At 39.9% G+C, this 51,273-nt stretch overlaps 2 protein-coding genes across 2 annotated transcripts; both read right to left on the bottom strand.

The window, feature by feature from the left end:
- Positions 1–13,965: 13,965 nt before the first annotated feature.
- On the bottom strand, positions 13,966–35,768 carry LOC125487478. Its single transcript, XM_048619070.1, has 6 exons — positions 35,720–35,768; positions 30,295–30,410; positions 25,744–25,840; positions 17,245–17,538; positions 16,422–16,484; positions 13,966–14,288 (listed from the first exon to the last, which is right to left on the bottom strand). Exons 1-6 carry the CDS (start codon positions 35,766–35,768, stop codon positions 13,966–13,968), a joined length of 942 nt encoding a protein of 313 aa, XP_048475027.1.
- A 5,484-nt stretch (positions 35,769–41,252) lies between these two features.
- Positions 41,253–43,793, bottom strand: LOC125487477 (probable G-protein coupled receptor 139). The gene is made up of 2 exons (XM_048619069.1): positions 43,724–43,793; positions 41,253–42,154 (listed from the first exon to the last, which is right to left on the bottom strand). The coding sequence occupies exons 1-2, from the start codon at positions 43,791–43,793 to the stop codon at positions 41,253–41,255; spliced, it is 972 nt and encodes a 323-aa protein (XP_048475026.1).
- Positions 43,794–51,273: the final 7,480 nt, after the last annotated feature.

Below are 51,273 nucleotides of genomic sequence, written 5' to 3'. Positions count from 1 at the left end.
CCTAGACCCTTCATCAGAAAATGATGAAGGGTCTAGGCCCGAAACGTCAGCCTTTTTGCTCCTATGATGCTGCTTGGCAGGCTGTGTTCATCCAGCTCTGCACCTTGTTGTCTCGGATTCTCCAGCATCTGCAGTTCCTACTATCTCTGACGCAATTTATGTTCTTCTGGTATCTGGCCCAGTGCCTACAATTAGAAGAGTAGTTCTACGATAACGTGAAGGTGAAAGTACGAATTTGGTACATGGAAATGTCACGTGTTATTTGAGTCAAAATGTCGGGGGGGGAGGGGAAGTTGGAATTGGATGTTGGATGAAATTGAGTGGAATGAGAATGTGTAGACATTGCTAGTCTCATTGATCACAGAATGGGAGAAAGTAAAAGAGGGCAGAAGTATTGCCAGATGGGCTGGTAGTCACCTCCACATGTTTCACTAAAATCGCATTGTCAGCGGGTGAGGCATGATGTCGCTGCCCGCCCATCGATCAGAATGGCACAGGATAGTACCCTGTGAACACAAACACACGTAATGAGACAGAAGCATATTAACCACACACACTCACATAACTTAAATTCAGATACAGACAAAGGTTTCTTATGCTTTATGGACATTGATACAAAAGTAACTAGGAATGGATAATAACTGTTGACCTTGCCAGCAGTATCCACATCTGTGAACGAATTAAAAATGCTTCTGCATTGCTTAAGAGAAATAAATATATAGAAACGTCAATATAGCGCCGCCTGTGTTCAGTATATATCCTGCATAAAAATGTTAAAACAAAAACAGAAAATAAGACGTCGAAAGATAGAGTGACATACAGACAAATATACGCAAAGGCACATACACTGTCACATATACCCAAGTTCACAAAAAGTCGGTTATTCATCAGACACACACGCATTGCTACTCAGAAACAAATATAAATAAACATACATATTTTTATCACAAATACTTAACAGAAATGAACGCAGGTATAACATTCATGATGAGACACCGACAGAAGATTATCCTTTGGAAGGCACATATATATTGCTCAAGGATTCACCTACATACAATTAAAGGTACATGGGCATAGGCACACAGATTCACAAAGACACAGGGAGTCAGGGAGACAATGTGTAAGACGCATGAAGTAACATTCACAATTATCGACAGATAAATGCACAACCACATATTTACACGAATGCACAGACAAACAAACATATAAGTTACACGTCTGCAGCCTCATGCAGCTAAAAAGGAAACACAAAGATACATACTCATTTACGCAGAAAGCAATAGATAAAAGACGTACACTATGGCACTGATCCACCATAAGATCATAAGACAATAAGATGTAGGTGCATAAATAGACAGTTCGGCTCATTGAGTCTGGTCCACCATTCAATGAAATCACGGTTGATCTGATTGTTTTCAACTTCAATTTCCTGCCTATCATCACAACCATTGAGTCCCTTAATGACGATATATCTTCCCATGTCAGACTTGAATACACTTAGAGACCAAACCTTGACTGCCAGAACATCATTTAACTTTAGACAGACTGCAGAAATCTATGGAACTGAGGAATTTGAGATTCCTTGTCACAAAAAAAATGGCGCCCATTTTTAGTAGGTAACAGGGAAGATAACCAAAGTGTTGTTCTTTGTTTCATAGGGAACAGAATGCAAACATTATGAAGTTTTGTTAAATTTATAAAGGGCGATGGTCAGACCACAAATGGATGGAAATACGTTTATATGAGGAGTAGTTGTGGGGATTTTACTCATTGAAATTTAGAAGACGAGAGGCGACTTAATTGAAAAACAGAAGATTCTTAGGAGACTCGACAATGTCGATGCAGAAACGTTGTTTCTCTTTGTGCGAGAGTCAAAAACCAAAGGGCACGAAATCATAATTAAGGGATCACACGTTTATCACAGAGATAAGGAGGAATTAGTTTTTTTTCGGGAGGGTAGTGAGCCTGTGGAATTGTTTACCGAAGTGGGCTGCAGAGACTGGTTTGTTAAGTACATTCACGTCTGTGAAAATGAAGTTGAGGATTATAAATGCTTACTTGATTTCACTGAATATCGGAGCAGACTTGATGGGCCTATATCATGTGACCTACTTTGGCTCCATCTTCATGATTGATTTCACTGAACATCTGAGCAGGCTTGATGGGCCTATATCACGTGACCGACTTCTGCTCCATCTTCACGTGGTCTTATTATCTTATAATTTGCTTATGAGGCTATTACCTCGTTAGTGAATTACTCTTTCCATGAGATGCCAAGAATACTTTGCAAACAAATAAAATTTAAAAAAAAAAATAATTTCATAAATTGATAATTTGTCATTGTGCAGGTTTTGAAAATGCATAACTAGATGATAAGAAGAGAGACCTGAAATTACCAGCATATTGAGACCAAGAATTAGCTTCTTGATTTACATGAGCGATTTGGCCCTTAACAAAATACTAGCTGCGTTCTCTATGGTGCTTGCAAATTAACATCAATTCACAGATTTTCTGTCGGCATCGAGCCACAATTTTAGATTCACTTTCAGGAGGTTGTCCTTTCGTGTGATGTACAGCATAGATGTCATGCCCTGTCCCAAAATCACGAATTTCTTCATAATTATAATTAACTTAGTCACATTTCATCATATCATTTAAAATATTGGGATGTAAAATGCAATGGAAAAGAAACGTTGAATGCTGTATATTATATAATGGATAATGTTTCAGTTACTGTTTTCATGAATGCAAACTGAACATAGTGAAGTGAGCTGGATCGGTTCAGTTACATGGAAAGTTTTGTAAAATGTGAAAGTGTGGGAGGGCTCACAAATGGTTATTAAGGTTTCCAGAACAACTAATAGGACAAAGAGTGTAGAAAGTGTCAGGAATCTTACTTTCGGGACAGCAGAAAATGGGGACATATATGAGACGGGTACAGTCAATGCAGGGCTGAGTGTGTTGTGTTGAAACACGTGCAGGATACAAAATAACATGAGTGAGCTTGTAGCGTAGTTTGACATTGCCGGGTACGATGCTGTAGATAGGACAGATACTTGCTGCAAGAGGATCAGGACTGTGAAGTAAATACAAGTATACACTTCCTACTGAAAGGACAGGCAGGTGGGCAGAGGGATGGGGTTACCTTGTTCGTAAGAAATGAATTTAAATCAGTGGAAAGAAGTGATGTAGGGTAGGAAGAAATAGAACATGTTGTTGTAAAGTTGAGAAACAGCAAAGGACAAAGAGCTCTGATGGGATTTATAGACAGGCCTCTCCAGGGAGCATAAAAGAAATCAGGAGATGGAAAAGGCATGTAAGAAAGGCACTGTTTCAATAATCATGGATGAACTGAATCTGCAGATGGACTGGGAAAATTAGTTTGGTAGTGGATCCCGAGGAAAGGAATTCATGGAATATGTACAATATGGCTTCATAGAGCAGCATGTGGTAGAGTGGACTAAGGAACGGGGAATTCTAGATTTGGTGATGTACAGTGAGGCAGACTGATATTGATTTGTGCTTCGGTATACCAGCAATGGAGTAATTCTTCCTACAAATACCCTGTAGATCGCTGTACGATTTCTCAACAAGGTGGCTTCATAATCGTCTATATCCTAGACAATGCTGGCCTTGTCTCATAAAACGATTTTGATCTGACAGCAATGCATGTGAGAAATCAGTCTGGCAATCTTCACTACACTCTCTTATTTCCTACATAAACGTATTGGAGCTGTACAGAATATCCCATGTATGGTTTCAACATGGCTGTAGCATGTAGTATGTGAGCAATACTGCACGTGAGTCGCTTCACAATAAATGGCATCATGCCCTTTTTTGGAAACTTATTGTTGCTTCTGCATGCCTCGTGTCTCGTGAAGAACATTTGGGCATCTTTACACGGAAAAGTTTCCTTATCGCTCACATTTTAGAAATACTTAGCATTTCTGTTTTACTACGAATTGGTAACTATCATATTCGACCGACTTGTTGTTGCCCACTCACACAGCCCATTTAAATCCTTGTTAAATATCTCTGAATCCAAATAACAAACCACATTTCCATCAAATTTGTGCCATCAATAAACTCGCAAATAATGATTTTGAACTCCACTACCAAATATCTTAGTTACATTTCGACTAGCTGGGATCAAGATACTCTCTAGTCATACCGGCAACCTGAAGACGACCCGTTTATTCTCACTGTTTCTATTTTCAGTCAGCCAGCCAATTTTGAAAACATTCCAGTATCCATGTCTTTCCCTCAGTTTCTAATTTTGTTTATTAATCTGCTGAGTGAAATCTTTCATAAACATTCTGAAAATCTGCCAACACTGGATGCACTGGTTTCCCATGAACTATTTTGACGGTTACATCCACATAATGCTTCAGTACGTTTGTCAAGCATGAATATTTTTCTTTCAGGAATTCATGCTGATTCTGTACAATGCAACTGTTTTTCTTTCTAACTGAACAGTTACAAAACTTGGGAGAATTTTTGCCTGGTTGCTGGATCTGTCTGTGCTAGCAACATTGAATCCATTTCTTCTCTTGACTTCCCCTTATATAACTGTTTATATTGATGTTCAACTCACCAGACAATTAATGTAAACAACGCATTTGTCTGGGATTGATGGCATCCTCACTGGAAAAAATGTATGTAAGGAATTGATGCAAATCACCTGGCGAAGCCAAAAGCCAAATCATAAATTAGCTTGTGTCATGCTTCACTGAGGTAGCACACTGGAAATCAAATTTCGTTGATCCTGGTGTCATCACAAATTTCAAACACATACCAAAGTCTGCAGAATTCTTCATTTAGCTGAATTTTTGACGAGGCTAACTGAAAGCATAACCAGGTGTCTGTATTTGGTAAGGATAATTATTAATTGCAAATAAATTAATTCTAGATTCAGGTGAAGAACTATTGACATATAACTCCAGTATTTACAACTGTAAAGAACTTATAAAACTCACTCCACACACACAAACAGACAGGCACAGACAAAGGTAAAATGGTATTATAAGTGCACCAAAAAAAAAAGGCTTGGGGAAAGCTGTTGATTCCGCCATCGACAATATTCACTGAGATGATCCTTTCGCGCATCAGGACTCGTTTTACTTCGATTTTGACTTTCCAGGTACTTTACTCTACTATGCAGGAAACACGGAATAACTGGTCCACAATTTACAAAATCTTTCACTTACGGGTAATAATACAACGTACGGTAATTGGCAAGAGAAAATAAACGGCCTTTCTTCAGTCATTACGTTTTTTACGACAGAATGAGAGAGATGGAGACAAAAACACCTTCCCAATGCTTCTAACCATATTGTAACACCAACAAGCCGTTCAGCTACCCAGGAAATAATCACGTGGTTGTTCGCTTGCCGAAGGCTTTTGTCAATGGCATCTTGTCACTGTTTCATAATCACTTCAACAACTTGTTGTTGGCCGAACCTCAATTTGTGTACATTTCTTGCTGCAGACCATTTGCAACCAGATTCTCCCATGTTTCAACAAAGCAAAAGTATAAACATAACTTACAATAAGTGATGGCAATCTGTTTTATTCAGTGCAAAAAAACCCTTCAGCATCATTGTTTTTAAAACATTCTTTTTTTTTCCAATTTATTCCACATTCAGAAACACACAAAGCATAAAAATGAGACGTTAATAACAGGAGTTAATCATTTTTATCCAAATCGGACCTGACCTCTCCTTCATACGGTAGTACGTCTTTGGAGTGGTTATTCGCCATTCCTCATTAGCTTAATTTCAGATGTCCTTGTGAATTATCACGTATTGCAGCTAACTTTCATTACAGGAACTTGATGAATTGCCGACAAAGGAGTGTATTGGTCACAAATCAGCCTGGAGAGGCATACTTGGTTCGGGACTGACGGGAATAATGTGTATCAAATGCAACTTTTCAGTTACTCTCATCTACAAAGCATTCGCAAAGTCTACACTTACTTTTGTTTGACCAACATTGCAAAACCAAAGGGCTTTCAAATAACTTTGTAATGTTTGAAGTTACAACTTCGGTCCTTCAACTAGATTTGTCTCAGCAAGATACCACGTCTCACGTTGATCAGAAATAGTCTTGAAAATAGATTAAATTTCAAAATGTAATGTAACTATTCGACTACAGAAACCTGGTATGATAGTTACTAGTACCGAAAGCCTCCTGATTCTCCCCCGAGACGATTGCCTGTAGAAATGGCAAAAAAGGTGAGAAAAGGTGAAAACTGTTGGTAATCCTTTCGTTTCGGAAATAAAGACAACACCAAACGTGTCCAGGTTAACGATCACTGTTCTTCAGCTGAGTATCACGACATTGTACTTTTGTGAATTCGCCCTAAAACCTCGAAACAATGGTATAAACCAATTTTCTTCTCGTATCATAACCGTGATCTGTTGTGCCAGAGTCTGAGTCGATTGTGTCCATTGAACTTTCAGCCCAGAACTGAATTCCTGTGAACTGGACCATACAAACAGCATTTGTTGCCCATCCCTAATTGTCTAGAGGGCAGCTAAGATTCAACCACATTGCTGCGGGTCTGGTGTCACATATAGGCTAGACCAGGTAAGGGTGGCAGTTTCCTTCCCTGAAGGACATTAATGAACTAGATGGGTTTTCCTGACAATTGACAATGGATTCACGGTCATCATTCTTTGAAAGATCCAGGAATTTAGTCTCACTGTCCAGTGATTTACCCTGAAGCACAGCATTGTATTTGTCCTTTCACTATTGAATTTAATGCCTTATCTTGAGCATGTTTGATGACAGCATTCCATATCACATCAACCCGTGTATTGAAGAAGAAATACCTCCTTTTCTTCCCTCTCATTTTCTTCCTGATTGTCTTTGTCAGTCACTTAGCACTGAGGATTTTTTCTGCCACTTAAAGGTACCTCTTTGCTGCATGAAAACACATCATAATTTTATGCATTTCTATTGAACCACCTCTAAGTTCTCTTGCCAAAATAAGAATGATCTGAATCTTCACCACTCTCTCCATTTGTCAAATAACAGACATCTTTCATTCTATTGTAACCCCCACTGCCTACTTTTGCATCCTAACATCCCTTTACAAACTATTCTGCTAAGAACGAGATATGTTAATCAAAATTCTGTTGAAACAGATTTTTGTTTGTTCTTTTCTGGTTGTCAGTGTAAATATGTTGTGGCTTTAAGCGGTCATCTTGCTCTTTTATTCAAAGAGTAGCTTAATGACACAGGTGAAAATCTGTCTGGAAATCCAGTTAAGGAAACAGGTTGTGAGGCTATGAGCATTTTTTTTTTTAAGTTGGAAAAGTAGAAGCAGCCTGAGTGGTTGTCGTCAAACACACACTGAAACAAGATCTTTCGTTTAGCATTCAACAGTTGTTGCTTTTTTACCAACAGGGTTAAAAGGCAGTAAATGTCTCCCGCCTGCTATACTCCACCTTTGAGATTTCTCCTGACGTTTGTTTTTTTTCCCTGGACTGCTGGACGACATGCGAGACGGTCAGTTTTCTCAATGTGCCTTTTGCCAAGGATGTGTTTATGGGATTTTACTATTTTGGCAATGTTAATTAGTAATAGTTACTGATCTATTATTCTGTTAACTGTTTCAACAGAGTTATGTTATTCCAAGTTGATTCTTTCTTTTGTTGTGTTTTAACAATAGTGTTTGAATAAATTATTTTTTGCTTAGCGTCGAGTAGTTTGACCAATCAATTTGCATCTTGAACATAGTGACTGGTACTTAACTTTTAAATAGGAAAATGCTTGGGCCTAGGTTGCCCTCTTAATATATTTTGAGGGGTTTTGGTCTGGTACAAAACGAACTGAGGGCTCTTGCCGGGATCAAAATCTTTAATTCTAGGTTGGGTTTAGGAGTACTGGACTCAAAGGCAGTGAGTGGTCAGTGTTAGTGCCTTTTGTTTCAGGATGCGAATTCGGTTGATATAAACAGGATGTGCATTGTGGCGCAATGGGTCTTTCAGTCTCTAAGAATTTATTGGTGGTGAAAGAAGTCAATTCTGTAGTTTTACAGAAAGTGAGAAAGGCAAAGTTTTTTGAATTGGCAGACAAATTGGAGTTGGTGTTGCCTTTGTCCATGACAAAATTGGAGGTAATTGCAGAAACATCGGCACTTACAAGTGTCAGTAATATCAGTAGAATCATTGGAAATGGCTAAATTCAATTTCAAACGAACCAGCATGAATTAGCGGCAATGGCAAGGGAAAGTGTAGCCGTGACTGAAAAAAAATGAAGAAAAGGAGACAATAGAATTAGCTGAACAAAATAAAGGAGGGAATAGCATTATCTGAACAAGAAGAAAGAGAAAAGGAAATTAAATAGTTTGAATTACAATTTAAAACCGAGGAAAATCAGAAAGAGAGAGATTTTGAACTTCAGAGGCTGGAATGGTGAACGCAAAGTCGACTTAAAGTGGAGAAGGCAGAGATGAAAAGTAGAAGTAGAGATGAGGACAGTGGTGGAGAGCAGTGTTATCATGGCCAAAGGCCCTAACGGATCAGTTTAAATATGTCAAGGCATTGCCGAAGTTCTACGAAAAGGACGGCAAAGTCTTTTTACATTTCATTTGACAAAGCGGCTAAACAAATGAAGTGGCCTGTGACCATTGTTAATCCAAAGAAATTTGGTAGCAGAGCTGATGAGGTCTTTTCATCGCTATTGGAGGAGGTACCTGGGATGTATTATGTGGCGGATAATGCCATCTGACGTGCTTATGAGGTAGTACCAAAAGCCTACAGATAACTTTTGAGCAATCTAAGGAGAAAACCTGCTCAAATGTGCATTGAGATTGAAGGGAACTTTGGTGGATAAGGGCATTGAAAATAAATCAAACATATGACGTTCTTAGAGGGGCCTTTACTTTGAAGGACTTCAAAAAAAAGTTCCTTAAATAATGAGAACTCATGTGGAAGTACAGACAGTTAAGACTACAAGATAATCAGCAGATGATCATGAGTTGATTCATAAGTCAAAGTTTGGCCTCCAATACCGATTTCAGTCAGTGAGGGATAGAAATTGGAGGAAAGGGAAATCGTCAGGTGGTAAGGGAAAAGGGGATCTCTTTGATGATAGTAAAGATAGTTAACCACAGAGTAAAAAAGGAAACCATAGGGCAAAAGAGTAGTTAAAAATAGCTCACATATTTTCACTGCAACAAGTACAGCACCTGAAGTTGAAATGTTGTTGGTTTAGAAAAAGCATTGGGAAGATGGATCGGGGAAAAGAGGATAACATTTTGTTTTTTTTTTGAAGTGGTAAAAGTAAGCACAGCTAAAGTTAACAGCTGCAAGTGTATCTACAGCTTGGTTAGGGGTTAGTTGAAAAGAAAATGCCAGATCTCATTAAAGAACATACTTGTAAGGGTAAGGTTTACTCATATATGCTAGGAGGAACAGGTAGAGAAATTAAAGTTTTAAGAGATACGGCAGCAAGTCAATCTTTCATGGTGAGGGAAGAGGAGGTGTACAATTCAGGAGTATTGACAGAAAAACAGTGATAATATTTGGAATTCGTCATGAGAAGAGCAATGTTCCGTATTTTTAAGGTGTGGTTGCAGAATCTAGTGAAAAGCTGTGATGTAGTGGTCGGATCGGGAAAACAGGATAACCCAGTGAGTTTTTTTTTGACATAGTAAAGGTAAGCACAGCAGAAGTTATAAAAAAAAAACTGGAAGAGAATCTACAATCTGTTCAAGGGTCAGTTGAGAAGAAAATGCCAGATCTCTTTATAAAAAAAATACCTGTGAGGGTAAGGTTTACTCATATATTCCAGGAAGAGCAGATAAAGAAATTAAAGTTTTAAGAGATGCGAGGCATGTCAATCTTTCATGTTGACAGAAGAGAAGATATGCCATTCAGAAGGAGTGTTGACGAAAAAAAGAGTGAGAATACGTGGAATTCATCGTGAGAAGAGCAACAATCTTTTATTTACAGTGAGGTTGGAGAATCCAATGAAAAGCTGTGAAGGGGTGATGGAAGAACTTATCAGTTCCACCAAAGCAATTTATTCTTGGTAATGATATAACTGAATCACAGGTGGGAGTGATGCCTGCTGCGGTTGAAAAACTAATAGGAAATGAGGGAACTGAGGTATTACAAGATGCATATACGGGGATGTTTCCTGAGTGTGTGGAAACGGGGTCACAAAGCCACAGATTGAAATAGGAGGAGAAATCTAAGTGTAAAGGTAAGGAAAAACAAAAAGAAATGCAGATGCTGTAAGTCAAGAACAAAAACAAAGTTGCTGGAAAAACTCAGCAGGTCTGGCAGCATCTGTGAAGGAGAAAACAGAGTTAATGTTTCGGGTCCGGTTATTCTTTTCCATGTGCTAGTTGACAGCACTATTGACGATACACTTCCATCACTGAAGGGGTCGTTGATTAGACTGGGTTTGTCCTGCATTTTGCGTACAGAACAATGCTGATAAATTTTGCACATTACTCTTTGTCATTTAGCTCTATTAGATGGCAAGTAGCATTCGTGCCACACAAGGGTAAGACAGTATAAATCTGCATCAACAGATAAACGAATTACCATCCTTCACAATTCATCGCCATTCACATTATTTAATCCCCAACTATCAAAGTCCTGGTGGTAACAATTGTTCTAATCTGAAATCGACTAGCAATATTAATACTTCGGTGACAAGATAACGTTAACGAGGAGTGATTGTTAATCTACAAACGAGGCCAGGGCTTGTCAACGAATAACTCACTCGCTGAGCACCATCCTTTAAAGTCAGTCTATCATGGCAATACACGATTTAACACTGCGATGTAACATTTCCAACCTGCCTGGATAAGTGTAGGTCGAATAACACTCAAGAAGTTCGACATCATCTAGTACAGACAATCTCGTGGGATGGGCAGCATTTGCAGAAGCAGTCATTCTTTCCAACACACATACACAAAGGAATTTGTTACTGTTTTTAACCACAGTATTATTAACGGAAATATCATTTTTTACGTAAATTCTGGACTACTGTGATTGTCACAGCTGGCAAGTGCCACAAATTCTCGCTACATTGCAAAAATTCCAGTACATGTTCATTGTCAGTTTCTCTTATCTTCAGCATCATCTCAACTCCGATCAACAGAAAGTAGAACAGCTTCAATAATTAAGATATTCGATTACAGTTTTATTTTTGGTTTGGACAGTGCCGAGCAGGCCTGGGTTTGTGAACAGACAAGTTCGATATAAAACCGTGAAAGCAGGCAATCTACAAGGAAGTGGATGTGTTTATTTTCTTCACTTCATTGAAGACATCATTGCTTTAATGAAGAAATAACATAATCCCACCTATGTCATGGAATCATTCTTTCTTCCTCTGCATCTATCTTTCTTGCGTGATCTTTCTCTATATCGCACTCTGCTGCAAAGTAGATCTCAACTGAAACTGGTGACGTGAATTTGTGATGTGCAGGATGAACCCAAAATTAATGTCTCGTGTACAGCGGTGGTGTCCCTATCTCTCTGTCAGGAAGCCTGTGTTCAAGGCACCCCTGCCTCACAGGCATGTAATAGCATCTTTGAACAGATAGATTTTAAAACATATGAATCCAACACAACAGTACTTTGGGGAAAATGGGATATGATACACTGCGATTCAATGAGAAAACATGTTGCTGCAGGCATGTATTCTTCCTGACATAAATTCCAATAACCATTCCATAATCAAATATTTTCCGATCTTTCCACCCTCAGAACGAAATATGAAAACTTCGATCTGCAAGCCATGTATAGAATGTTAATGTTTGAGGGAAAGGATTTCAGTAATTTATGTGCGTTTCTCGTCAGAGATGAGATTGAATGCTTGAGAGGTGATGCATTTGAAGCACATTTAATTGTCAATAGGTCTTACAGGGTAGAGGCTGTGGAAGCTCAGAAGTCTAGTCTTTTTTTCCATAGATTCATAAAATTTGATAGAATCCCTACAGTGTGGAAACAGGCCCTTCTGCCCAACAAGTCCAGGCCGAGCTTCGGAGCTTCCCACCCAGACACATCTCCCAATAATGCATCTAATCTACACATCTCTGAACAATACGGGCAATTTAGCATGGTCAATCCACCTACTCTGCACACCTTTGAATTGTGGGAGAAAACCGGAACACCTACAGGAAACGCATGCAGACACGAGGAGAATGTGCAAACTCCATACAGATAGTCGCCTGAGAGTGGGATCGAACCCTGTTCCCTGGCGTTGTTAGACTTCATGCTAACCACTGAGCCGCCGTTTTTGAGTAGTAACTAAATCGGCAAGATTTCTTTTTGTTTGGAATATATAGGGACAGTTATTTGAAGGGAGATGACCATCCATGATCATATTGAATGATGCAACAAGCTCGAAACTTCGACTGACCTCCCATGTTCATAGTTGTTATATTCATATAAGATTGACTGTGAATTCTTAACCACCTAAAATAAAGGAGGTGAACTGAAAATTACACTGATCTGAAATATATGAGACAGCCGGCCCCCTTTTCTGATGGAAATATGGAACCAGAAAATGGAAAAAAAAAAAATCAAATCATGAACAGTTTTAATGAGGTGGATGTGGAACCATTTTCTTTTGCGGGTGAGTCTAGAACAAAGAGCAAGCACTCGCAGAACAGAATATATGGGGAAGTATGTTTCTGGACAGAAATGCATGAACTTTTGGTTCTCATTGAGATGTAGAGCGAGTGGAGAAGAAAAATGTTGGAGGAAGAAAATAGTAGGGAGATACAGGGCCACAAAGGCAAAATTTCACTGTTGGTAGAATGGGGGCTTGGATCTAGCTTTGAAGAAACACATGTCTGGTTCAAAGAATCTATCCTTAACCCGAAAATTGATTTTAATGCAAAACTCACGCAAAGATACCCTCAGTGTACACGGGACTGAATCAGTGGATGGGTTGTAGGGAATTGAAACTGTCAGAAATGCGAAAGAGGAAGTTCTCAGTGAGAAACAGTAAAACCACAGCGGAACCTGCAAAAACGGAAAACAAGCAACAACTAAGAGCCTTTAAGAAATGTTCTCACGACAGTCACACCACGGCTTGGCAAAGTAAGTGTAGAAATAAAATGAAACTTCACATGAAAACTAAAACTCATGTGAAATCGAAGAAAAAGTAGACCCCGTTGCTGGACAGAAAGAGTTGAATAGAATGAAAGACAGGCAGAAGTTCTCGAGACGTGTTAAACAGACAGAGAAGCTGGATGTTTCACGATCGATTCTCATTGTCGCTGAATCTGAGCATTCTATTGGATTTTCCTATGAGCAGTGATGGAACAAAACAAGGTCACTCTCATATTATCAGTTTGGGAAATGGTTTTCCTATTGCTGTTTGAATGCCTCTTTCGGAATATCGTTCAACAAGAAAAAACAGAAAGAGAAATTTCTAATCATAGAAATGGGCAGTACGGAGGAATTTTATTCATATACGTTCCCACTCTGGGAAGGCGTAATCTAATTAGTTCTAGAATCTTTGCTGTTTCCCCATAAGTTTACGTACTTGACTTGCTCCATAATTTGCCAAGTTAAAGGTTGAATGTTATATCTTCCGCAATGAATCATGTTACAATATTCATCTGGGACGTTGAAAGTTATAATAAGTATCACGGAAACAGAATTTATCCTGAAATTTATGTGTTTCCGCTACATCTTTTGAACAGGCAAATTCAGAAGAAAAATGTCCTGTATATTCAGGTCACTGCTCCCCCAAACTCTGTCTGTACACGGCTTTATAGTCAAGTTTTTGTATAGCTCTCTCCTTGCTCTAAATCACTGCGTCTGTAAGCCCACTATTTTCAGGTTTTTGTAAAAGCCACTCCGGTCTCTATAACACTGTGAATATAATCCTCAACATGTTCAAGCTCTGTACAGCGCTCTCCATGTTCTGTATCAATGGGTCTGCAATACCACAATGTTCAGGTTTTTGTACAGCTCTCCCCATCCTCTATATCGCTGTGTGCCCTGAGCGCCGACTGAGTGCACAGTAATACACACCAGAATCATTCAGTTGTATTGCAGAGATCTTTAACTGGGTGATTTTGGCTGCAGGATCGATGGAGGCAGAAAGTCTTTCCGTGGCAGCATTTTCTTTCTTCTCTTCTCCTGAACTATGTCCCTGAAGCAGATATTTCGGAGCCTGTCTTGGGGACTGACTGTACCAGTAAACTGCGTACTGACAGAAGCCTGAATATTCACAGCTTAAAGCAACAGCGTCGCTAACAGCGTAGGTCTGTAAAGGTGGACTCTGGGAAACCAGCGAAATGGAATCTGTCACATATAAAAAAAAAAGTTTATTGAGTGTCCTTTGTTTCTTGAAAGCATGTTAATGTTCTATACAGCTCTGTTATTAAGGACTTATTCTTCATTTGGAGCAGTTTCGATATGTGTTCACAAGAATTAGCAAAAAGAAAAAGAAAACACTGCGGCGAGATGTCGAGATCGTTTTTTTTTTGGAAAAGGGAATGCAAGTTGTTCTGACTACGATCATATGACAGAATATACGATGAAAGGGAATTATTCAAAGTAACTCTCAAACGGGAAATTTGAAAACAAAAATTCTAACACGTTATATAATTCTCGGAGCACTGGAAAATGTAAGGGTAATGATCACAGTTTTAAAATAGTTTGGAAGAATCCGCTGGGACACTGTGGAGATTATGATAAGGTTCTGCTCTGTTTAATTCTCTGATTTCTATTGAAGATCTACACATATATTGCTTCACAAAACACAAACGTTGGAACTATTTCAACAGTTAATTCTCCTTTTCTCAGAGACAAAAACTTTTGAAGTTGGAGGGTGTGCCCGTTTTATGTGTCTGTTTATTTTAAAATCATTTTTGGGATCAGGACGTAGCTGTCGGAATCAGAGCTCATCTTTCACCCCTAATTGTTCATTAGTAGGCGGTTGTAAGCCGCCTTCATGAACAAGTGCCAACCATTGGGTGCCAAATACACCCAAAATGCCTTTAGGTGATTTCCAGAATTTGACTCAGCGATAAAGACATATTTTCCAAGTGAGCATGGAGATTGGCTTGGAGAGGAATTTGCAGTTCGTGGTTCTCCCACGTATCCACTACTTTTGCTATATCACAGCCTACAGCAAGATTCAACAGAGTGCAACTCGATCCAAGCCGACAGTGGTCAAATAAGCGTAGAATAGAATTATAGAACGATCATAGAACAGAAGAAAGCCATTTGAACGACATATGCGTGCTGTCTATTGAAAGGAGAAACTCACACTTGTCGACTAACGGAAGTCTTGTGCAGCTTCACCCTGCTTTTATGAACACTGTAATGACTGATAAAAACAAGTATCTTATATGCTTTCTTAACCACCATATTATGTCTTGCTGTCTTCAGGGATCTGTGTACAAGCATCCCAAGATCCCTCTGTTCTTCTCAGCTTCCCAGCGACCAGCCATCCACGAAGATTCCGCTGTCTCGTTACATCTACCAAACCTTACACAAAAAAGCAACTTCACAGGATGCGGACGTTGCTGATTAGACCAATATTTCTTGCCCATTCCTCATTGTCCAAAGAGCTGTAAAGTGTCAACCACGTTGCTGTGCGTCTGGAGTCACATGTAGGCCAGACCAAGTAAGGACTGCAGATTCACTTCCCTAAAGTACACTATCCAATTCAAATTCTATCTGCCTCCGAAGTGCCGATCTGACCAACATATATACTCCAGTAACTGAAGATATTCTGCCTGATGGGGACCCAGATCTGATCCCTGTGGTACGCCATTGGATACTGGTTTCCACACGCACAAATAGCTTTCCATCACCATTCTCTTACCAGTAAGCCAGCGGGGATCCAAATTGCCAAGTTATCCTGAATGCGATGTGTTTCCAGGTTCTTCTGCAGACTCCCGTGTGAGGCCTTATCAAAGGCTTTGCTGAAATCTATATAAACTACATCAACTGCACTATCCACATTTATTCACTTGATCACCTTTACAAATAATTCAATCTGTTTGATACGAACCGACTTCGACAAAATCATGCTGACTATCACTGTTCAACCCTTGCTTATTAAAAAGAGAGTAATTCTGTCTTTCAAAACATTCGCCAGTCGTTTCCTTGTCGCTGATGCAAAACTCACTGGTCTGCAACTTCCTGGTTTATTACTACCAGCCTTCTTCAAACGTGGAAAAGTATTCAACGCTCTCCAGTAATATGGAACCACTTCTATGGCCAGAATGAAAGTAAAAGTTTGGGTCAACGCCGGTTTGATTACCTCCATCGTTTCTCATCGTAGACTGGGCCAAAAATCATATGGATCTTGGATTTCTTCCCTGACTTCCTACTGTAAGATTGAAGTGACACGGGTCTCAAAAATAAACTGGCAGTGGACATTAATTGCGACAATCTGTAACACATGCATTTGGAGTCACTTACCTGCTGTGATAGTCACCGCAGTCCCAGGTCCAATTACAGTATTATATTCCCGACACAGTGGCACTGTTGTCAGTCATACCAGTGCAAGAACTATTATTGGTATGAACTGCCAGCCTCATCTTAAAGACACTTGATTCTGCCTCTCATTTTTCAGTGCATTTAGATCAATGAACACTGTTCCGTATTTCCCTGATCCTATTGTTTCAAACTGTTATTTATGAGGCTTTGAATCTTAGCAAGGTGGCCCAGCAATGTGGATCGTAGGAGAGAGCTTCTGGGAAATGGAGAAAACCATCACAGAGAGAGGTCAGAAAAAAAAAAGGAGTCAATACCGGGGAAACCAAAAATAATGAATACATTTCACAATCAGGGAAAGCAAACGATATATTTCAATTACACTGCAATATTTGTTCAGGTGTCATCCACTGTGACAGCCCAAATGGAACACAGTATTTCATAGCAACATTCAAACCCCAGGTATTGGTGAGATGTGCAGACAATAACTAAATGGCAGAGACTGTGTCTCCAGGTTCCAGTTCTTAGGATCGGATCCCGGTTTGTAGACTCTTAACTGTTTTCATCATTCCCAACGTTTACACACAGACTCCAATCACAAGAAAAACAAGCAGCTTCTGCAGAAGCTTGGTATGTTCGAAATTGCAGATGATAGCGCTAATAAAACAGTAACATTAGAAATTAGACTGTGGGGCAGATGGTACGAGACCGATTTTGTTTTTACCAGAATATCGTTACACTTTCATTTTTTTTTCAGTGAAAATCTTAAGAGTGCGTTTTTGTACTACGTGATATAGTAGGCCATCACTGTGTCTATCATAGTTGTAACTTGCTTTACAGTAATAGGAGGCGGTATCTTCAACTCTTACATCCCGAATCTCCAGTGAAAAAGTCTTTTCTTCCTTATTCATCCGTACAACAAATCTCCCTCCGCTGGATATCCGCTCCCGGTCTGTCCTTGTCTGGGTTTGCCTGAGGAACCATCCATGTTCGAAATAATAACCCCAGTTGTGACCATAGTAAACACAGGTAATGGTGAGAGACTGACACTCCTTCTTGGTCACCGCTATTGGGGCTTGTGTCACTGACTGACTGAAATAACCTGGGAATTAAAAAGAGAGCGGTAAACGGATAATCAGAGCAAAGCAAAACTACAAAGAGTGCGAACTCAGCGGCTATGTTCGTGGGATTCTTTACATTGAATCAAAACAATGTGCGTTTGTTTCATCAATACTCACCAGGTAGCCAGATTTCCAGAGTAAAAATAACAAAGATTTCCATGCTTCTGCCACTTGGAACTAACGGTCTGTATGTCGGGCAGGTGGTTGCTGCAGCCAAGAACTGTACAGGGAGACGGACTTCCGAGTTGGACTGAAATAATTGAAAGGATCGAACAGACCTCGAGGTTGAAGCTTCTGTGAGAGTATTGATGGGCAGCTTTGTTGATGGATCTCAGATCCTTGTCATATGAATACTAAAAGTTTTAAAGAGGAATCACGCAGCGTTCTGTGAAACTGATGTGAATTCCACCTCCACTTTACTCTGATGTGCATAGCATTGGGGAGGGGCTTGTTGAATCAGTGAAGTCGCTTAATTTCCACCACAGTAATGAATTGGGAAGTCGCTCCTTATACTTTTATTGGGTGTGGCCTGATCTGAAGGACGGCCCCTCAGCTCAATATTTCTTCAATCCACAGGCAAAGAAAACAAAATACATTAAGCATAAACTCTCTCTTTCTCATTTTAGCCAATGTGTCTTGCATCCTTCCCCAACGCAGGCTGCATTTAACACGAAGTTTCAACACGAGTAATGAATGAGTTCTGCCTCCCTATCATCCACAACTCAAAGTTGCAGCGACAGAGAATAAAATGGCAACCGAAAAGACAACCGATAGTTGGGTAACTTCTTTGAAAAAAAAAATGTCCATTCTTCGTGTTAGACTAAGCTTTGCCTCAGTAATTGTGGCACTGGAACTGATACTATTACATTGATTTCTTTATCAAAGCTGATTCGTCACCATTGCACATATGATACTTTACATAGTATTGGCCTGCCAAAATGACAGTGCATTATGCCATATGTTTGTTTGCATTAAACTGGTTATCACATTTTGCACACGACTATCTCTCAGCTAATATCATCCTAGGTCGGGTTTTAATAGCTACTGCAGCACAAACTGTGTCACTTTTCGTATTATTCAACTATTGTGGCTGTTCTGATTACAATGGGCTCTGCCTCAGTTATTACCACAATAGAGCATGACTTTGTCTCTCTGCACTTGGTGCTATGATTTCTAATCCATGTTTTAGTAATTTGTCCCCATGCCTCCATCCTTGTTTCAGACACATGAGTCTGTGCATCATCTGTTCCTTCGCTAGAAACCTCATGTTTATTCTGAAACATTTTGGCATAATATCTGAAAATGTGGAAGAGACTCAAGGTCTGAAGGCCTATTCCAGCCCATAATTCGTTTGCTTACATGTTTATTTTTGTTTCAAATACTCAGTAAAGTACAAAATTGTTGTTCATTTATCCCGTGAGCGTAATACAGTTGATGGACAGATTTAATGTTGTAAATGAACTGAAAACCTGGCCGGCGGGAGCAACTAATTCAACAGCACGATTCTTTAGCTCTATTTCTGTATTTTTGTCGGGGCCCAAAACTCTCGTGGCACCCAGTGCCTTCGTCCATTCTTGCGATGTGGACTAAATTGAATTGGCTGAGATCCAGTATTTGAGATATCAGTACAACTCCAGTAAAGAGCACCCATCAGCTGCTCTGTACCTGCAGCTATTATGTGGGAGAGTAGCAGTGCACATACTACAGAGGCCGGTATTAGTTACTATTATGGTGTCTAATGTTGTATAGTTGTGGGAATTGCTGATAGGTCTGTTCAGCCATTCAATAAGAACATGACTGATCTGAATCCAGTGGGAACGCCAAACCACTTCGTTCTTTATGCCAAATCACATTCGTACACATTCTGCTGAAATGCTCGAGAATGAACTCAGAGTTTCTAATGAACGAACAGTGATGCATGATTGTTCATTTTACAATCCAACAGTACTGGAGATCAGCGATGAACTAAATCTTTGCGCTTAAGGTGCATATTCTACCATTTAATCTGTAGACGGTACACTCATCAGTAATGTGCAGCACTGTTGGTGTCTCTCCACACGAATTTGTGCAGAGACAACAGTGTGAATACTTGTGTGCAGGGACCTTGGCACGTCTTGAAACCATAGCGAGGACCACTCTTTCCCTTTTCCAGCTGGAACCTGTCACAAGGAACTTATTATTGACAGTCTGTGTTTTTTTTTAATGCCTCGATTCAAAGGATACTGCTGGGAGAGCATTCTCAGGAAGCTTCTTTCATATGGGGCGCCAAGATGAGTGGTAAGCAGTGGGAACATTGGGAATGACATTCTGCGGAAGAAAGCAACGTGCATCGAAAATAGTTTCAAACTGCTTTTGAGCTCTCGTCCTTGCGCAATTGTATGGTAAACTGTTGTTTCCGACGAAAAGAAACCATAGGAGAATGTGAAATCGACGCTTCTCATTATGGTTTAGATTTAAATTTTAGACTTAGATTTTATTGTCTCTTGTACTCGAGTACAGGGATTACAGGAGTACAGTGAGAAGTGTAAAAATTGGCCATTTTCAGGCGCCATCTTAACGCAAATGAAAGATGATAACAGAAACAGAAATAAAAGAAATAATCAAAAGAAAATGAAACGTCCAGATCATTGTCCTGCCTCCGCCATGAGACCTTGCAGCCAGAAATACAAAGCCCCAAAGTCCTTCCCTCAGGATGCGAACACTCAGGTGTCTGCACATCGCTGAGGCCAGAACGCCACCGCCTCTGTCTCAGTCATGGCGTGGAGAATTGAAGCTGCTGCTGCTGGAACCGCGTTGCCTTTCTTGCTACATTATCCCAAGTTCTTCAGCAGTCAATTGTACGTCAACAAGATATCTTTATAGTCTTCCACGATAGAAAAAAAATGTGCTGCATTCTGCTGTTGAGTATGATATGCTGAGTTCTGAGTTCCAGACTTTTCAGCGTACAACTTTGATCCAGTAAGTATGTTTACTAGTTTTTATCACCTGGGTTTAATCTTTTATGATGTTTTTCTTCAGATATTCCAGGAAAGACAAGATCCTATTCAGAATCACTCCCAAATATCTATGGCTGTGGTCATGATTTAGCCTTTGACAATCGATGTAGATACACAATACCTTTACAGCACAGGAATTTCACAGGCAGAATACAATGCACGTGGTTTCAAAGGAGCCCGATTAGATGACATCACGTGTGGCAGCATGTCACGCAACGCTTTAAAGTCTTTGTTAAGGATCCTGATCAGTGTGTTCCAAGATACTGCCACCGCGGAGTCTCATGGAGACCATTGGCCAGCCTTCACATCAAGATTCAAACTCTTGACAACTGCCTTCATTTCCGTCCGAATGTTTCAAACCAAAACTGCATAAAATAGACTAATTAACTTCACGTCAGCTTCAACGCACCTCACAATCAAGTTTACCAAATTACCAGATCCTCCTTAGTGTGTTTGTTTTGTATTAATTCCTGTAAAGCGTTAGACTGCAGTGCAATTCCCTCCCGGGGTTGAGTTGTTATCCAACTGGATGTCCGCCCTTAAAAGAAAATGCTAGTTTGGATTTGAGCACATCAACTTTATGCCAAGCTAGAGACAACTTGCTGCAGAGTGCATGTGGCCATGCAGGAATTGATGTGGTTCCTGGTGGACAAATCTATGCTGATATGAAATTGTACATATACGTTGCACATGTTTTTATTCTAACATATATTGACAGATGTGATTGTGTGGAATTAGACTTGTTTATTCTGAGTCTAACAGTACGGAACTGTCACATTGGATGTTTCGGCACACACCTGGCCAAATAAGTTTTTTTTTTAATCAGTGAAGACTGGGCTCATGCAGCCTAAGTGTTAATACTTCGAGGGCCCTATCGAGGATTTTGATTCAATAATTGCTTTACAGGTTTTCAATAACACACCACACTTGGCAAGTGATCAAACAGACTTAATAATTGTCAGGAGTTAGAAGATAGTTATGTCTTCAAAGAAAATTTGTATTGCTCAGACTGGTCAAAAATCCAGTTAACTACATTTCTTTTATATGAAGAAATTCAACAAGGGAACTTCTACACCTGGCCACTTCATATGGAGCAGTGTCTTAGCCCATATTAAACAATCCATTCCATCTCATCAGAAACGTCAGTCGAACAACAGCTGCACTGATCTGTTTTGCTTCAAGAAATGTAATCGATGTAAATTTTCAGAAATCTAATTATCTCCCTGCAGACTTGCCACCAGCTATAAACGTAATCATTTAGCAGTGAAGTGCATAATAAACCGGAGTTCGAGTTAGAAATGCATGGAATACCGAAAGGTCTGGTGTTTTCCATTTACTATCCCATCCTTGCAATAATCGGAGTGCAAGGTGAAGTATAGAACTTCAGTCGTAGCTGCGTGGATCGTAGGTCAACTGCATCAATTCTTCACTTTGCCACGTGTGCAACTCCATGATATATATCTTTTCTGCTCTTAACTAGCTACTATTATCTCTTCAACGGTACAATTTGTTCACTTGATGTGATATTATTTCTGCTTTTTATTTACACCGTCATTAGTTTACTTTAACCGTCTTACCTCGCCAGCTAACTTGATAACTTATGATATTGACTGAAATGATTTTTGTCTATGTATATATTTTAATTTGTCTTATTTGACATGTTGTTTCACCAGCTTTCCCGTGTCGTTTTTTCTCATGAACTGCCTAATTTACCCCTTTAATGTTTATGTGCCTGTGTGTGACGTGTGTCAGTTTAACTTTTTATTACTCCCCCCCGCCCCATTTATCATTATCATCTCAGGATATAAACATGGGGATATTGCTTTGTTCCCAATCACTGTGGAGGACTTATGATTTTGTTATCTAGGTTAGTGCAATTATGCTGTATTATTATCAATATTTTCAAGGACCAAATACCACAAATTACTGCAGTGTAATGTGTTGCATTTTGTCATTGCTACTAGAAAATGATAGAAATTGCTGTTTATTATGAGAGACGCTGAATTCAAATCTAGTTTAGCTATGGTTCAGTTTCGTGGGCGTAATGAGATCACATTCAAACTATTACCAATACCACTGGTTTCCTTTTTAAAGGATTGCTATTAATGATTTGGAAGTAATTAAGTGAAGGTAAGACTCCTAGCATTGCAGGACTGTACACCAAAGGTCCTTGCAATTATCAGCTGAAGAAGTCAATATTAAAATTCAGTGCTGTCCACATTTCTTTCCAAACGTGGAGAAATGAAATTGGCCACACACTTCGTTCTGTTTCCGCATTTATCTCAGCGTATAGTTTCTCTGAATAGTTTCAACTCGTTTCCTTAAAACGATCTGTATTTGATCCTGAATGAAGTGTAACCCGTGTTCCAACCAGCTTCCACACTGGTTGATGATCACTTTACTACTTACCCACTGCAGCATTTTTCTGAAGTATTTTGCTGTTATTATTTATCTGGTTCATTTAATGGATCACTGTTTTCTAGATATGACTTATTCTTGTTGCAGATATCTGCTAAAAATCCAAGCATATTTTTAAGCTGGATATTTATTTTGAATGCAAGAACTATGGCACCTGGTGCAAGGTATAATTATCGTAGTTATATGCTTCACAGTTTATCCAGTGAAATAGATAATTTTACCGAAAATTGAAGAAGTAGTTTGACTGTTCTTCCACGTTATGAAGCACAAATTCTCTCCCACTGTCTCTCCGCCACCCCGTATCTCTCACCCTCCTTCTTTCTCACTGTCTTTTACAGCTAATTTGACTGTGATTGCGATCCTGTCTCAGAGAAGATGTGGTCTGTCTGCGTGTGTGATTCTTTACCTGCTGTCCATTGCGGTGTCAGATCTCCTGGTGCTGGTTACCTCTGTAGTATTAAACCGGATTGCTGGGATTTACTTTCCATACAGTTTCCTGTCCATCACTCCAGTTTGCAGTCTCCGTACTGTCTTAACTTCCACTGCTGTAGACAGTTCTACTTGGTTAACTGTCACTTTCACCTTTGATCGATTTGTGATGATTTCTTGTCAGGAGCTGAAAACAAAATATTGCACTAAAAAGACAGCAGCAAGGGCCATAGGAGTTGTGTCTGCATTGTGTTGTATTAAAAGTGCATTTTTATATTTTATATATGAACCTCTGTACACGTTTAACAATGTATCCTGGTTCTGCAACCCAAAGTTAATATTTTATATTTCACCTGCATGGGCAGCATATGACTTAATTCGTAGCATTTTCAATCCTCTTCTACCATTCATTCTGATTTTATTACTCAATGCTCTGACAGTTCGATACATTCTCGTGGCCATGACAGCCCGCAGGAGACTTCGGGTCCAGAGTCACGGACAGCATCAGAGTGACCCAGAGATGGAGAAGCGGAGAAAGTCCATCGTTTTACTCTTTGCAATTTCAAGCAGTTTCCTATTGTTGTATCTGTTATCTTTTATAACGATCCTGTATGTCCGAATCGCTAAAGTTACCTATTTCTCAGGTTCAGGTTTCAGTAAATCGACATTTATCCTTGAGGAGAATGGATTCATGCTGTTATTTTTGTGTTCCTGCATTAACCCATTTATTTATGCTGGAACACAAAATAAATTTAGAGTCGAGTTAAAGAATTGGCTGAAATATCCATTGCTCCGATTTCTTAAATGATTCAAAGTTTTACTAATGGGTGTATTCGATGTCAACAGTGTGCAATCTTCCAAAAGTGCCATGTTACAAATCTCAGATGGGAAATATGCAATTTAAACAGGCAGAACTTGAAGTAAAAATCAGTGGTATCCGGACATCCATACATTTCGTTCACTGGTGATTTTTAATGTCAACAGGAAAAAAAAACACCATTTGTTGTCCCCCATAATTGCGGGCATATTATACAGAGTGACTGGTATGAAATAAGTAGAAATACAGTCTCCTCTAAAATTGATTGAAGAAATGTTTCGTTATTCAACTATGTTTAATATTTTATCATGCAACTAAGTGTGTTATTGCCCAGAGTGACATAAATCGAGACAAAGCCTAATATTTTATGAACAAAAATATGAGCTATTGCAGTGACAAATCAGACAACAGCCAGTGTCAGATAAGAAGGAATGGCCAATTGTGATTGCACATTCAAAAAAAAAGCAGCACAATAGAATTTGAGACATTAATGTTTTTTTTTGTAGTCCGTACTAGAAGTTTTCCAACACTGAGCCTGAGAGCTCAGTAACTCACCAGAGAGTCAGTCAGCTTCAGACACGAGATAGTTCAACTGGTTAATTCATTCACTGTCTGGAGGTCGAAACAGTTTTCAACAAAGTCTGCTTCATATTCAGAACCACTTGAATGCCTTTACAGAATAAACTCAGACTGTGAGTCTGGATGTTGTCAGTACCAGAATAAATAATAGTAACTCCAGGCCAGGTGATAGGAACAGATTAAAATCCGCCCTGTCCTTCTCACTAAACATATGAGGACGGCGGCTGAGTGATAGAATCTCTATAATCCATTATTTAAAAATAATGTTCAATGAGGAAATGTTCAGAGCGGTGGATATTAAAAATTCAGATTCAAATTTTGTTCTGCAAATGAGAGAAGTGATGGAATGTGTTTAGTCACAATTCAGAATGTCAGAATATCAGAAATGCCCTCCACACAGCCCAGACCCAGCAGTTGTGCTGATTTGCCCGGTCTGTGCCAGGACAGTTGGATATTTGAAGACATTGGTTTAAATCGTTATCCTCAACAGTCTTCTGTCAGGTCTCATTTCAGTCTTTGTGCGCTCAGAATACAATGAGACGAATAGGGAGTACGGTAGCTCTGATTGAATAGAAGCATTTCGAAATGGGTTAGCACCAGCGATCACATCGGAGAGAATTTTCCACTTTACAGACATGGATCTGGGTTGAAACACATGCCTACTATTGTAATTCATTATTTTACAGGACGCGAATGCCGTTGGCTTGGTCACTATTTGTTTCCTATCCCTAATTTCCCAAAGGGTGTCGTGGCGATCTGCAATCTTTCTTGTACATTCAAATACAAGTTGTTAATATACATAGCAAACAGCAGGGGTACCCTCACTGAACACAGCGGAATGCCCATGGTCAGAGACTTCCAATCACAAAAACAGTGTTTCACAATCGCCCGCTGCCTCCTATTTCCAGGATAATTTTAGATTTACTTTGGATCACATGAGGTCTTACCTTGTGGATCAGCATTCCATGGAGCAACCTCGCCAAAGGCATTACTGAAGTCCATATGAGCCACATAGACTGTACTACCTCCATCAATATATTTCGTCTGCTTTTCAAAACAAAACTCAATTAACCTAATCAGACATGATCCACTGGTAACAAACCCATGCTGTCTATCCCTGTTAATCCTTGCCTTTTCAAATGCGGATTAATCCTGTCACTCAGAAGTATTTTTCCAATACTTTTCTCACATCTGACGTCGGACGAACGGTCCTGTAATAATCTGTCTATCCCTGCTTCCCTTCTTGAACAAAGGAACTATATTAGCTCACGACCAGCTATCCAACACTTCTCCTGTGGGCAGTGAAATATTGAGTACATCTGCCAGGGTCTCAACAATATCTTCCCTTGGCTTCCATAGCAGCCTGGATGCATTTCATCAGGGCTTGGGATTCTATGTATCTTTACTAACGCTAATACAAATCTTATTCATCTTCCTTATAAATCCCAAAATGTTCTAGACACTCGTCATCCTAACTCAAATCGCCAGCAATAATGTATTTCCCCATTGTGCGCACAGATGAGAAGTAGTTGTCTAAGACTACGTTATTGTGTTCAATTCTGGTCGCCACACGACCAGAAGTTAGTGATGGCTTTGGAAAGGGTACAGAAAAGATTTACCAGGATGTGACCTGTTATGGAGGGCGTTAGCCACGCGGAGAGATTGGAAAAACTTGCGTTGTTCACACTGGAACGACAGAGGTTGAGGGATACCTGATAGAGGTCTCTAAGATTATGAAGGGCATGAACAGAGTGGGCAATCAAAAGCATTTTCGCAGGATGAAAGAGTAGGTAACTAGGGACCGTAGGTTTATGGTGCAAGGGACGTTTAATTTTGATTAACGAGGCAAGTCTTTTTTTACACAAAGGGTGTCGGGTGCCTGGAACTCTCTTCTTGGAGGGCAGGGTGGCGGGGTGGGGGGGGGGGGGGGGGGGGGGTGGCGGGCTCCTGGAAGCAGATATCTTGACAAATACATGAATAGAATGGGAATAGACGGATACGTTCCCGGGAAGGGTAGGGGCTTGGAGGGCCGAAGGCCTGTTCCAGTGCTATAATTTTCTTTGTTCTTTTGTACCTCACCCAAGTTCACTGGCTTCATGCACAGGTTTCCGCATTGAACTCTAATATGCGCTACTCATTCCCAAGAACACAGAACACAGAACACAGAACATTACAGCGCAGTACAGGCCCTTCGGCCCTCGATGTTGCGCCGACCTGTGAAACCAAACTGAAGCCCATCTAACCTAAACTATTCCATTAGCATCCATATGTTTATCCAATGACCATTTAAATGCCCTTAAAGTGGGCGAGTCTACTATTTTTGCAGGCAGGGCATTCCACGCCCTTACTACTCTCTGAGTAAAGAACCTACCTCTGACATCTGTCCTATATCTATCACCCCTCAATTTAAAGCTATGTCCCCTCGTGCTAGCCATCACCATCCGAGGAAAAAGGCTCCCACTGTCCACCCTATCTAATCCTCTGATCATCTTGAAGAATTCCTGTTACTCTCAATATAATTGTGAAATGACTTGGTGTATATTGATCCCATCTGCCAAAGTTGTTTCATGGACACGATTTGCCCTCCAGACTTCTTTTTTAAGCTGCCCATCGCACTGTATACTTCAGAATGCCCTTTCCATTTTTTTTTTTGGGAAGTAAATTACCCTGTGCTTCCTTCCTTTTCTTTACCAGGCAATTACATCCCTTGACATCCAGGGTTCTCTAAACTTCTGGCCCTTACCCTTCACTCTTAGAGGAACGCACTGGCCCTGATTCTCATTCTCAATAAACTACTTATAAAGGGATTCCGGCTTTCCAAATGTAGACTCACCTACAAGTCACTGTTACCAGATGTTTGCCAGAAAGTGTCTAATGATATTGAACTTTACTTTCCTCCAAATTAGATGGATAACTTCTGCACTTTTCTTGCCCGTTTCCATAATGATTTAAGAATTTGCAGAATCATGGGCACTATTCCCAAAATTCTCGCCAACTGGCGCTTCAACCACTTGACTCCGTTCTCTACAATTAGGACGGGCGTTGCCCCATCAACTGAGTATTAAGAGCCTTTTAACTGTCAGACGGATTACAAAATGATATGAGCAGGAATAATCGAAATGGTTTGGTCCTCCTTTACCTCCCACTTTCTTTGACCACCATGGTTAGTACGGGAAGTGTCTTCAGAAATAACATCCCAGAATGTGTCTCATATTTCCATGGTGACATTCCTGTTCCATCTTCTATATCTTCCGTTGGTTTTTACTGTACAAATTCTATTATCAGAAGGCAATCCTTTAATATGTGGATGTCGTTGCTCGATGATGTTTCTTTCCCCAAAAATATAATTCATTCATGACGTTTGTAAAAGTGTGATACAAACCATTTCATATAGAAAAATACAGAATTTTCAATAAAAATTCAACTTGTCTCTACATATCTCCATTTTTTTTCTGCTTAATAAAATCGCAACATTCTTAACATATTTATCTTTGCATGATTATGCCCAAGAGACCAAACTAGACTAACATTCATTCCATTATTTGCACAATTGACACAACTGACTAGCACTGTGAACGCGGAGTTGGTGCTTCAGTTCACCAGTCCAAGACCCCCATCTATTGGACACTCCTGGAATTCACAAGCCAAATGTTTTTTATTGGTCTGCTCTGTCTCTGCATCAGCGTGAGGGCTTCAGGGCAGGCAAGACTTGGCTCTTTAGGTTTATTTCCTTTGTACAAGTTAACTGAGAAACTTTCTTGTATTTCTGGAGATTTGGAAACATCCCTCATATATCTTCAGTAAATGTCTTAACAGTTTCCCGAGGATGCTCGACGTACCTGATTAGGGTTACACCTGCCTATGTTGTCAACTGCCAGTAGTCATGTTTCATGTGCTCTCCCTTCCGGACGTTAATTCAGATGGACTTTGTGATACGCAAGCATTGCCGCCAGTGCATGTGTCACAAACACAAAATGTTTCATTGTTGAGGGAATCAAATCACCCCTTTGAAAACACACTCGTAATTAACAATTAAAACTCAATAGTCAGATATATCATTATTGTTGGTCAGGAATATGCAAAGCACATGCTGTCCGGTTTATGTTTTGAAAGAAAATATGAAAATATTGCAACTGTTTTGACCCTTCTCGCCTGATATTAAAGTATAAAATGGATCGGGCTTCATTTACTGGTAGGCTTTAAAGGCGTTTTCCAAATACAGGACTGAATGCTCTGTTAGAGCAGATGACAGTTGCGCATCAAGATGTGAGATCTGGAGACGTTAACTTCTTCTGAACATTTACATTTCTTCTTTCACTTCTCAGTCTGACTTTGCCTATGTCTCTCTGCATTGATCTCTACCTCTCCCTGATGAGACCACACTAATTGAAATAGACATGCTCTCAGCTGTAAAATGCATAGCAATGGATACCTTGTAAATAATGCAATAATCTACTGTTCTTAGGGAAGGAAATTACTCACCTCATTTGTTCTGGACAACACGTGACCCCTACCCACAGCAATACAGTTGCTTCTTAACTGACTGGCTTGCTTTAAGGGACGGACAAGAAATGTTGGAATACCCATTGACGCTCACATCCCTTCAATGAATAAAACAGAATCTGAGAATGAAGGTATAGTTTATCGGGTGGATAAATACAATTACAAACGCAAAATGGGCAGCATGTGGCTTGAATACAATTGTGGAATTTTCACTTTGATACCGGGCTGAAACTGAAACGATAAATGTTGTTTCTGTTTGTCTACATTCAATGAAACCATAAGTCAGATTCAATGAATCCAAAACGACAAATAGTATTGCAATTGAAATTACGACCGAAATCATGTCTTCAGCAAGCACTCAATCATCCGCTACACATTGAGAGACACAGGGATAGATAAAGGGAAGAGAAGAAAAGGAGAGAGGCGTAGAGGGACGGAGGTAGAGAGACAGGCAGAGATAGAGAGACAGCGAGATGAAGACAGTGACAGAGTGACAGAGAGCGATCAGGAATGACTGAAATTGTGAGAAAAAGAGTGATCCCTGTCCGTTGTGTTTTCAACAAGCCTGTGGTTTGAGACAGGTAATCTCTGAATATGACTTTGCATGAGGTCTATTGTCAACATCCGAAAATAACTTGTTTGTTGAGAATGCCGCTGATCAGTCTCTCTGTCTGCCTCTCTGCCTGTCTGTCTGTCTGTCTCTCTCGCTCTCTCTCTCTCTGTGCCAGGAAGAATTTAAAGTTCTCCCCCATCACCAGCATTGACAGTCTTTATCTCGACAGTTAAGCCTGTTTGATCTGCCTCCTCCCAGTCTTCATCATTATGATCAGAAAGACCTGCAATGACCTGTTTCCAGTTGGAACTCTGATGTTATTCATTTTGCATAAGTTTACACTTGTATTTAGGCAACTTGCTTTCCCCATACCTCGTTGTGTTTGTGTCATGATTCTCTTGTTACAGCCGTTCTGTGCGAGGATGAGAGCTCACAGGCTAACCAGGTGCTGTCTCTGGAAGAAGGACCAGTTGAACTTGACTTTCAGCTTTCCATTGTTTCTGGTGATAATGTAGCCTGCAATAGACAAACGCTGGCAGGGGCTCCGACATTTGTCGGCTACATATACCAGAGCAATATGACAGTTGGATGCGACACACTTTCATTTGAGTGAGCAAAGAAGACGAAATCCATTTCTATATATCAAAATTTGGTCGAGGACACAGGTATTATTGTGCGGCCCAGGCACAATGAGACAAACAGTAGACCTGGCCATACAATATCTTGCACTGTGTTGTGTCTTCACTTCCTGTAAACTTTCGCCAAAACAAGAATTTCACAGATACCAGTAACTTCAGAAACCTTACTTTTCAAAGCGCAATCTTTGGGGTGGATTAAATTACAAAATCTTACGACCGTGATAAATTATAGAGAATCACATTAAATTAGGCTTTCTGTGCGTGCAATATTAAAAGTAAATGATGGACAGAAAAAGAGCGGTGCCTTTTTAAGGATGGACAGGTATATAGTTAGTTAGTTAGATAGATAGATAGATAGATAGATTGATAGATAGATTTATAGATAGATAGATAGATAGATAGATAGATAGATAGATAGATAGATAGATAGATAGATAGATAGATAGATAGGTAGATAGATGGATAGATAGATAGATAGATAATGTGCATTTAACCTTTGTCCCGGGGCATTTTATTTATTATTTTTCTTGTAAGTTGCATTTGTTCAGATTTGATTGTAGTTTTCAGTTACTTCTTCTCTACCTGAGACATTTTTCAATATCAGTTTATCACGGAACTGCTGGACAAATTATTTTTCCTTCAAGACAATGCTACAATGGCCCCTAATGACTTAGTATTCTGTTGCTATTACATTCCCGAATGCCTCATCTCCATATTCAGAGATGAAAGAGTTGTTGAAGTATATAGGGTTCAGCTGTCAGGTGCTATGGTGAATAAGAGTGCAGTGAGACACGTTGCAATATTGAGGATGAACCTGCGCAAAGCTTCACTCTCCCTGGCGATTGAGGAGGCAAAAAGATAGTGGACAGTAGAAGAGAGCGATACAGGAAAAATATGTTTGTACTTATCACCCAAAAGTGATATTTAGGCAGGTGCATGAGCAGGAAAGATTTAGACGGATATGGGCCAAACACAGGCATATGGGATAAGTGTAGTTTAGGAAAATCAGTTGGCTTGGACGAATTGGGCTAAAGGTCCTGTTTCCATGCTGTATGACTCTCTGGCTCTATGATATAACCACAAGTTACTTTAGTCTGAAATTCACACATAATTAGACTTGACTAAACTCAGTTTCTCTGCATTTTGACCGGAGCTGTATTTGTCTGGAAGTCTTTAGCGTTGCCTTGTGGAAGGAAATTAATCAGGTAGCGGTTTCCTGCTTTATATTATCTGGAAAATTACAAGGGGAGGTGTGTTCTGTCTTTAATCAATGTATACGGACCTTTGGGGGACTGTGATTGCGAAGGCAGATTTATTTCCTGTCGTTCCTGCATTGATCCTGTCAGTGTATGATAGGACTTACAGAAAGTATAAAGGTAGATTCTGTCAGTATCTTCTTTCTGCTTGGTAAGTTTGGTCTTTGTTGTGATCAATGTTGATACTAAGAGGAAAGTATATACCCTGAAGTGATCTTAAATCTGTGTGAAGGAAATAGTTACACTTACGGGTGTAGAGTGGAGTTGGGTTTTCAAAATGTTCAAATAGGGATGGGAATTTAAAGACAACATTTATCACAGAATAATTTACAAAGATAAGTGGTAGTACGAATACAATTTGTAAAGATAAGCTAACAGTAAAGAGAACCTCGTCAGTTCCTGTTCAATGTTGTGCGTTCTATGATGTTTCAAATGAATTTGTGATTCGCTCACAGTCGGGACTAAATTGCTTCAGCTGATTGATGTGATAGCGCCCTTTGGTGAGCACTGAGTTGAAATCTCAGGATGGAGTTTTGTATGGGATTCACTATATCAATGCATCAGTGTGGTTTGCATGTAACAGAGATACATGACGCTGTTGGAGATGAGGATATCGCCAATAGATTTGTATTATTATTATTTATTCATTTGTAGGAGTTGTTCAGAAGAGTTGAGCAGTAGAAACTCGTTAACTCCATCATTTTATTGGAGAAACTCGTGGTTGGTGAACGTGAATTAAATAAAGTCAAAAAACAGTATCATTTCTAAAATGTACACACATCTGCCTTATTTGCCCTGGTGCGACAGTGGCTTGGATTCAGCACTTTGACTGCCATGTCCTGGCTTCGTCTTCTGGTTAGGAAATGCTGGCTTATTGTTCATATACAACCTCTTCATGTGTCGGTGAAGTTCTGACATTTCAATCAGCAAAGACTGAGCCAATCTGTCAGAACTAATGAAGGTTGTGCCCTTAAAGAAAAACACTTATTCAGTAACTTCGCACCTACAGACTTCTTTAGCAGAGAATTCCCCATCTTCAGCACTCTGTGAGTGAACACTATTCTCCTCATCTCAGTCTGAAATGGCCTACTGTTTAGACTGAGACCATAGCCACTTAATATAGAAGTGCTAGCCAGTGGAAACATCCCTGTATTTTCATTACCCCATTCAGAAAACTGCCATGTCAGGAATCAATCTGTTGATTCTTTGCAGCACTCTCTCCACGGAATGTATACGTTTCCTTCGGTAATGCGTCGATAAATTGCACACAGCACTCCAGGCGTGGTCTCGTCAATGCCCAAGCCACTGCAGTTAATTCATTGTTCCTTTACCCTTTCGTCTTGCAATGAAGGCAGACTTGGAAATGTTATAGGGGATTTCCTCATCCAAGTTATTGACATGGATGATAAGTAAATGTGACTGACCAACTGCTGCATTAAAAAAAATCACCTAATATTTTACAGCGCTTCAAGGAAGAAGGCAAACACAGACAGAGTTTGCATTGTTAAAGGAATGTAGAATCACGGGGAAGTGGGGGCGGAGAGAGAGTGAAATTGAAGATTTTCAGATCATCCATGATCTCACTTAATGGTGGAGCAGATTCGACAGATGGAACGGTCTTATTCTGTAGTTACTTCTTGATAATCTTTGTGCCCAATACACGACAGGCTCAGCCGATTCGTCGGTGCTAATTAGTTCACTTTGATTAGTAAAACAGTTTTGTTGGAAGTTTATTGTTATCAAAAAACAACTTTCCCATTGCATATTTTTTGTAAAAGAAGCAGAGTATTATTGCTATTAACTGAACTTATATTTTTTCTCTGTCATAACTTTTCCATTCACATATCATTACATTTGGGAAACTAGACAAACGCAAAACTGGGGTAATTTGCATTCTCTACAGATGTATTTTCCTGGGATATTTTTGAAGGAAAGATATTCCAAGATGTGGGGGGAGGGGGTGGGGTTCAGATTCAGACATCCCTAAGAACCTATGACAAAGGTGGAGATTAAGAGAGGAGGTGAGACACAGAGAAAGACTGCCAAGAAGAGACAGAAAAACAGACAGATGAAGTCGAAAGTCAGATAATTTTGATGCCTAACATTTGTCACATTTGATTGGACAACGAATTCTCCATCTTGGGGAATGCCCCTCCTATTCGCGTTAAGTGATGCCAGTTGCTGATCCGAGTTTGCTCCTTTACATCAGTTTGGAAGTATCACCACATTGAATCAATTCTATTATTTCTCTGAAGGTCTAAAACAGGCTCCGTGTTTCAATTTTTTTTCACTAAGAATATCGGTCATGCTGCTTGATAAGTCAATGCTTTAATTACCAGTATTGTGTTATGAATTATGTTCATGGAAATTATTCGATCAATTCTGCATTTTGTTGCAGGAGTAATGGCAAAGGTGAGGTGTTACAGGATCATTCAGAATTAGTGGTTCTGGAAGGACAGACCTCAATGCCATACTGGAGTTTTTCAGCAGCCGGTTGTCAAACTCAAATCCGGCACATCCCCTTTCCTGTGGAATATCCAAGATATGAATTCAAGATGTACATCACGACCGTAACGACTGAAAAAAATCACAGACAGATTTTCTGCTGTTTTGAGCAGAGAAAACAAATTGGTTAATTTGAAAGAAAACTTTTGATGTATTCTCCCCGACAGCGCTGCAAACGTCTGTGCTATGGTGCACTCAGTGTTGCAGAGAAACAGGGGAGCCTGTGCAAAGTCCATCCTGAGAATTCTAGATGGGATCCACCAGAGAGCGACATCACATCAACAAACAGAAACAGAAATTCAGACAACAGAGTGAAGATCATTGTGTTTCCAGTAAAATATCAAAATAAAGCACAACATTCAACAAGAAGAGCTGAGGACAATATGGGATTTATTTTCCTTCATTTTAAATTGCAATAAGATTATTTCACACAATAATTTGTGGTGCATTACCATGCAGTCAGTCGTTTGATGAACTTTCTGCAGTCATGTAAATTATTGGGATCTCTTCGTTTATATTTGTGATCACAAACCCCTTAGGCATTGGCCTGGCGGCTTCATTGTACCTGGCGCATGGCTGAGGTAGACATGCAAAAACCCCTTTTCCAGGGGTTTCGGTGGCTTGAATTTCCTGGCAGTTACTTCAGAGAAAACGATTGCATCTCACAAAAATCTGCGATCACTTCAGTAATTTTTCCTTCATTTTCTTCCTCTTCCCTCCGTGTGAGTCTCGTTACTACTTTTGACAAGAATTTAAATATACATAAATGTATATCATATTTTATAATACATATTGTATATTATATATTATACATAATATGTTATGTTCTGTTTAATAACTTCAATCATACTTTACCGTTGGATGTTATGCTCTTTTCTTTTTCCTTCTTGGATATCTACAGACTTTTAAAGTGCAACTGACAGTGAGGAAGTATGAAAATCTTCGGAATCTATGCTTGTTACAGAGATAGAAACTGCACCATTGATCTGTGCCACTGCAGTCGCAAGAGAAATGCTGCAATGATAGATACAACGTCCTGAGTAATTAAATGTCACCGAGATAATGTTACCAGCCATCAGGATTGGATCACGTTCAGTTCAGTTTAGAAGTAAAGAGCAGCACTCCAGAAATTACTTACGCTTGAGTGAAAGAAATTTCACCAACTCCTGTCCAGGAGTGGCACCGTGTTGTGACAACCAGCAAGGACAAACGATTCTGTCAAACTTTGTTCTGCACTCAGCTGAGATGATATCAACCATGCTGATTAAAACACGAATATAGACAGATGCAAATACTTGTGGAGGTTTTTGTATTGGGTCTTGACTTCAAACTGATGACGGGCCTCACTGCACTGAATAGATTGTCCCGCTCTGCACATTCTGGCTTCTTACATTACAATAACCAGACTTTCTAGATGTGCCTGTAGATGACAATGCTGTCCTGAGTTTTCGGATTTCTCCAGTTCTACCTTGGTAACGATCCAGCTTGGAGGCCGATCCGTTTTCCATTGGTCCCATTGCTTGATGCCAACATGCAGAACAGTATATTCACAATAAAAATCACCGACACCTCTTCTGACTGTTGTTATCACTGGAGACTGAGTTCCACCCTCTGTGCATAGTCCATCGTTGATGGTCAAGGAATTAAAGAGTGAATGGTTAAACGGAAATTATCTAAATAAATGTCTAATGGTATGCTTGTATGTAAAAAGCCAATCATAAAACTCCACGTAGTGTATGCACATCTGATCGCGACCTACACCAGATTCCATTGGCAACGTTGCAACACCTGCCTAGATGTGTTGTTATAAATTAAATTACATATAAATGATCACAGTCCAGTGCCTGTTCTCCAACACACCAAGCAGTAATATCAGAAACATGTCAGAGAGAATTCCTGATGTCGAATTGCCTGATTTGAGGTTGCAGATTGTGAAAGAAGAATTGGATAGCTCTTTCGAGACTGTGTAGGTGGAAAAGGTCAAAGGTCCTCCATGTAGAAGATTCCATGATCTACTCATAGATTCATAGAGTTGCCCAGCACAGAAACACACTCTTCAGTCCAACTCGTCTATACCGACCAGGTATCTTAAAATAATCTAATGCGGTTTACCAGCATTTGAACAATATTCTTCTAAACCTACTCATGTATCGATCCACATGCCTTTAAATTTCGTAATTGTGTCCACGTTCACCATTTCCTCCGGCAGCTGTTTCCATAGACGTACCACCATGTGCATGAAAAAGCTGCCCCTCAGGCCTCTTTTAACTATTTCCGCTCTCTCCTTACACACATACCCTTCAAATCTGTTCCATTCCGACTTTTCCCAGTCACTTGAATAGTGAGCAGAGGCGTGGCAGTCACAGACCTCAAGATTCAATCCTGTTCTTTCTGCTCCTTTTGTTGCAATCACAACTGACAGTTGGCACATAATTCATTGACCTTTGTGTCTGCAGTATTCCCAACCACAGCTTTCGTTTGTTTCTTCCCTTCTGAAGCATTCTGGGGACATTCCTCCTGGATTTGCATAGCTGTTATTGTTTGGGAGACCAGTGCAGCGGAAATAAGAATCCAACAGAGCATTTACCGCCTTTTTGTATAAAAACAAGAAAAAACACATTCACAATTTGCCTCGAGATGTTCATAATTTCATTCCAGGCCTCATTGACGTAACCACATTGACCAGGATCGTTTCAAAATGTCAGCTCTTTCGGTGTGAACACTAAACTTATCATAAGTATTAAATGCAAGCTCGAAGACCAGAACAAAATGTATTTACAGTCTGATTTCCCTTTAGACATTATTAATGATAATACATCTGAACATGGTGCCATGCTAATCAGAATGATGTTCTGGAATTTTATTCCACAACAATGACGGATTGTTGATATTGTTGCAAACCAGAATGAATGATTAAAAAAAAAATAATCTAAGTTTGCAACGTAAATAGAGAATAGCAGCCTGGGTGTAAAATGAGTTGCGAACGTCACCCAGAAACATTGTTTTTTTTTAAAAAAAAAGAAGTACAGCACAAAATTAAATTAAGGAAATAATCCGCTACGAGGTGAATATGTTAAAAGTGTTGAATTACAGCAAAGCTGTAAAGTACTGAAAGGAGTGTGTTTTTTTTTGTTTTCAAATTGCTTGACAACTGAAGGCAGTGGGGTGGTGTTTTCACTGTTCACTTAGGCCAGTGGAATGTTCAATTTTGAACTCAATAGTTCAGGAAATTTGTTAATTAAACAAGTCATTTGGGTGCTATAACCGTTAACTTAAAATTTGTAGCACTGTTTTATTGTCCATTATGTAATTGCAATTAAGTTGTCAATAGTGATATTGGTGTGTATTTACATTCCTCCACTGGGGATGTTGCCAACATTGCCCTGTGAGAGACATGGCAGAAATTCTCAACCATCTCTTTAGAGCCACAATTGCTCAAATCTCTCCCTGTAAAATTTCACACAGGTTTGAAAATGGCCGGTTTACGATAACTGTTGGGTGGAGAGAATGAGAAAAAAATACCACGGAGAGAAAACAATGGATTTGCAATTGGCTTGAAATGAAAAGATTTCAAAACAGAGGCGTAGCAATCGGAAGTCAAATCAGCAACCCAAAAAAAATGAAGAGAGAGAGAAGAAGAGGACAGCAAATAAGGCAGCTAGAGGAATAGGCATGAGAAAAGTTTGAATAAAAAAAAAAGAATGTGACAAACATTTGGGGAAGACAAATTGAACCCAAGATTATAGGGAGTCTAGGACGATAGGGCATGATTTCAGAACAAAGGCTGGCACATTTAGAACAGCGATGAGGAGGAATTTCTTCTCTTGGGGATTAGTGCATCTGTGGAATTCTTTACTACAGACTTTTGGCGAGGCTGGTTCGTTTATACCGTTTAAGGACAAAATAAACAGAGTTTTAATCAATATGGGAACCAGGAATTATGGGGAAAACTCAGAAAAGTGGAGTTGAGGAACAATAGATAAGCCATGGTCTCGTTAAATGGCAGTGTAGGCTCGATGGGGTGAATCTCTTGCTTCTGCTGCTACGTCTTATGCTCTTAATGTGAAGCTGTATAACTGACCTGTTCAGTTTATGAAGTTAAAAACTATGTTTGACCATGATCTGGCATTTACCTCATATCCCGGAGAGTTGTGGTGATAAAAGGGGGGAATGGCAATATTCACAAGAAGAACAGCCAAAAGTAAACACCATCACGAAATGAAAACCAAAAGAACTGTGGATGCTGTAAATCAGGAACAAAAACAGAAGTTGTTTGAAAATCTCAGCAGGTCTGAAAGCATCTGCGAAGAAAAGAATCAGAGTTAACGTTTTAGTTCCAGATACTCTTCTTCAGTTGTGAGGAAGCGTCACCAGATCCGAAACATTAACTCTGAATTGTTATTCACAAATGCTGCCAGATCTTCTGAGGTTTTCCAACAACTTATGTTTTTGTACACGCCATCACTGCCTCACTTCAATTGTCCTCACTTTGAAAAACAGTGAAGGAACAAATTTCCCTATAAAAAGTAAACCCGTTTCTCTTCAGGTGCTGACTTCAGCATTGCTTCATTCTTGCAGGAACTTTCCATCATTTTATTTACATTCACTCCGCTATTTTACGACTGACTCCAATGAAATGTATTCTCATGCTTCGAATCATGGTCATTTCGAGTCAAGACCGTGAACGAATTCTGCCAGAAGCTATTGATCATTTCTTGCCGGAGGTCTAGAATCAGAGGAATTGAATGGCACGATAATTGTTGCCGTTCCTTCACTGCAGCTGAGCGCCTCAAAGCTGGCTCCTGTTAACATCAGCTTGTTGCTTACCTACCTGAATTATATTGGTTGAAAAACATCAGATTATCACAGTTCCGCTTTCTTCATATTGAAACCACTGGCGACAATACGAACCGTTTCAAGTATTAACATCATGCAGAAGACGAGAAGGAGAGTGTGACTGCTTCTCCTCTGCTTTGCCTCCGGCTGTCTCTGACCATTCAGTTCCCAGGTCCAATGAGCTACTTGGTACAAACGCTGGCAGATCGTGAATCCTATCTTTACCTGGAAAATTAGCTCGGGGATGTGAGGCGCAACACACTGAGATGAGTTTGAGCACGGCTGCGGAAACAGTTATTAAGATCACATGTTTATAATTGCGGACTAAGGAAGCGAGCTACTTGCTGCAGTAGTCCGAGCCTCTGGTCTGCTCTTTTAGCCACTGTATTTATTCGGCGAATTCCGTTTCTAGCCAATGTAAATCCCCACGGTCTTGATCACGGGGAGTCAGTGTTGGTGAAATTATTGAGTGGCCCTAGTGGAAGGAACGTATAAAGAACATCCTTATTCAGGTTAGTGCTGAGGAAGTGATGCTGATTGCAATGTCAGCAAACAAGTGTAATCAAGAGTAAGTGGATGGGACAGTTACCGTGAGGTTGAAGTGTCCTGAATGTTGTATACAGACTGATCTGTGCATTTTGCCACATTGCTGTGCCATTGACATTTTCACAGTTGTACTGACGTTGATTGGCTGCAAGCACAATTTCTGGAGCACATTTGGAGGTGCCAGTGTTAAACTGGGATGTACAAATTCAGAAGTCACAAGACTCCAGGTTATAATCCGGTAGGATTATTTGAAATCACAAGCTTTCACCTGACGAAGTGCTCCCAAAGCATGTGATTTTAAATTAACATGTTGGACTAAAACCTGGTGTCGTGTGACTTCTGAATCTGGAGCAGAGGTCTTCAGTGTCAGTGGCTAAATTTTGTTAGGGCACATAGCGTTTGCAGTTTTTGATGCCAAGTAGGAACATTCAATTTCGCCGAAAATGCGAATAAAATGAGAATGTTGGACAAACTCTTGGATTTTGCATCATCTGTGAAGACAAAAATAGATCTAACGTTGCAATATCCAATAGAACTCTTCTTGAGAACGGAAGGGAACTGAAAAGTGATTACTTTTATAAGTTGGCAGAAATTTGGTTGGCGAGGAAGTTAAAGACTCTTGCTGCACTTTACAGCCATGTGTAACCATTGTGTTCAATGAATTCACAGCATGACCTCTGTTCCACAATTTGATGAGAACCTAGAAACACTAACCAACCAGGTCTTTCATGTGTCTGGAAATAGAATCAAAACAGTGAGGATGTCGTTCTGAAGAAGAATCATTACGGACCCAAAACATTAAATCTACTTCTCTCTCGCCATATATTACCTGACTTGCTATGTTTCTCCAGCATTCGCTTTTTTAAAATAATTCTTAAAGTGATGTCTTCAATTCTTAAAGAAATGTCTTTAGTTTTTTATGTCATTTTGCCTTTGCTCAGAAGAGCTGAGAGATTTGGTCCATTTTATAGCTATCATTAAAATATAATTTGCATCTCTATTTCCCATTTATCATCATCAACACTCTCTTTTTCATGTGCTCTGGGCACCCTCACTATGTGTTCCATTTCGTCTCATTGCCATTACATCGATAACGTAGAGGAAATAAATAAATAACTTCATACATAAACAAGAAAGATAGAAAAATGATTGTTGCAACATCTTTCACAACTTCAGCATATCGCAAACTTTATTCGGCACAATTGAATAACTTTTCATTTGTAGTGTTGGAAATGTAATCTCAAAGATGAACAAAGCAAGATTCCACAGTGAAAATCGACAGAGCCAAGCAGAAAACTGGTTTCAGAGCTAATATATGGTGGCGAAATGTTGGTCAAATACGACAGGGATAAAATTTCCGGTCCTTCTTGGCATACCAACAGTGAAATATTATACACTCCACCTGAGAGAGTGGACAGACCCAATGGTTTAGCATCTCATCCAGCACGGCGGATAGTTCAGCATTCCTTCAGCATTCCCAACGGGGAAGCGTTGAAGCTGGCATATCGGCCTAAAACGTCTCAAGTCTGGCTTGGTGGGATAACGACGTCTAATTCCAGGGAGAATGAGGAAGAGAGTACCGATCATTGAGTCCTACTAATATATGTGATTCTCTTCTGTCACTGTTTAATGCAAGAAATGACCCCAGTGTAAGGAAAGATCATTACTTTCTGCAGCTCCTTTCTGAACTTGGTCTGGGATACTGCGTATATGAAGACGTTGTTGCAAGAACTGAGTAACTGGAACATGTTCGTCGTCTCTTGAAAGATATACTGCAAGTCATTGATATCCAGGCCGATAAAGTAACCCTTACCCGTAACCTGGACATAGAGGAAACGTCCAACATGCGTGGCCCACAAGCAGAGGAAGCTGAGAGAGATTGTGAAGAGAAGAACAATAGACTTCCTGCGGTTGGCCATTTCTGCGTCTCTGCCATCCTCGATGCCCCGGAGTCTCTTACGGGCTTGGCTAGCCATTAGAATGTGCCTTACAGTCATGGCATTAAGCAGCAAAATGAGGACAAATGGTAGAAATGGGGTTAAGACGTGGTCCAGCCAGTCGTAGGCCTGCCAGACAGGTAAGGCATAAAAAGTTGATTTGATGTCACAGAACCAGGGTACACCGTCCAACACGTACAGTGGCTGATAGATGAAATAGAAAGGGATGTTCTTAATGCAACTTAAAGCACAGACTATTGTTATGACTAGCGATGCAGTTTTCTCAGTGCAATATCTGATCTTGAGACTTTGACAGCAGATGGCCACAAAGCGGTCGATGGTGAAGGTCACTGTCAGCCAAACTGAACAATCCTGGGTAACATAAACTAGCACAGTGCTGAGTCTGCACCCAGGTGTGGTAGAAAGCAGACTATACCTAAAATAGAGGCGGGTGATCCTGTTTAGGATGACTGCAAAGATGATGACAAGGAAATCTGACATTGCTATCGCCACGAGGTAGTAGGAGATACACGATGAAAGTCCACACTGTCTTCGGCATAGGATTATGATCGCCACCAAGTTGGCTGCGCGGGATCAAAACGGAGAGATATTTTACAAAGCAGTCTCAAGCCACTAACTATTACCTGCTCCAATCTATTACTAAAACTATCCCAATGCGTCTATTTGCTACCTCCAAATTTAGTGAGTACTTATCCACATCCAATGCTGATTTGAACTTTTCACAAAATAAGTATCATTGCAAACGCTGATCAGTGCAACGTCCGCTCTGTGAGCAATCAGTCATTCCTCCTGGAGTGCTGCACAGCCTCAGCTCTCTTAACGTGTATTTTTTAAACTCTGACACAGAAAAATCTAAGGAAATTTTATCTGATAGAGAATTTCATATCGATCAAATCATGGCCTTTTAGTAAAATGAGACAAGAACACAGAGACAAAGACTCTGATAGGACAGCTTAGATGTAAACCATCTACTTTGAAATTTCCAATTTCATATGAAGTAGAAAGAGAAGGCTTGATCCACCTGAGACGAAGTTTTTAAATAGTTATGTTTGCATATTAATGTAGACATATATTCATACAATATTAGAAGTTTAAATTGATTAGATATCGGGGAAATTCATTAGATATTTGTGGGCATTTAACCTTGGGCGCAGAGATTAGTTTTGACAAACATCCTCGCAAGAATGTTTCTTTGGTCTGTAAAACAACAGAAAAGTATGAACAAGATAACGTCGTAACAGTACCAAAAGACAAATAACGTAACAAGAACGGCAGAAACAATTTTAAAACATGATCACTGTGGCCTCGAGAGAATCAAAAATCGTTGCTTCGGACCTAACAACCAACCTAAAGAATCCAAATAGGCTTATATTAGTGACTTGATGAAAATATATCAATGTGATTTGAATAAGTGCTTTTTGAAAAGTATTTTAAATTAACGACAACAAAATCCACACTGTTATTAAATTTCTGTTTTAAACAATTTTACAGCATGAAAAATAGAGGAAATTGTAAAAGGTAGCTGCCAGACAGAGAGACTGGGATTGTTTAACTTTTCCACATCGGATAAGAGGGAGAGACTGAATGGCATATTGTTGCATTATATGCAATGATACAAATTGTTCATGCGATATTAAACATTACACTTCATAATCCATCAATCTATTTGATCATATTTCTATTAATTTACAGACTAAAATTCAAATAATATCCTCGAATGCTTCGTTATTCAAGAGCATGTGATGCACCATATTCCACCAGAAAGCAGCAAAATAACAAAAAAACAGTTTTCATAGAATTTGATCACCGCTGGAAAGGTCAGCATTTCTTGTCCTTCTCTCACTTCCTTTGAAGTATAAAGCATTCTCGGACGTTTCACAGGCAAGCCAAAATGTGTAACATTGCAGTGCGTCTGGAGTCTGAAATAGACGAGACCAGGGAAGGATAGCATAATCGCCTTCCCTAAAGATCAAAAGAGAACCAGGTGTGGTTTTACAGTAAACGATGATATTTTCATTGTCAATATGACTGAGACTAGCTTTCAACTGCAGGTCTTTTATTGACTGAAAAGGAAGAGAGAAGTGTTCCTTTGATCTACAAAAACAGAAACATCTTTGGGATTTATGACTCACCAGGGGTACCAACGACAGCGAGAATGGGATAGCAAATTGCAAATACCGGACCAATAGCAGGTTCGTGCATCGTCCTTCAAAAATAGGAGAAATGAGTAAAACTACAGATCTTAGCTGTACGAAACGTTGACATTGTTCCTCTTTTATTCCGAGTCAGAGTGTCTGGAGGGACAATTAAGTTACAGCATGCACAATAATTACAGTTCAGTGAACAAACAGATCAACTTACAATTACATGCCTTTAGTCTGTACCATTGGCAAAATAAATTATTGCTGAATTACAATGTGAGAACTGTTGTTCATGGATTGTGAGCTTCCTTCCTCTCCACAAACCTTGCTTTCTGTTTCCGTCAATGGAGCTGCTGATGGTTGATGTTCCTATCTCTAAAATCATCTACATTACCTCTTCAATTATTTGGTTGTTTTTTTTTTTTACGTGACAGATTAGTTCAAGTATTTGGGTTATTTGTAAGAATGCTAATGTTATTTCCATCAGAATTAACTGAACTTTTCAAGAAGTTTATTGCTGATTGATGTGAAATTACTGTTATCTAATAGAGAACGGCATTGTGGTTGTGGCCATCCAAGTTTCTATGCCATGCTGAAACTATAGTAGGCTTCTATTTTCGAGATCAGCCACAACTGCAGGGAGGGCTAGCAAATGGTCTAATGTAATACAAGTAGACTTATCATCAGGTGAAGTAACAATCATATTTGGCTTAATAAAAAAGACACAAACGGTGGTACAATTAGTGTCACTTGCAAAAATATCTGCCCTGGTATGCTAAGAACTGAGAAAGAGCTAGTAGTAATATGAACAACGACAGGACCACTGTAATATTGGCTTAAAAGAACAGTCATTTATGTGGTAGCAATTAAGATAGATTTACTGCAAGGTATACTTGGTCATGGTCGAATGCTGCATTTAACGTTTTGTCTCATAGACACGGCTGTGTTATTTTGACTGAGCAAGGTCCAAGTGCGATTCAGTAGCTCAGCAGTTAACATTGCAGCCTTATAGCAGCAGGGACCGGGCTCGATTCTACCCTGCTACGACTGCCTATGTGGAGTTTGCACATTCTCCCCGCTCATCCCTGCCTTAACTCACAGGCCAACGATATGCAGGTTACGTGGTTTGGTAGCCGACTTGCAGAGGGATAAGGTCGGGGGGAAGGTGGTATGGGTGAAATGCTGCTTGGAAAGTTGGTGTGGACTCGATGGGCCGACTGGCCCGCTGTCACTTTGCTCTGATTTTGGTGTAATTCAAATGAGTAAACAGTCATGCAAACTAATTACTATACATGACTTACAGCAGTGCACCAAAGGTCGTTCAAGGTAACTTGGAAAGACACATCTCTAACTCACTAATAATTGACTATAAAGTCATAATTCAGGGAGCTCTTCAAGTGTAGGGAACAACAGGAAACGTAGTTAGCGTAAGGTTTGATATATTATGTGGGATTGACAGTGATATTTGCACCAAAAAGAGAGAGAGAAACTGTAAGTCTGATTTGCCAATCAAAGCCACGGGTGGACCATCTATTTAATGATAGATAGGCAGAATGAGGAGCAGACGTCAAATGAAGAAGCGGAAGGCGTGGAGGGAAACAGACAAGAGGAATTAATGGATACTTCAAGGCTTTCTGTGGCAGAAATGGGTTCCAATTTCTGGACCATGATGCCAGCACTAAGGCAATGGAAGTTGTCCCGTTCTGATCGCCTACTACTGACCTCTGCTGAGATCCGTGCCCCAGAAAGATTAGGGAAGTAGCGAGGATTCTAAAAATTGAAGAGGCGGGATTATATCTGGGAACTTTGGTTAAATCATAGAATACAGCAAAGGAATTCTTTTGGAAAATAGTCAACTGTACGTGACTTCATGGGGCAGAAAATGCAAATGTGAGTGTAAAGCGACAGCTGAAGCCGGATGTTACAAGAATAACGAACAGTTAGAGCTTTAAGATCTATCTCAAAGCATGCAAACATTTCAAAGGAGGCAGTGAAAATGTTAGCTCAACTGGAAGTAAACAAGTCTAACTTGATAGTCATTGCCAAGACGTAGTTTTCACAACTCATTATTTAAATTAGAACCTTGAACACACTGAAAGCTTGCATTAGAGGTTGGTGCAACAACTTTGGGTTTTGTCCGGAAAATGTAATTGGTCGCCCAGATGATCGTTTGGATGAGATGTTCCAGGGACAAATCTGTTATTCTTTTCATGCCATCTGCAGTGTTTGCAGCATAGTTCCGGGTTCGCAATGGGTTCAGGAGAAAAATTCTCCAAACAAAACTGTTATTGAATGAGTAACCAAAGAAGTGTTTATATATTTTCCTTTTAACGGAAGGTTATTGGAAATCTATTGATAAAGTAGATCGTCTATGTACTTAGATCGAACACTGAGAAATCAATGAAGTGATTGGATTCAAACCAACCAATCAATAGTGAGTTCTCCCTCAGCTCACAGTTAAGGAGAACAGGAAAAACAAGACAGTGAGATATCGCCCGTTCGCTAAAACTCCAAACATTTTCACATAATTACCGAATGAATGAGTCACAAATGAAAGTCACACCGAAGCCTTAAAACTTTTCCCAGCCAGGTTCCTTCATTTGGTTGAAGAGTTAACTGTTTTAAATCTGCAAAAGAGCTCCATGGGACTTGCATCAGAGAGTGACTTGCATCCTATTGTTCGTCCATCAGACTTGTAATTCACTTTGTATTGGATATCGAAGCGAATCTGAGATCAGAATGAGGATAGAGAGTAGATCAATATGAAATCCAGGAACACATGTTGACAAAACTGAACGACAGTAGTCAGAATGGGATACAGGTAAGAATGTGTTGAAACTCGTTTTTATAATGTTCTGATGGAAGTAATGTCTCCTTCATATAATACGTAGGGGAGAATGACAATAACAATTATAACAATTAATACTTGAAATGGATATCTATTCCAAATTTTAATATTGAAACAGTGAATACAGAGCAACATGAATTGTCCATGCCACGAGAGACTGAAAGAATGGGACACAGCCTGTGAATTATAATTGAGCTGAGAAAGAGTTCAACCTACAACCTCCTGATTTGTAATCAGATACGTTATTCATTGTACCACTGTCCCAACTCTGTCATGCTGCCCTTGATTCACGTTCTGCAGAGTTGCGCTGTTAACAATTGCATGCAGGGTCGTTTTTTTCACGTCAAAGGGTGGTATATCTTTCGAATTCTCCAGCCCAAAGGTGTATGGATACTCGGTGGATATAGAAGTCTGAGATAGAGCTATTTGGGCCTGTAAATGAATGAACATGCATGAGGATCGATTGGAAAACTCGTGTTGAGGTTCGTGATCTTCCAGGCCCTAACGAAGCAAAATCAGGACAGAAGGACTGGAGGTGAGGTTGTAGGCCTGCTCGCCAAGTCAGTGTGTTTGATTGCAGATATTGCATCATCTTGTTAGTTAATATCCTCAATGTCCCTCTTGTGAAGCGTTAGTGTTCTGTTCCGTTTTTTTGCATATACGCCTCAGTTTGCTGAGGTGGTTGAAAATACTTGAAGGTCTTGCCTCACTGCTGCGATTATGTCGCAGGGAAGTGATAGTAGCTGTCCATTAGAGGGCGCTTGAGTGATACCACATTTGAGATCAAGTTGGATGTTTCGGTCTCTTGAAGCGCAGGTTGAATATAGGTTCCCATTTCAGATGTTTCTGTGTGTGCTGCAGTGATCAAGTTCTGTTCCAGTGAATACAGGTATTTGCCTGGTTCCTTCCGATGAGAAGAACACGAAGCGCCAATATCTCTCAATGTAATGAATGTATTGATTATTATTCCAATGAGCCGGCAGTGACACACCTGTGAAATTCTTCTCATTATGGGGTAAATAAATATTATTTGCACACGTTTCCAAGTCAGTGTGGTGTTCGAGTGGTTCAGACACTGTGGTTAGGACACCGTGAAGATGCTCTCAGCATGTCAAGAGTTATTGCCAATGTTAGTTTGCACCACTGACTTTAAAGATGCTCCTGAAGAATCACTCAGGGTTTACAGGGAGGTAAAATTAAACTTGTTTTCTCGTTTCAATTCATTCTCAAGAATGCAGAAATTTGTGGGCATAAAGGGAGCAAAATCTTAGCTCAATAGGGGAAGCCTTTCCTCTCTGGGTGTTTGTTACTCGTCAGACCTTTCTACCTTTCGGGGTATTTCTGTACGTTTTCCTTTTATGGTGTCAAGACAGTTCCAGAGCACATTGCAACAAACCCAAAATTTAGGGTGGAGTTTCATTTTAAAAGCCTGAAGAGAAAATAAAACAAAAGACCGATGAAACACTCCCTGGATGGTTACAACGCTTCATCTCGGGCCATTATGATTTCTTCATCTGGGATATGAAACCATTACTGATTTTTGCAGAGTTGTTCTGTCTTCGTTGCCTTTAAAGTCAGGAATTCACTTTAAGAGTTTGTTGAAGAAGAACACATCCCCATTTCCTGAACAGGAATCAAAGTGAGCCCATGGAGGTGAAAGAGAAAATTTAATTCTATGACAGCAGGGGAGTCATTGGTCAGGCTTGCATCGTTTCTTCATTACAAAGTTTCTTTGGAGGCCCCAATCTCCGAATAGTTCCCATAGACTTGATTCGCAGTATGCAGACAGGAGGTGGACAACTGAAAAGAAGCATACGAGAGAGAAGGAGGGAGAAAATTAGGAGTGGAGAAAAGGACTGTGAATCTGGATGTGAAGTTCAGCCCAGAGATCAGAGAGCGTGTGTGAGACAAGGATTTACTAATTTGGGGAAACAAGAGATGATAAGACACATGAATCATGTGAGGCTATGACAAGACAATGTTATTCTCGTCAAGCCACATTAAGGCTAACGAAAAAAAATACTGAATTTCTGGGCTCTAAAAGCTGGTTTGATGGAATCGATCATAGCAAATTATTTCACGTGTATGGACTTCAGTAACACAAGGAACATGATCAGGAGAACTGACAAAAAGAAAAGCGAAACATGCATTATTTTACACATAGAATCTTCGTATAAGGTAGAATTTCCGATGTTAGTGGAAGTAGATTCAATATTAACTTTCAGAATATTATTGTAAAGACACTTAGAAATAAATAAAATTTCTATAGCGACAGAATGTGGAAAGCAATTTTGCAAAGAAACTAATTACATGGATGTTTCAAAGAGCAGGCATAAACACAATTGACCGAATGGCTTCAATTTATTTTAGAAATTCTTGATAGTTTATTCGCTCCCACTCTACTTGTTCCTCAGTGATTCTGTTGCTCAGGCCACTTCTCATCATCCACCAGATCCGTATACAGCTGAGTGGCATTGAGTATTTTCTGTTCTCACAGGGCGCAGCGAGTTTACTCAGAGCTGAGCCTGTGACAGTTCCAGCCTCACCTTCCGTTTGCTGCTCTGACTCCGACACACCTTCCCTTCGTTGTGATACTTAAGAAATCGCTACACCCTTCACAGCTAGTCATTGAGTGGAACAGCTTTGAACAGGGATCTCGGACAGACTTTTTTTTTTCAGACTGCAGAATTACAGTCAAGGAGTGCGCCATGAGTAATCTTCTCGCAGCGCTCCAAATCATTATCACCCTCTTTAGTAAGTGTTTCCTTCCCATGAACATTCCATTTCCCCCTGACACAGATGTTTGCAAACCAGATGTTATTATTAGTAAAGCAACGAAAGTAATGATCATGATTTTGAAAATTGCTATTGATTCTTTTGATTAGAATGAAGTCAACAAGCCACGGTCGAGCAACCGGATCCTGAAATCACAGTTAAGGATGTAGGCAATGTCGTACTAACCTGCAGTTTGAAGACCAGCGAGTCCAGTCCTTACGTTTACTGGTACAGTCAGCTCCCAGGGCAGCCTCTACAGTACAGGGTTTATATGATTGCAGCAAAGATTTTAAACAGGAATCCTGATTTGCCTGACCGATTCTCTTTCACATTTACTAAATCCACGAAGATGACTGAGTTAGCAATCTTCTCTGACTCAGCCATGTACTTTTGTACTATGAGGCTCACACTAATGTAAAGTTATGGCACAGCCCCTACAAAACCTCACACCGAGAAACAGAAAGAACAACTCATCCCCACACTTAAGGTGAGAAAAACGGTTAATTTTTTTCTTGAATTTTCATTTTCTTCCCCAATAAACGATACCAATATCTTTTATTCTTTTCATTCCTCCATTGAGTGGCCTTTAACCAAAGCCACGGAAATTTCATTTCACCGGCAAACTTTTAACAATGTAATACTGTAAAACTTGCAGTTCGGTGTGTTATTTCTGAAATACCGACTTCCCATTAACAGGAATAGCAGATTGAGTAGAAAAAATAAGTGAAATGCCTCACTCCTCTGTCCGAAGATTTGAAGGAAGTCATCAGAACAAGCACCAGAGACAGCCAGCTTAGAGACTGTCTTATGATCCGTTCCTAGGCTGTCAATTAAATGTTTCTTCAACACTTTTCGGAAATGTTGAATGAATGGAAGTTTCAAATTTGAAATCCGTAGTAGGCTGTGTCGGTCAACCACATATAAGTGTAAAACAGAATGAAACAAGTAAGAGGCAATTGTAATGAGTCTGCTCAAAGATAAACATGCTGTGTAGACACAAGTTGAAATTTCTTACAATCTGTATCTTCCAAGTCGAAATGTTTTGCCACACATTTACAAATATCATGTTTAAGCATATATTTTTGAAAAAAAAATGCAACCATTGCCACAATTTGCACTGCTGCAATTGGACGGTGCATCATATGATCATTCAAATTATTTTAATGAACTTCCAGTGCGTTCCAATGGATTTTAGCTCTTCGCAAAAAAACTGCTGCAGTGAAGAGAAACGTCTGGGGATTATCAGTAGCTTAATGAGTCCTGTGTCTTTTAAATTAAAGAATCGAATTCAGTGTACTAGTCTCGGGTTGGAACTTTTTGTCCAAATCTTTATCAGACATAGGCTTTCATTTACCTGAAGGATTGTGTCGCAAATTGAAAACAAAACTCATCAGCATTGGGGCAGAAGGCATCCAAATAGTTTCCTTCACTTCAAATCCATTTTATATTTCAGAGTTCCGATTAAATAGAATATACACGACAACTTTATTTTGGAATTTGCCAAATAACATAGCCGAAGTGGTGATGATTAAGTAAAGCATATAACCCTTATAGCGTGGAGCAGGCCCTTCGGCCCAACAAACAGTCCATACCGAACCTCAGAGCATCCCACCCACAACAGCCCACACCGCCCTGAACACTACAGGCAATTTAGCATGGCCATTCCAGCTAACATGCACATTTTTGGACTGTGGGAGGAAATCCACGCAGACATGAGGAGAATATGCAAACTCCACACAGACAGTCACGCGAGTCTGGAATCGAACCCAAGTCGCTGGCCCTGTGAGGCAGCAGTGCTAACCACTGAGCCACCGTAAACACAGCAGGTTACAACAGCAGATATAGTAGGAACTGCAGATGCTGGAGAATCCGAGACAACAAGGTGCAGGGCTGGATGAACACAGCAGGCCAAGCAGTC

This window comes from Rhincodon typus, chromosome 42 (genome assembly GCF_021869965.1).
Source record: "Rhincodon typus isolate 14 chromosome 42, sRhiTyp1.1, whole genome shotgun sequence".
Lineage (NCBI taxonomy): Eukaryota > Metazoa > Chordata > Chondrichthyes > Orectolobiformes > Rhincodontidae > Rhincodon > Rhincodon typus.
The sequence above is the reverse complement of the archived record's forward strand: the minus strand, read 5'-3'. Positions and strand labels throughout refer to the sequence as shown.

Coding starts and splice junctions, on each gene's coding strand:
- LOC125487478 (XM_048619070.1), bottom strand. CDS start 35,768: ATGGGACCAATGGAAAACGGATCGGCCTCCAAGCTGGATCGTTACCAA. Junction 25,841..30,294: donor TCTTCCAGAGACAGCACCTG/GTTAGCCTGTGA, acceptor TTTGAAAAGCAG/ACGAAATATATTGATGGAGG. Junction 17,539..25,743: donor ATGGAATGCTGATCCACAAG/GTAAGACCTCAT, acceptor TTTAATTCCCAG/GTTATTTCAGTCAGTCAGTG.
- LOC125487477 (XM_048619069.1), bottom strand. CDS start 43,793: ATGCACGAACCTGCTATTGGTCCGGTATTTGCAATTTGCTATCCCATT. Junction 42,155..43,723: donor CGCTGTCGTTGGTACCCCTG/GTGAGTCATAAA, acceptor GATCCCGCGCAG/CCAACTTGGTGGCGATCATA.